Source organism: Rattus norvegicus, chromosome 8, assembly GCF_021556685.1.
Source record: "Rattus norvegicus strain SHRSP/BbbUtx chromosome 8, alternate assembly SHRSP_T2T, whole genome shotgun sequence".
Classification (NCBI taxonomy): domain Eukaryota; kingdom Metazoa; phylum Chordata; class Mammalia; order Rodentia; family Muridae; genus Rattus; species Rattus norvegicus.
The window spans coordinates 21,821,105-21,893,193 of record NC_141541.1 but is presented as its reverse complement, the minus strand read 5'-3'; the positions used below and the strand labels follow the sequence as shown (position 1 = coordinate 21,893,193).

The 72,089-nt window shown below is 37.0% G+C and overlaps 1 protein-coding gene, 1 non-coding gene and 1 pseudogene across 5 annotated transcripts; 2 read left to right on the top strand and 1 right to left on the bottom strand.

The window, feature by feature from the left end:
- The first annotated feature begins 25,479 nt into the window (after nt 1-25,479).
- Nucleotides 25,480-61,937, top strand: LOC102555809 (rho GTPase-activating protein 20-like). Of its 3 annotated transcripts, XM_087564006.1 has the most exons (11): nt 25,480-25,537; nt 30,608-30,785; nt 33,213-33,362; nt 36,615-36,656; nt 37,217-37,298; nt 45,800-45,877; nt 47,443-47,506; nt 57,330-57,512; nt 60,209-60,371; nt 61,334-61,443; nt 61,827-61,937. In XM_087564006.1, the coding sequence occupies exons 2-9, from the start codon at nt 30,652-30,654 to the stop codon at nt 60,352-60,354; spliced, it is 879 nt and encodes a 292-aa protein (XP_087420132.1). In that variant the 5' UTR covers nt 25,480-25,537; nt 30,608-30,651; the 3' UTR covers nt 60,355-60,371; nt 61,334-61,443; nt 61,827-61,937. The 3 variants fall into 3 exon arrangements, with proteins under 3 accessions (XP_087420132.1, XP_087420134.1, XP_087420133.1); XM_087564008.1 differs by lacking the exon at nt 25,480-25,537 and having other exon boundaries at nt 30,614-30,785; nt 45,452-45,877; nt 61,827-61,921; XM_087564007.1 differs by lacking the exons at nt 25,480-25,537; nt 30,608-30,785; nt 33,213-33,362 and adding an exon at nt 35,305-35,487.
- Nucleotides 33,259-35,269, bottom strand: LOC120094085 (N-alpha-acetyltransferase 11-like; annotated as a pseudogene). The gene is made up of 2 exons (XR_015627072.1): nt 34,608-35,269; nt 33,259-33,382 (listed from the first exon to the last, which is right to left on the bottom strand). The product of XR_015627072.1 is annotated as an N-alpha-acetyltransferase 11-like (transcript).
- On the top strand, nt 35,411-35,546 carry LOC120094465 (small nucleolar RNA SNORA2/SNORA34 family). The gene has a single exon (XR_015628305.1). It is a non-coding gene; the product is annotated as a small nucleolar RNA SNORA2/SNORA34 family (small nucleolar RNA).
- Nucleotides 61,938-72,089: the final 10,152 nt, after the last annotated feature.

Here is a 72,089-nt window from a genome sequence, read left to right as displayed (position 1 = left end):
ATAAGCCATTGGTGTTTTGTTCAGGAACTTTTCTCCTGTGCGCATGTGTTCAGGATTCTTCCCCACTTTTTTATCTATTAGTTTGAGCGTATCTGGTTTGATGTGGAGGTCCTTGATCGACTGGGACTTAATCTTTGTACAGGGTGATAAGCATGGATCTATATGCATTCTTCTACATGCTGACCTCCAGTTGAACCAGTACCATTTGCTGAAAATGTTATCTTTTTTCCATTGGATGGTTTTGACTCCTTTGTCAAAAATCAAGTGCCCATAGGTGTGTGGGTTAATTTCTGGGTCTTCAGTTCTATTCCACTGGTCTATCTGTCTGTCTCTGTACCAATACCATGCAGTTTTTAATCACTATTTTTCTGCAATACTGCTTGAGTTCTGGGATAGTGATTACCTGGAAGTCCTTTTATTGTTGAGGATAGTTTTAGCTATTCTGGGTTTTTTGTTATTCCAGATGAATTTGCAAATTGATCTGTCTAACTCTCAGAAAAACTGGATTGGAATTTTGATGGGGATTGCATTATATCTGTAGATTGCTTTTGGTAAAATGACCATTTTTGCTATATTAATCCTGCAAATCCTTGAGCACGGGAGACCTTTCCATCTTCTGAGATCTTAAATTTCTCTCTTCAGAGGCATGAAATTCTTATCATACAGATCTTTCACTTGCTTGGTTAAAGTCACACCGAGGTATATTATATTATTTGGCACTATTATGAAGTGTGTCTTTTCCCTAATTTTTTTTCTCGGCTTGTTTCTCTTTTGTGTAGAGGAAGGCTACTGATTTATTTGAGTTAATTTTATACCCAGCCATTTTGCTGAAGGTGATTATCAGCTTTAGTAGTTCTCTGGTGGAATTTTTGGGATCCCTTAAATATACTATCATATCATCTGCAAATAGTGATATTTGGACTTCTTCTTTTTCATTCTGTATCCCTTTGATCTCCTTTTGTTGTCTCATTGCTCTGCCTAGAAGTTAAAGAAATATATTGAATAAGTAGGGAGAGAGTGGGCAGCCTTGTCTAGTCCCTGATTTTAGTGGGATTGCTTCAAGTTTCTCTCCATTTAGTTTAATATTGGCTACTAGTTTGCTATATATAGCTTTTACTATGTTTAGGTATGGGTCTTGAATTCCTATTCTTTCCAGGACTTTTATCATGATGGGGTGTTGAATTCTGTCAAATGATTTCTCATCATCTAATGGAATGATTACGTGGTTTTTATCTTTCAGTTTGTTTATATACTGGATTACATTGAAGGTTTTCTGTATATTAAACCATCCCTGCATGCCTGGGATGAAGCCTCCTTGACCATGATGAATGATTGTTTTGATGTGCTCTTGGCTTTGGTTTGCAAGAATTTTATTGAGAATTTTTGTGTAGATATTCATAAGGGAAATTAGTCTGAAGTTCTCTTTCTTTGTTGGGTCTTTCTGTGGTTTAGGTAGAAGAGTAATTGTGGCTTCATAGAAGGAATTCGGTAATGCTCCATCTGTTTCAATGTTGTGGAATAGTTTGGATAGTATTGGTATGAGGTCTTCTATGAAGGTCTGATAGAATTCTGCACTAAACCTGTCTGGACCTGGGCTCTTTTTGGTTGGGAGACCTTTAATGACTGCACTTATTTCGTTAAGAGTAATGGCATTGTTTAAATGGTTTATCTGTTCATGATTTAACTTTGGTACCTGGTGTCTGTCTAGGAAATTGTCCATTTCCTGCAGATTTTCAAGTTTTGTTGAACATAGGTTTTTGTAGTAGGATCTGATGATTTTTTGAATTTCCTCTGAATCTGTAGTTATGTCTCCCTTTTCATTTCTGAATTTGTTAATTTGGACACATTCTCTGTGTCTTCTCTTTAGTCTGGCTAAGGGTTTATCTATCTTGTTGGTTTTCTCAAAGAACCAACTTTTGGTTCTGTTGATTTTTTTATAGTCCTTTTTGTTTCTACTTGGTTGTTTTCAGCTCTGATATTGATTATTTCCTGCCTTCTACTCCTCCTGGGTGAATTTGCTTCTCTTTGTTCTAGAGCTTTTAGGTGTGCTGTCAAGCTGCTGATATATGCTTTCTCCTATTTCTTTCTGCAGGCACTCAGAGCTATGAGATTTCCTCTTAGCACAGCTTTCATTGTGTCCCATAAATTTGGGAATGTTGTGCCTTCATTTTCATTACATTCTAAGAAGTCTTTAATTTCTTTCTTTATTGTTCCTTGACCAGGTTATTATTGAGTAGAGCTTTGTTCAACTTCCATGTATATGTGGGTGTTCTTCTCTTATTGTTGTTGAAGACCAACTTTAGCCCGTCCTGGTCTGATAGGACGCATGGGATTATTTCTATCTTTCTGTTTCTGTTGAGGCCTGTTTTATGACCAATTATATGGTCAGTTTTGGAGAAAGTACTGTGAGGTGGTGAGAAGAAGTTATATCCTTTTGTTTTAGGATAGAATGTTCTATAAGTATCTGTTAAGTCCATTTGGTTCATGACTTCTCTTAGTCTGTCTATGTCTTTGTTTAATTTCTTTTTTCATGATTTGTCCATCCATGAGAGTGGTGTGTTTAAATCTACTATTATTGTGTGAAGTGCAATGTGTGCTTTGAGCTTTAGTAAGGCTTCTTTTATGTATGTAGGTGCCCTTTTATCTGGAGCATAGATATTTAGGACTGAGAGTTCATCTTGGTGGATTTTTCCTTTGATGAATATTAAGTATCCTTATCTTTTTTGATGACTTTTGGTGGAAATAGATTTTATTCTATAGTAGAATGGCTAGTCCAGCTTGTTTCTTCAGACCATTTGCTTGGAACGTTCTTTTCCAGCCTTTCCCTCTGAGGTAGTGTCTGTCTTTTTCTCTGAGATGTGTTTCCTGTAGGCAGCAGAATGCAGGGTCCTCATTACGTATCCAGTTTGTTAATTTATGCCTTTTTATTGGGGAGTTGAGGCCATTGATGTTGACAGATATTAAGGAATAGTGATTGCTGTTTCCTGTTATATTAGTATTTGGTTGTGAGATTATGTTTGTGTGCTTTTCTTCTCTTTGTTTTGTTGCAAGATGATTAGTTTCTTACTTTTTCTAGGGTGTAGCTTGCCTCTTTGTGTTGGGCTTTACCATTTATGATACTTTGTAGGGCTGGATTTATAGAAAGATATTGTGTTGTTGTGGATTGTCCTGAAATTATTTGTATTTTGATGCTATTTCCACTGCCGCAAGGACAGCTGCTCAGTCACATACCTAGAACTCAGGTGACTTCACCAGAAGCACCTCCCCTTTGAATTTGTAAAGTACAGGTGAGGGTCAGGTACAGGATAGAAGGAGGCCTATCATTGGAGGAGAACGAACGATGGGCGGGAGAGAAGTTTGAAGGAAGAGGAGGAGACTAGAGCAGAGAGGGAGAGGAGAGGGTGAGAAGCCATGGCAGGTGATGTTTAGATTCTGCTCTGTGTATTTACGGGTTATTATCAATGTTCCTAAGGGATGGATGGTACTGGGCATTGTACGCTTGAGTGGGCAATTATATCTTACCAATTGGGTCAAAAATTATTGGGTTGTGTGTTCTTTTATGTGACAGTTTGAGTGTAGGAAAGTGTGCATCAGCAGCAGACAATGGACCTCTGCAGACTTGGGATGTGATTCCACCAAGATATCTAGCAGACATCTTGGGACACTATGGTGCCAGAGCTAGTGGGGTAAAAGACAACTTTACTTTTTTATTTTTATATTTTTACAACATTGTGTAAATTTGGTTTTGCCATGGAATATCTTGGTTTCTCCATCTATGTTAATTGAGAATTTTACAGGGTACAGTAACCTTGGATGCCATTTGTGTTCTCTTAGGGTCTGTATTACATCTGTCCAAGATCTTCTGGCTTTCATAGTCTCTGGTGAGATGTCTGGTGTGATTCTGATAGGTCTGCCTTTATATGTTACTTGACTTTTTTCCCTTACTGCTTTTAATGTTCTGTCTTTGTTTTGTGCATTTGGTGTTTTGACTATTATGTGACAGGAGGACTTTCTTTTCTGGTCCAATCTATTTGGAGTTCTGTAGGCTTCTTGTATGTTTATGGGCATCTCTTTCTTTAGGTTAGGGAAGTTTTCTTCTATAATTTTGTTGAAGATATTTACTGGTCCTTTGAGCTGGGAGTCTTCACTCTCTCCTATACATATTATTCTTAGCTTTGATCTTCTCATTGAATCCTGGATTTCCTGTATGTTTTGGACCAGTAGCTTTTTCCATTTTACATTATCTTTGAGAGTTGTGTCGATGATTTCTATGGAATCTTCTGCTCCTGAGATTCTTTCTTCTGTCTCTTGTATTCTGTTGGTGATGCTTGTATCTGCGGCTCCTTGTCTCTTCTTTTGGGTTTCTATATCCAGGGTTGTCTCTCTTTGTGCTTTCTTTATTGCTTCTATTTCCATATTTAATTCCTTCCCCTGTTTGATTGTGTGTTCCTGTAATTCTTTCAGGGATTTTTGTGATTCCTCTCTATAGGCTTCTACTTGTTTATTTATGTTTTCCTGTGTTTCTCTGAGGGAGTTCTTTATGTCTTTCTTGAAGTCCTCCATCATCATGATCAAATGTGATTTGAAATCATGTTCTTGCTTTTCTGGAGTGTTTGGATATTCAGTGTTTGCTTTGGTGGGAGAACTGGGCTCCGATGATGCCATGTAGTCTTGGTTTCTGTTGCTTGGGTTCCTGCACTTGCCTCTCAGTTGTCTCTAGTGTTACCTTGTACTGCTATTTCTGACAGTGTCTAGACCGTCCTATACGCCTGTATGTCAGGAGTGCTATAGACCTGTTTTCCTGTTTTCTTTCAGCCAGTTATGGGAACTGAGTGTTCTGCTTTCAGGCATGTAGTCTTTCCTGTCTACCGGTCTTCAGCTGTGGGCATTTGTCCTGAGTTCACCAGGCAGGTCACTTGGAGCAGAAAAGTTGGTCTTACCTCTGGTTCCAGGGCTGACTTTGCTCCTGGGGGGCTGCTTTTGAGCTCTCTGTGAGGGTGGCAACCGGAAGGGCCTGCCCTGTCTTTCTAGGTGCCTCAGTACACCGGAGTCCCAGATGTCCTTAGGTGTATTCCTCTGGAGTCAGAAATGTGGGCAGAGTGTAGTCTCTTCTGGCTTCCCAGGTGTGTTTGCCCCTTTGAAGGTTTAGCTCTCCTTCCCACTGGATTTGGGTGCAGGGAGCTGTTGACTGGGTCCCTTCAGATCTGGGCACTGTCTCATCATTCAGTATTTTTTAAACTGAATTTATTAATATTAATGTTATATTACTAACAATACATTGATAATTAATTATTATTTTAAACTGAATGTATTATTATCATTGTTATTATTAAACAACCATTTCAAAAAATTAAATTCTCAGAATTTGAGAGGAAGAGACAAAAGGACCAAGAGTTCAGGGTCATCTTTTTCTACAAATGAGCAGAATGAATCCTTAGACAGGCTGGAATATATAAGATCCTACAACATTTAAAATAAAAATGGAACAAAAGTAACAAAAAGATTATGAAAACAATTAAAGAATTATACAATAAATACTTTTTATAATGCTTTAATTTCATATATTTCTATTTTGTACTAAGTTAAATAGTAGTAATAATAATGATTAATAATAATAACAATAATAATGACAACAATATTTTGGGTCTTTGAATCGCTTATAGGGTAAATGTACTTTCTACCTAAACTGAAGAACTGAGTTTGACCTCATGAACTCATGCATTTGAAGGACAGAGTCAACTCCTGCAGTGTTCTCTGACCTCCAGACATTATGCCCACATACACAACCCCGAATACACACGCTCACACACTCACACACACAAACACACACACACACACACACATATGAAGTTAAAAGAAGCTTGGTGATAAGAGTACACTTGTAGAAAAGACTAGAACTCATCTCCTACCTCATAACTAACTGTAACTCCAGTTCATGGGTCTAACTCCCAACTCCCTCTGGACTCTGCAGACACACCCACACACACACAGAGAGAGAGAGGAGGGAGGGAGAGAGAGAGAGAGAGAGAGAGAGAGAGAGAGAGAGAGAAATGGGGACCGACACAGAGACAGAGACAGAGAGATATTTTTAAAAGCTTCAAAAATAAATACATTTTATAATGATATTTCTTCAAATATTTATTTTAAAAAATGAGGATTGGCATAGTGAATGACTATCCCTTCATGTCATCTAATATACTTTTGCATGAAAGTCAATATTCCAAAATGCTTTAACATATTTTAGTGAAGGAATTTCAAAATTAACAAAATTTAATTGAAAACAAAATAAATGCTATCCTATGTTCAAAGAAAACACCTTTTTTTAAATACTTACTGCATGTTGAAAAATTCAAAGGATTATTCTCAGGCTTTAACACATGATATCCAAATCTCCTGTCACTGAGTTGCTCCCACCTAATCAAACTGTAATGCATAAAATAAAAATAAAATCCCAAAGTGAAATATCAAGAAACATTTTGGATTCATCTAAAAATGAAAATGATACTACAAATCATTTAATTGAATTGAAAATATTACAAAATAGTAATTGAGAGAAAAAGACATGACTGCACTTCAATTTCACTTCAAAGCTGCTGAGACCCTTAAGACAGTTCATCATGTTGTGGTGACCTCAAACCATTGGTTGCTACTTTATAACTGTAATTTTGCTACTATTATGAATTAAAATGTAAATATCTACGTTTTCTGATGACCTTGGATGACCCCTCTAAAAAGGTCTTTAAATGCCAAAATGCCAAATGCCATTGAGAATCATTGCTTTAAGCACTTAAATTTCAGACATAATAAAAGATAAAAAGTATTCCTCAAACTATACCAATACAGTACCTTGCCATTGGCAAGTTGCTTGCGTTCCCACCAGGATTAGTTGATACATTCCAATATCTGAAGACATAATCTTTTTTGGATGCAAGATATACAGAAATCAAGCTGGAGCTGAATTAGAAATTTTCTTTCTGCCATTTTTCACAGCTCCAGGCAACTCTATGCAGGCATCAATTCTTAGCCAACTTTGAACTCCAACCATTCAAGCAAAATATGTCCAGGGGGCAAATAGTGCCACAACTTTATGTGAGCAACCAACAACTCTTTAACTGTTATTGGGGCTTGCTTGACAAGAAAGAACACATGCCTATCCTAAAAATATAGAAACCCATGGCCAAGGAGATCTAAGATGGTAGTGAGGAATTGACAACTGCTGCTTATCTAAACTGCCATTGTATCAAAATACCTTCTAAACAACTATGCTTTTAACCTAGACAGAGGCTTACAACATTAATCATAGAAGACAGTCTTTGCAGTATAAGGAGTGGAATTTGGAGATTCATCCCTATACAGATACTGAGAATAATTGAATGTTGAAGCTGTGTTAAACCAGACTTTTGATCATACACTTAAAGCTCAAAGTTCATCTCTAAGAAGTAGAAAGAAGAAAAGAGTTGAAGAAAGGTTGCAAAACATCATAATTTAAGCATAAGAGGACCACAACCATCATGGATTTACTAGTATTGGTCCTGTACAAGGCTGTCCCAAAGAGTAGTCAGCTAGAGAAAAAGAGAAGTACATGGAGTTCTACAACTATTTACAAAACTATTGGCAAGTAACAGATCCCAGAAGAGAAAGAGACTTTGAAATCAGTTATGTTGCCACTGTTGAACTCAGTAGGCTCTGTGAATAGTTCCAAACAATGGTCATATACATGGGTTGAACTCAGTGGGACAGAATATGAAATGAAAAGTTAATAGTTGTAGGGCCAAAAGGGGTGGCATTTATATACAAGAGAAAAATCAAAGTGTGTTTTCACAGTAATAGTGAGTTATAACATGTATGAAGTTGTCAAAAATGCATTATCTTAATAAAAAAACAAGAAAAAAGTAGTATGATGAGGAAGAAAGAAATATATATATATATATATATATATATATATATATATATATATATATATGTTTACTTATCCACACAAGTTGGAAAGACTTCTGGGAATCTTCTAGTCAGAAGGAATGACAAAATTTGAGGAAGGAATACACCAGATACATAAAGTTGATTGTTAAACACACATAGAAATTTGATCAATATACTTACATATACATATACATATACACTCATGAATATATACATATATTCATGAGCGTATACATATATATGTAATCATCTGTAACTGCCATTTTAACCTGAAATTACATTTAATGATTGCATGATTACTAGAGTAAAATTGAAGTAATTGGATTTTAGACTCACATTTTAGCTTTTATCATTAAAGGGAAAAATGCATTGATTAAAAATAACATATGTTTACAGAGGCAAAAACATGAGAAACAAGTTCAAGAGCAAATACAAGACCATATCTGTATTCACCAGATCTACCACTAAGAATTTAAAGAGCTCAACCAGATTAAAAATTATTTATTAATATGGAATTAAATATTTGATTAATTAATGGTAAAGATTATACAGTCATATGAAGGTACACCATTCAGACTATGCTCATTATATGAATCAATATCTGGAGACTACTTTGTCATAAACCTTCCAATTCATTTTTAATTGTATAAATATTGTACAAATACTGCTAAAAGGGACATACATATGTGAAATATTATTAGTCTACCTGGTCGAACCAGGAGGAATTTTTACTCATGTATTTTTAAACATTATATTTTAGATTGGGTGACTAAAATTAGTTTTGGTGTATTAAAATTTTTAATAATCCCTAATTACTATTAGTAAATAGCATATGAAAGAAGTATTTACACAGCAAAGACTCATTAAATAAGCCTTCATTATTTTGAACTCATGAGAGTAGAAATAAAACAGTACTTGGGATATTAAAGCAACTGGAGGGATATACCACTCTCAAATTAAACATTACAACATAAATAGCAACAGAAGTTTGGGAGGATATATAATTAAAAATATTTGACTGTAAATGTAGATTGCAAAGAGGAAATTTTTAACAATACTCCAAGGGAGAACATCTGAAAAAATATAGAGAGGGACCTATTAAAGTATCCCACCTTTCCCAGCAGTATGGTAGAATGTAGTTACCTCAGCAAGTTAGATCACTATATATCACACCCTTAGTATTGTTAGCTATTTTCTTATTCCAATAAAGGTTTATTGTAGTTGTGTGTATGTAAATATCTTACATACAAATGTACATTTTAATGAGATATACTGAATATAATCTGGTGACATTCGATCTATGTACTGCCTCTCACCTCATTTAAGATGTTCATTTGCTTAAGTAATGCCTAGATAGTCAGAAGACTCCATTAAAATGCCAAAAGGGCCATAACAAGTGTTGGAAAAAGTTCTAGTCATTAATTTTCTCAAAGTTCCAAACTTGTGGCACCCTTATCACAGAGGAATTTTCTTATAAAGTGTCCAGACAAGCAAAAGGAAGTAAATGTGCAATTATAGGGGCAGAAGACTAAATAGACAAAGACCCAAAATCAATGAGGTAGAGCAAGGAAAATCATATACATGTGATAAATATAGGGAGTTAAATGAGTACAAATGTTTATTGTTTATAAATAAAAAAAGGATGATAGTCATGTGATTTGTTTTACATGGAAATAAAACCCTAATGGCATAAGTCTTTAATAATATAATTATAATGCCTCAAATACTTAAAAGAAAACCTTTGAAGGGATCTGCTTCAGACCCTGGCTTATGATTTCCTTAATATAAGTATCAGATAAAGAAAGGGCAAGAAATGAAAATAATTTTAATAAAAATTGTTAAAATTAACAATAAAATTATGTTATAGAAAAGAGAAATGAACATTGCGTCTGGATCTAATATATATCAGTGATTAAAATATATGAAATACATATTAAAAACAATGTTGTTTGTACACTTATAGAAAATGATGGAATACATAAAAACATGCATTCATTCAGAAAAGTACAATACTCTTTGTATCCCTTCCACCCAGGCATTCTGATTGGCCTGATTTCTGTTGATTTTTCCATCATCAGTTACTAAATGCTTAAAATATTACCACATAGGCAGGCATTCTATAGAATAGAAATATTATATGGCCAGCAAACAAGACAATATAAGCAATCAGAAAAAAACTTCAGACTTAATAAAGCCATTCACAACCAAATGAATTGGAATCACACTAATTAGAAAGCACTAAACAGAAAAGAGAACACTCCAGTAAATGAGACCTTTCTAAATTATTTTTGTAGTTCAGATTCACAAACACTGGGAAAACAGTTAAAAACTTGAAACTTTTCAATAGATTTTACAATCCATTATTATGTTCAGAAGTATAAACAAGATAATATCTCCTTGTGTAAGGAAGAATACAGTGTTCTCTTTCTAAATGTTTTATGATTTCACAGGACCTGGATGACTTTGTTCTTTGAATTATCTATTAAACTCTAGTGATCCTTTTAAATATAATGTAAGAAGTCTGCTTATATAAAAATTATTATTAGAAAAATTGCTGAAAGATGTAGCCTAGACTAAGAAAGATAAATATGGCTCGTATCCACTTATATAAAGATATTTAAAAATAATAAAGAATAAAGAAATGATAAGTAAGCTACTACCTGAAGAAACAGAGAAGTTAGGTGTAGAGAAAACCACTGTCAGGACACATAGATCTCTCTAGGAGAAAGACATAGGATACCTTTTTATGGAATAGGGACACAATAAATTAGATGTTAAAAGGAGGTAGTTGTGTTAAGAAATGTGGGGCAAGGGGCTGGGGATTTAGCTCAGTGGTAGAGCGCTTGCCTAGCAAGCACAAGGCCCTGGGTTCGGTCCCCAGCTCCGAAAAAAAAAAAAAAAAAAAAGAAAAAAGACAAAAAAAAAAAAAGAAAGAAATGTGGGGCAAGATAGAAGTAAGGGCCATTTGATTTGTAGTATGACAACCCAGTACAGTAGAAACTTCATAAAATATATAAAAAATGACCCTAATGATCTTGTATAGTCACAGTGCAGTGATTAATTAAGCTCTCAGAGAACCTTCCTCATGTACCAAACAGGAACAAATACAGAGGCCCATTGGTACATATTATACACACACACACACCCGGGGGGGGGGGGAGACAGAGACACAGAGACACAGAGAGACAGAGAGAGAAACAGAGAGAGAGACAGAGACAGAGAAAGAGGAGAGAGAGAGAGAGAGAGAGAGAGAGAGAGGGATCCTCTATGCTGTATGTCCTTGGAACAGTTCTCAATGTAATGCCTTCATTAAACCCTTCCCCTCAGAGCTCAGAAAACAGAAGAGGAAGCAGAGAGAATGTAAGATCCAGAAGGGATGTAGGGTACCAGGAGAACACAAGTACCTTAAATCAGTGCTTCTCAACCCGTGGATCAGAACTCTTTTTGCAAACCTCTATCTGTATAACAGTAGCAAAACTGCACTTAAGAAGAACAGATGGAAGTAATTTTGTGGTTGGAGGAGGGGGTCACCATATGATGATGAACTCTGTTAAAGACACAGCATTAGGAAGGTTGAAAATCACTGCAAAGTAATGGATCAAAGTTCATATAAACTCATTGTGATGGAAGCAGCATTCAAAAGATGTGCACAGATCTGGATCATGTCTGATGTGTATTCTATGCAAATCCAGAGTATGTGAACGAATGGGTCTCTGGTTCTTGTGGCCTTTTTTGAGAACTTTTCCTTCTGTTGGTTTGCCTTGCCCAACTTCTATGTGATGGTTTTTGTTTTATTCTACTATTTTTTTGTCACTGTTGTTTTATTATCCATTAGAAACCTATTCTTTTCTAATAAAGATAGAAAAGGTGTGGATCTCGATGGGAGGGAAGGTGTGGTAGAATTGAGTAGAAACTGTATTTGGCAAACCATATATATATATATATATATATATATATATATATATATATATATATATATATATATATATTAAGAAACGAATCTATTTTCAATAAGAGTGAGAAAAAAAATGACATTACTGGATTCTTCTCTATGGTTTGCACAGTGTGGTTTCTTATCCAACTCCAAATCATCCACCACAGGGGTGTTACAACTTTCAGTGGATTAGAGCCTCCCACACCAGCCATTTTTAATAAAATATTTTACATGCTCATTAGATGGAGACATTTTCTTAGTTAAGGTTCTCTCTTCTAAGATGACCCTTGCTTTTGCAAAATTAAAAAAAAATCAAAACAGCACAAGAACTCAGGCACAGAAAAGTTAAATCATCCAAATCTACAGTTTCAAAGGTGTTCCAACACAAGTGAACTAATACCTCTATTGTAGTGTTGGTCAACTTCTCGTCTCTCAACCTGAGAATCACACATACTCTATTAGACTCTGAACTAGAGCATGCATTATGTAACCCATTCTCTGATCCCTTCTACTTGGAATATGCAGTGGGGTCTCAGAGGGGGTGACATGAGGTTCTCAGCTGGTTATTATGTGATAGTTATTTAAAATAGCATCATTTCTTTGTTGGACATAACCAACACAAGGTTTAGGAAGTGCTTGATTTCTCAGTTATATGACATCTATTAAAAATATGTGTAATCAACTACCAGAATCTAGCATATTCCCTTGCAGTTTAATGTGTTGTTACTTCCATTCAGTTATATTTCTCAGGAAAAAAAACTATTTCTAGATATTAGCTGAGACTTGTTGAATTATAGCTAATAATGTATAAATTGATTTGGAAACTAAGAACCAGAGATTTAAAATAATCATTCTAATTCTAACCATTGCTTCGTTATGCCATAAAAACACTGTTTATAACAGTATACTATTTTTTATTTTTGTTTTTTTAAAACTTACTTGTTTTAATCTAAATGCAGTTTTGTTATTTATATATCATTGTAACCAACAAAATATCTTTCCCCTTGATTTGGCTACTATTATAAATGGTAGCTGACTGTATTTCCTTTCTTCATATTAACTATAAAATGTAAATTTATTTTTATGGAATAATACAGTATTTTAACAAACTAAACCTACTTAGTGCAGAATATGACCCCAGGTAGCTTTTCACAGAAGTAATGTACCAAATAGCAGAGCTGAGCGTGATGTAGTTTACTCAGAGAGACCCCATTTAAGCACAGATCAGAGGCACAATTCAGACTTCACAGCATGTTATAAATTTTTTGCAACTCAACTGTGAGACTGTGAGGATAAAAAACAATTATTTTGTTATTGTTACTGGCGTTGAAGGAAAATGCAGTCAACAGTAAAATGCAAGGATGTTAAAAGATACAAAAGATTACAGTATTATGTACATTGGTATCACTCTCATGTAGTTTAATTTTGTACATGCCATATATAAATATATGGCTAGTGCTTCCATACTGATTTAGTTAAGAAATGCCTGCATTAAAAATGATCTGAAAATGTCTGCATTAAAAAATTACCTGAAAATAAAGCTAAATGGAACCAATATAAATTTTTGAAATATTTCAATAGACCATACTTAGTTACTTCAATTAATTAAGTAATTAAGTGCATTAATTGATTAATTCAGTTCATTGATCCAAATTTCCAAAAGTTATATTATGTACAAAAACCAAGTCTTATGATAGTTTTTTGAAATATCTTAAAATCAGTATAAACATTTTAAGTATTTTATACAGGATTTTATTATAAATTTTGTCTTTCATAAAAGTTCTAGGAATGCAAGTCATGAAGTTGTCCTTTTTTTAATGTTTTTATGTCTTCTTGTCTTTAGACTTTGTCACTGAGTCCTATTACTGATAATTTTCTTTCACTTAACCTTTAAAGACTATTAATTGTTTAAAGACTTTTAATTGTTCACACAGGTTTATTTTCCTTTTCGCACTTTCCTTATAGACAGAAAAAAGGAGTGTATGATAAACACTGAAAGCAGGGGAAACAGTGTATAACTATTCTTCCCTTCCTGGCTATATAACAAAAATATCTTCCAATTTAGAATTTGAAATGTTGGTTTTATTCTTATATAAAAGGACCACAAGGGCAAATATTCTGTAATACAATGTTACAGAGTCAAGGGAATATACATTGACCCATTACATTGCTATGTATTAGTTGAGCCAATTAAGAATTGCAGCTAATAATGAATATCCTAGTAAGAGCACCAGTGGAAGGGGAAGCCCTGGGTCCTGCTAAGACCGAACCCCCAGTGAACTAGATTGTTGGGGGGAGGGCGACAAGGGGGGGAGGATGGGGAGGGGAACACCCATAAAGAAGGGGAGGGGGGAGGGGGATGTTTGCCCAGAAACTGGGAAAGGGAATAACACTTGAAATTTATATAAGAAATACTCAAGTTAATAAAAAAAAAGTAAAAAATTAAAAAAAAATAACACAAAAAAAGAATTGCAGCTAATATAGAATTTAAGAGAGTTGAAAATATTTATGCAGAATATCAGAAAACAAATACACAATAGATGTCAGGATAATATGACCATGGAATCAAATTGAACAGCTAAAAGTTAAAAGAAAAATCAACATTAGTTCTTTCCATGACCCCCCAGAAGAAGTCATAATAGCAATATGAAGCTATATTTATTGCACTTACCATTGCTGTGATACAATACTCAACTGAAGCTTCTTAAAAAGAAGGTTTTTATTTTGGCTCGAATGTTGAGGATGAATACACATCATAGTAGTGGGAAAGTGTGGTGGTGAGAATGACAGTCATGTTCAGGTACCACAGGAGACAGAGAATAAGATGTAGGCTTTCTCTATTTAACTTGTTATTCTGTCTAGGCCCTAGTCTATGGAATGTTAACTCATTCATACATGGTCTAAATATCCTAAGTTAAATCAATCTGTCAACTCAACACACTCTCAGACACACCCAGAATTTTATCTATGTGCTATGGGGTTTTAATTCAGCTGTAATAATAAAGGTGAATAATAATTTACTAAAACAACAAACTATTCCATCAGAAATTAATCTGAAATTAACCATATAAATTCTCATATTACTTCGTGTATCCAGCACATAGGAATTATTTTCTATAAGTTATCAATTATTAAAATTGTAAAATCTAATTGTTTGATGAAAACCAGGAATTTTTGATGGACCAAGAACCAAATAAAAGATGTTCTTGACCATTTTTCATAAATATAATAGGTCAAATATATTTCATTATTTTAACAGCAAGCAGTTTAAGTGGAATATTTAACTTGATATGCTTTTAAAAGTAGCTTTCAGATACATTTCCACTAAAAAATTTCATAGACAGTAATATTTAACTATCTCAAAATGTTCTGAATTGGTTCTGAATGGAAAATTATACAGATTTAAGGTTTAAAAATATAAAATGTAAAGAGTAAGTTTCAAAATTCACAGACTCAGGGCTAGACACTGTGAAAAACAAGCCCAGACAAGTCCAGGCATGACAGGGCCCACCCTGCCGCTAAGACTAATAGACCATAAAGATAAAGAAAAAGAATACAGGAATCAGCCCAAGCTATCAGTACTGACTCATAAACCATCTGGCAGGAGGGCATCTCCCCCAGCTTACTCAGAGTCACACTTTAACCAGATGTGCTCCAGACCCTGATAAGCCCCTGACTTCTAGCCCGTACTCTTCTGCTGTGTTGTAATCTCCCTGCTATGTTTAAATGAGCCAATCACTTATAGCCGTGCCAACTCTCCCCATCCCCCTGTTCTTCACCCTATAAAAACCCCTTGCTTCTAAAAGTCCAGGTCGACACCTCTGTCTCCTGCGTGGGATACATGTCGGCCTGGAGATCTCCGTAATAAGTTTCCGTAATAAACCTCGCCTTTTCTTATTACATCCAAAATGGTGTCTCTGTGTCTGGGGTCCGCGATTTCCCAAGACTTGAGTAAGGGTCTCTCTGCATGGGATCTTTCAGTTCATTCTAAGAAATGTGTTTAACCCATTTGAGTGTAATGGAGAATAATGATTTGGAGCAGACTTTGGATAGAAACCAATGACTATACTGGTAAAATTCAGTAACGTGAAGAATGTGTATTATACTCCCAAGGCAGGGCACAAAATGAATAATAATTCCTCCACCTTACTGCACAAAGACAAGGTTCTTTTGTTTTAGTTCAGAATTTGTCTAGATTAGATTCTTCAAAAAAAAACCAAACAAACAAACAAAAAAAAAAAAAACATAGTACAACATGTCCCCTAGGTTATTTCATCATCAGCATTAAACCCACTATATCCACGATACTAGATTTATCAATACAAATTGGTGTCATCTGACACTTTTACCTACTTCTGAAGGTGTTGTAAGACCAACCTTCCTGGGGAGATGCAACACACATCATGTCTACTCACCTTAGAGCGCCAACAGCAAACTAAAGTATGGATGCCACCAATGTTCCCCTTGGTGAAATAACAGGGATTTTTATTTGGGGAAGGTTACTTGCAGAAATATGGATGAGGGGTTTCTTACAGGAGCAGAAATGATTCAAAGAAGGGTTACCAAAACCAACCTTAGCACAGATGACAACTCCCAAAAGCTGGGAATCTGAAAGACACAGAACAGCCTGCAGGCTGCTCAAAGGCTTGGAGTGTCCTCTCAGATGCTTCAGTTGGTTTAAAAACCTCTTCCAGATAGCAGGGATGGGTTTTATTCATTCAGGAAGCTGGTTAGCTCTCATATTCTACTTTGCACCTTGGTTTGTCTGAGTCTTTTTCTTTTTCTTTTTCTTTTCCTTTTTTTTTTTTGCAACTGTTTGTTTGTTTGTAAAAGTATTTTCAACTTTTGTTGTTTACTCTAGCAGGGAAAGGCCAAGAGGGTCTGTGGTATTCAGAGATGTCCTGAGGCTATTTTGAGTTGTTTACCTTCCTGCTTAAGGAGCTTTCCTACAGGATAGCATGCTTCAATCTCAGAAGAAAGGGTTACAAAACAGACCAACTGTTCTGGTCTAAAAATATTTATGTTTGTATCTAAAAATCAGAAATGTTGAGCTTCATTGTGTTTTTTTTTGTATCTACAAGTATTTAAAAAGTAGGGAAACACCAATATAGAAGGGGAGGGGGAGAGGTTAGGGGGATGTTGGCCTGGAAAGGGAATAACAATCGAAATGTAAATAAGAAATACTCAAGTTAATAAATATAAAAAAAGTAAGTATATGTGCAGAAATTTATCCTTATGTCACTAATAAAATAAAAATATTTTTGGGTAAAATGTCACCAGTATACTGACTTTGATTCTGCAAAGGGTTTGTACAAAGTAGTGATGGATTAAATCTTGAAAAAAAATAAGATAAGTTTGTAGTCTTATTCTGTCTTATCTTCCCTCCCCCATACTTATACCTACTACTTCTTTTCCTTTCAGAAAGAGATAAGGCCACCCAAGGATATCAACCAAACAAAGCATAGTAAGTTATAATATGAATAAGAGAAACCACTCATATGAGGGTTGGATGAGGCAACCTAGTAAAAAAAGAAAGGTCCCAAGAGCAGTCAGAATAGTCAGCAACACTTCCACTGCCACTCTTAATAGTCCCACAGAAACAACAAACTAACAACCACAACGTATTTGCAGAAGACCTAGCACAGATCCATGCAGGCTTGATGATTGCTGTTTTAGTCTCTGTGAGCCCCTGTGAGCTCTATGTAGTTGATTCTGTGGGTATGTTCTCCTGGCAAACTCAATCCCTCTGTCTTTTACATTTCTTCCTCCACTTCTGCGCGTTTCCTCTATCTCCAAGGAGTAGGACCCAATGGAGACCTTTAATGTGTTCATTCTGCTCTCCTAATGTTTGGCTATGGGTCTCTGTATATGCTCTCATAGGATGGTGGCCATAGACTATAGCATCTCTAATGGTAATTAAGTGAAGCACTGATCTAAGGACAAGACAAAGTATCATTAGAATTATTTTGTTCCTATCCTAGGTCTCTGGCCTATCCATCCTCTGGTTCCTGGTCTTCTAAGAAGTGTTTGGGATGGGCTCCATTTTGACTTGGGATTCAAGTTAGCCCAGTCACTGGTTGGGCATTTGCACAATATCTGCACTTCCATTGCTCCCTGACATGTAGCAGGCATGATATGAAGGTCAAATGTTTTATGTCTGGGTTGGTGACCCAGTTCCATAACTGAGAGTTGCTTGATTAGAGAAGATGGCCGGTTCAGGCTCTATATCCTCCATACTAGACATTCTTGCTAAGATCAGACTTTTAGAATCCTGGGAGTTTCTGCTGTACTAGGTTTCCACATTAGCTCCCAAATGCCCTCTAATTCCAGTTATTTTTCCCATACTTTATTCTGCCACCAACACTCCCAGTCTAATTTCTGAAGCCATTCCTACTGGACCCCAGTCCGTCCTCAAAATTTATTCTATTTTCCATTCCTGGATATATCTATGCATCCCCATAAGAGTCCCCCTGTTACTTAGCCTTTGTGGGTCTGTAGATTTTATCATGATTATTTCTTAATGATAAGTAAGTACATACCATGTTTGTCTTCCTTAGTCTGAGTTGCCACACTAAGGATGGTTTTTTTCTAGTTCCATCCATTTGCTTTCAAATTTTATGGTGTAATTTTTAACAGCTGAGTAATTCTCCATTGTGTAAATGGACCATATTTACTTTATTCTTTCCTCAGTTGAAAGACAACCAGATTGTTTCCAGTTAATGGCTATTATGAATAAAGTCACTATGAATATAGTTGGATAAATGTCTTGTGGTAAGATGCAGTATCCTTTGAGTAGAGGTTCAAGAGTGGAAGGGATATATTTTTAAATGTTTGTTAAGCTGGTTATTCATAATGGAGAATCGATCCAGAATCTTCCACAATATAAGTCATTTCCCTAGTGCAATTGGATCTGAGAACATATGACTTATATATAGGTATTCTTTATTTGGTTTTCTTTTTTGGTGATAGGTTTATTACATGAAGAAAGACACAGATTGAGAGAATTTTTTAAATGTTCATGACCTATTGGATCACTTTACACTGAAATACTATCATCAGTTCCACTTTCTGTTGCCAGTTTAGTAACAAGTAATTGTATGGGAGACTTCCTTCCCTGTTTTGGATCAGGTTATATTTTCATAATATAACAATTATTTAAAGTAATACATGAGTAGAAATGAATTTTTCTCTCTACAGTAAAGTAGCCATTGACATGAACCAAAGAGTAAAAAGCATTGATGTAATGTCAAAGGAAACGAATTTCAAACGCTATGAGTTAAAAATAAGAGACAAAGAAAGAATTAAAAGTTGCTAAGGAAAAGACCATATAACATATAAAGGCAGACTTACAAATGATTTCTCAACAGAGACTCTGAAAGCTAGAAGGGCCTAGACAGACATATTGCAAGCTCTAAAAACCACAGATGCTAATCTAGACTACTATGCCATGCAAAACGCTAAATTACCACAGATGGAACAAACAAGATATACAAGACAAATCCCAAATAAAAAGTATCTATCCACAAACCCAGTCCTGCAGAAAATACTAGAAGGAAAACTCCACATTAAAGAGCATAAATACATACATATATACCTTCCATACCTGCAAAAACAAGGGAAGCACATACACAAAAAGCACACAAATCTGCGTGTGCTCACACACACACACACACACACACACACACACACACACACACACACACCAATACCACCGACATCAAATTAGCAAGAATTAAGAATCACTGGTCATTAATATCTCTGAACATTAATGGATTCGAATTCCCAGTAAAAAGACATAGACTAAAAGGATGGATGTGAAAACAGGATCCATTAATTCTGCTGCATACATAAAAATCACACCTCAGAAATAAAGTTAGTCATTACCTCAGAATAAAGGGCGGGAAAAAGACTTCTAAGCTAATGGACCCAAAAAGTAAATTACAGTAGCCATTCTAATATCTAATAAAATAGAGCTTTAACTAAAATTAATCAAAAGAGACAAGAAAAGATATTTCATAGTCATCAAAGGAAAAATCTATCAATCATAATTCTGAACATCTATGCCCCAAACACAAGAGCAGCCACATTTGTCAAAGAAACATTAGTAAAGCTTAAGTTGCACATCAAGCCCCACACATCAATAGTGGGAGACTTCAACACCTCACCTTTGGTTGCAGATCTTTATTTACTCCCTTGAATAAACATTCAAGCATCCCTATGCCCCTCCCAATAGCCAACCAGAATCCCACTCCCACCCAGTTCTCTCCCACCGTCTGCCTTCCCCTTCCATTCCATTCCCCCTTCCAAGTCAGGCTCAAGCATCCTTGCTTGTGCCTTCCTTCCTATCCAGCACTTTGGGTCTGTGGAGTGTAGCATGGGTATCCTTTATTTTACAGCTAATACCCACTTGCTAGTGATATATGTCCTTTTGGGACTGGGTTACCACACTGAGGATGATATTCTCAAAATCCATCCATAGAATTATCCTATCGTTAAGTAAAAGTGCTAACATATGGTTCAACTGGAGGGCAACATGTAGAAGAATGCAGATCGATCCATGCTTATCACCCTGTACAAAGCTTAAGTCCAAGTGGATCAAGGACCTCCACATCAAACCAGACACACTCAAACTAATAGAAGAAAAACTAGGGAAGCATCTGGAACACATGGGCACTGGAAAAAATTTCCTGAACAAAACACCAATGCCTTATGCTCTAAGATCAAGAATCAACAAATGGGATCTCATAAAACTGCAAAGCTTCTGTAAGGCAAAGGACACTGTGGTTAGGACAAAACGGCAACCAACAGATTGGGAAAAGATCTTTACCAATCCTACAACAGATAGAGGCCTTATATCCAAAATATACAAAGAACTCAAGAAGTTAGACCGCAGGGAAACAAATAACCCTATTAAAAAATGGGGTTCAGAGCTAAACAAAGAATTCACAGCTGAGGAATGCCGAATGGCAGAGAAACACCTAAAGAAATGTTCAACATCTTTAGTCATAAGGGAAATGCAAATCAAAACAACCCTGAGATTTCACCTCACACCAGTGCGATTGGCTAAGATCAAAAACTCAGGTGACAGCAGATGCTGGAGAGGATGTGGAGAAAGAGGAACACTCCTCCATTGTTGGTGGGATTGCAGACTGGTAAAACCATTCTGGAAATCAGTCTGGAGGTTCCTCAGAAAATTGGACATTGAACTGCCTGAGGATCCAGCTATACCTCTCTTGGGCATATACCCACAAGATGCCTCAACATATAAAAGAGACACGTGCTCCACTATGTTCATCGCAGCCTTATTTATAATAGCCAGAAAATGGAAAGAACCCAGATGCCCTTCAACAGAGGAATGGATACAGAAAATGTGGTACATCTACACAATGGAATATTACTCAGCTATCAAAAACAACGAGTTTATGAAATTCGTAGGCAAATGGTTGGAACTGGAAAATATCATCCTGAGTGAGCTAACCCAATCACAGAAAGACATACATGGTATGCACTCATTGATAAGTGGCTATTAGCCCAAATGCTTGAATTACCCTAGATCCCTAGAACAAACGAAACTCAAGACGGATGATCAAAATGTGAATGCTTCACTCCTTCTTTAAATGAGGAAAAAGAATACCCTTGGCAGGGAAGGGAGAGGCAAAGATTAAAACAGAGACTGAAGGAACACCCATTCGGAGCCTGCCCCACATGTGGCCCATACATATACAGCCACCCAATTAGACAAGATGGATGAAGCAAAGAAGTGCAGACCGACAGGAGCCGGATGTAGATCGCTCCTGAGAGACACAGCCAGAATACAGCAAATACAGAGGCGAATGCCAGCAGCAAACCACTGAACTGAGAATAGGTCCCCTATTGAAGGAATCAGAGAAAGAACTGGAAGAGCTTGAAGGGGCTCGAGACCCCAAAAGTACAACAATGCCAAGCAACCAGAGCTTCCAGGGACTAAGCCACTACCTAAATACTATACATGGATTGACCCTGGACTCTGTCCCCATAGGTAGCAATGAATATCCTAGTAAGAGCACCAGTGGAAGGGGAAGCCCTGGGTCCTGCTAAGACTGAACCCCCAGTGAACTAGACTATGGGGGGAGGGCGGCAATGGGGGGGAGGGTTGGGAGGGGAACACCCATAAGGAAGGGGAGGGGGGAGGGGGATGTTTGCCCGGAAACCGGGAAAGGGAATAACACTCGAAATGTATATAAGAAATACTCAAGTTAATAAAAAAAAAAAAAAAAGTAAAAGTGCTAACATAATGAAATACTAAGAGATGTTGCTTACCTAGATAGATGTTCAATATTGCTGATTTTTCATAAACAATTATTTCTTAAATACTATATGAAAATAAGTGATAACAAAACTTATAAAATCAGACATCATCAAAATTAATTGCTGCCCTCCCCCCATAGTCTAGTTCACTGGGGGTTCAGTCTTAGCAGGACTCAGGGCTTCCCCTTCCACTGGTGCTCTTACTAGGATATTCATTGCTACCTATGAGGTCAGAGTCCAGGGTCAGTCCATGTATAGTCTTTAGGTAGTGGCTTAGTCCCTGGAAGCTCTGGTTGCTTGACATTGTTGTACTTTTGGGGTCTCGAGCCCCTTCAAGCTCTTCCAGTTCTTTCTCTGATTCCTTCAACGGGGGACCTATTCTCAGTTCAGTGGTTTGCTGCTGGCATTCGCCTCTGTATTTGCTGTATTCTGGCTGTGTCTCTCAGGAGCGATCTACATCCGGCTCCTGTCGGTCTGCACTTCTTTGCTTCATCCATCTTGTCTAATTGGATGACTGTATATGTATGGGCCACATGTGGGGCAGGCTCTGAATGGGTGTTCCTTCAGTCAAAATCTTATTTTTCAAAAGACAATACTCAGAAAATAAAAAATTGTTTAGAATAAAGCACTTTAAATAATTTATCCAAAGAAAAATGTATACCTGAAAATAAAACAAAATGTTATGGCTCAAAATAACAAATTGTCAAGTTAAAAACTGGCAATTTTGAGTAATTGTCTTGCTAAACGTAAAACATGAATGGCCAAAAATAACATGCAAATATTCACAAAACAATATTTTTCAATAAATATAATTGTTTATTATACTTTGTTATTCTTAGACCTCATCATAAGATGTTAATTTGACATTAACCTTTGAAAATAAGGATGAAAAAGAATGGAAAATACAAAGACAACTTTAAATATTCATAATTTTTGATAAGGTCAAAAATGTTAGAACACACTGTTACATAAACAGATTTCCTTACAAATTGAAAGCCCCAAATCACAGTTATTAGCTTATACATTTTTCTCTAGGCATTGAATTTTCTACCATTAATACTGTTTTCTATACTGATGAACTAAGCTGTTTACTTTGCTTAGCACTTTGAATTTATGATTTATGATAAAGGTATTTATCCCCTCCATCTCTTCTCCTTTTCCTCTGCCTTCCTGTGTGTCAATTTTTGCATTGTGTTATATTTTTGTAGCAAATTATTTAATTTCAAATTTTGAAGTAATTTGAGAAGATGAAATATGAGAACTACATTTTATTTCTATTTATTTATTTGGAACGTGACCATGTGCCCATGCTTGTGCCTCACAGTACATGTGGAGGTCACAGGACAACTCATGGGAATCAGTTCCTTTCTTCATATAGTTGCTGGGAATTAAACTCAGTACAATAGACCTGTACTCAGTGAGTCAATCTGAAATTACTCCTAAATTAAACTTGAAAGAAATTTTATTACAAATCCCATAATCTCAGACTTTGTAGAGTCACATTGAGTTGTAAGCTGGATTTTCCTAATTCACATTTAGTACACTTGAAAACTAAATCACTTGTCCTGATACACAGTAATCTGATAAGTATATGGCTTTTTACATACCTTGATTTTATCCATTTCAACACTTGAAATCCAGTAGGGCCATTTTTATCTTTTTTTTCACATATATATTTTATATTTACATTTCCAATGTTATCCCCTTTCCCCAACCAACCACCTAGCCCTTCCATCTCTCTGCCTTCACATTCCTCTACACTAAGGGTCTAGCCTTGGCAGGACCAAGGGCTTCTCCTCTCTGTGGAGCCCAACAAGGCCATCTTTTTATACATATGCAGCTGGAGCCATGGGTCTGCCCATGGGTATTCTTAGGGTAGTGGTTTAGTCCCTGGGAGCTGTGGTTGGTTGGTACTCTTATTCTTATGGACTTGCAGACCCCTTCAGCTCCTTCAATCGTTTCTAAAACTCCTCCAACTCGGACCCCTTTCTCGGTTCACTGGTTGGCTGCTAGCATCCTCCCCTATATTTGTCAGGCTATGGCAAAGCCTCACAGGAGACAGCTATATCAGGTTCCCGTCAGCATGCACTTCTTGGCATAAGCAATATTGTCTGGATTTGGAGGCTATATTATATATATATATATATATATATATATATATATATATATATATATATATGCATATGGGATGGACCCCCAGGTGGGGCAGGCTTTGAATTGCTATTTCTTCAGTCTCTGCTTCAAATGTTGTCTCCATATCTCCTCTTATGAATACTAATTGTTTTCTTCAAATCTATTCATGTAAGTTTATAAATTGTTATTTGTGGCATTTGAATACCTAAATACCGTTATTATTTTCTCTTATTTACTGCATTTCAATGTATCAGTCATTTGAAATCAGAATTAAGAGGAGCAAATCTTTAGAAAAAACTTCAATTTGATAGAATTTTACTCTTAATAAGTACTGAATTATTACATATATCAGTGAAACTATGTAGTTGCAGAATGAATAATTTATTACTCTCATCAAAATTCCATCTTTTTAAATATACAGACATTCGAATCTTACATGATTTTCTAGGATCATTACATTTCCCTGGTATACTATATATCTCCCAGGTTGTTTCAATCACAATTCTTTGTCTGTAGGCTTTACTCTATAAAATTTACTATATATTGATAGCTGTGTGTCCTCCTCTATATTCTTCAAAGTGGTCTGGCTTCACAGAAGTGTGTGAAGGTTTCTGATTCTATGTCAGTAAAGCACATTACAATTCAAAGTTCCTTTTGATTTTGTGTCTATTCAGCTCTAAGGTTCTCAGTGTTAAAGAAGTCTCCATGCTACCTTTTTCATAAAAATCCTTATATTGAACAAAACAAGAATTGACAATATTTGAAGATTGACATGCATTTCATAATATTTTACACCAATATCCTCTTATACACATCTATATCTATCCATCTGCCTGTCCATCTGTCTATCTATCTATCTATCTATCTATCTATCTATCTATCTCTCTCTCTCTCTATCTATCTATCTATCTATCTATCTATGTCTATCTGTCTATCCATCTATCTATATTGCTATCTATCCATCCATCCATGTATCTGTCTTCTATCTCACCTATATCATATAGGTATATGTACATCTATATTTACATTTATAGTTGTGAAAATGTTATTCATTACAAACACATGTGGTTCCACCTGTGTACAAAAATTATGTTTCAAAGCCACAGGCAGAGAAAATGAAATGCACATGTCACTTTGCCAGATGGCATGTGCCTTAGAATATTGACATCACAATGGTTCTTCAGCCTGACAACTACAGAATCCTCAGACTTCAGTAATTTTCTAGCCACTACAGTCACCAGTTTGGTTTCCAGAGGCAGGAAGGTAAGCGAAAATTTCATGTTGTTAGAAAAGTTCTTCATTTCAGGCTCTAACAAAAAGGTATATATTTATGTAATTTGATTCTCATGATAGATTTATGATATCACGAAGTGTTCTATCTTGATTATTCAAGATCATATGAAATAACTCTCAACTCAGCAGTGGCTTCTTGAAAAGGTAATCATTGTAGCAATATTCAGTACCAAACTTCTACAGAAACAAGGTTATCACATGGAGAGGGGTACATTTTGAGCTGCACAGGAGAATAATTTCTGTAAAGTTTTAAAAACTGTACAAGTTAGAAGTGAGGATTATTTTATGCTCAATACAATTATTTTACCCCCCCCCCATGACTGCAGATAATTTTTTTAAGAAACGGGCAAATCTAACCCACAATCTAAGAATTCTCTGGTTTTCAAGAAATTATTATTGTTTTCAACACACGTTGTGCGCTTTGGAATCTAATGCTCAGAATTTAACATTGACACAGATTAGACATGCACAACTTTCCTGACATGGGCATTTACTTAAAATTTTGTTCATGAAGCTGAGGTAGTAGTACTATTTTTTAAACACATCTTTACAATATTGCTTGATGTGGGTGATGACAACTATTGGCTGTTCTCTCTTGATTCATGTGAGTCTTAAGATCTTTCTAAGTGAAAGTTATGACATTTCTGTCCATATTCTTTGAAAGATGTAAAATATTGTGGGATGAATTATAGTCACTTGAGTAACTATATATTTTATATATCCAAGCAGGATGAGCAGGGCATAGTAAAGAAAAAAAAAAAAAAAATATATATATATATATATATATATATATATATATATATATATGCAGTTCCCAAGTGTAGAACAAGGAAGGTTTGAAAAGGGACAGATATCTAGATGGGAGATAGTCTGGCATCTGGATCTCTAAATATACATGTATATCTGTATATGCTTTAAAACCAAAGGGTAGGAGGAAAAACACATGTGTCACAATCTCACAAAGTACATGAGAACTCTGCTATTGTATCATATTCTGTCAGCCTGACTGCTACGGAGTCCTCAGACTTCAGTAGTTGGTCTACTAACTGCTGTACATAGTTTGGTATTCAGTGCCAGAAGAAAATTTCACACAAACTGAGAGTTCTCCATTCTATATCTTCTCACCATAAAGGTAATTTTAATAACAAATTTGATACTCATGATTGACTGATAGTATTAGGACGTGGTCTGTCTTGATTTGTTCAGATCATGTGAAGTAACTCTATTCACTAGTGTCTTGAGAAGCTATTTATGTTAGGAATATTCCCTACCAATTCCTTACAGAAAGACAGTTATGTGAGGAGTAGAATGCATTGACATAAACAGGTGAAAGGTTTCTGTAAACCTTCAAAAAATATCTGTCCAAGTTATGAGTGAGAATTATTTTATGCTCAATCCAGTTATTTACACACCATGATTACAAAGTTATTTTCTGTAACATCTCAGACTACAACCCAAAGTATAAGAACTCTCTGTTTTTCTGCAAATTGTTTTCAACAAAATTTAACATTATTTTGAAAGACAGGAATGACGCTGAAAGCATGCTCATTGGCTTTCAATTTTGTTTAACATGGAACTGACTTGTTCCTATTTCTTTTACCTTATCTTTATGTTATTGTTGGATGCATATAAGGACTCTGATTCTCAGTGATCTTAAGGGCTTTCTAAGTAAAAATGATGCTGTCTCTAGATATTTCTTGAAAGAGGGAACATATGATTTAATCAAAATTGTATTCACTTAAGTAAAGATATATTTTAAATATTCAAATTATGTGTGCAGGACATAGTTGCGAAACCACCGAATGAGTAGTGACTATATTAGTAGAGGGAAGGCTTTTATTATAGATGAGAGTGTGCAAATATACAGAACTCAGGGCAGAGAGAAAAACAATTTTATGTGACCAAGTCTATCTGCTAAAGAAGGGAGAAAATCATGAGATAAATTGAAAGTCATTGGGTGAGAATAAAATTTGCCTTCATAAAGAAAATATTCTAGAACATTTGAGTTTCCCAACTGTAGAACAAGACAGGAAGTTTTGAAAAGGGATGGATATCTAGATGGGAGACTGAGTCTGGCGTCTGGATATTTAAAATTTTTGAGACCTAACTAGTTAAATAATTAATTAAAAACTAAATAATTTCTTCACATCTATTCATGTAAGCTTACAAATTGATATTTGCGGCATTTGAATACCTAAATTTCTTCATGATTTTCTATTATTTACTGCACTTCAATATATCAGTCATTTGAAATCAGATTTAAGCAGCAGCAAATCTTTACAAAAAGCTTCAATTTGATAGAATTTTACTCTTAATAAGTATGGAATTATTACATATACCAGTGAAACTATGAAGTTGCAGAATGAATAATTTACTACTCTCATCAAAATTCCATCTTTTTAAAGATAGACATTCAAATCTTACATGATATTCTAGAATCATTACATTTCTCTGGTATACTACATAATTAATTCTGAGATTTACAGAGTATCTCCCATATTGTTTCAATCACAATTCTTTGTCTCTAGGCTTTACTCAATAAAATTTACTATATATTGATAGCTGTGTGTCCTCCTCTGTATCCTTCAAAGTAATCTGGCTTCACCGAAGTGTGTGAAGGTTTCTGATTCTATGACAGTAAAGCACATTACAATTCAAAGTTCCTTGTGATTTTGTGTCTATTCAGCTCTAAGGTTCTCAGTGTTAAAGAAGTCTCCATGCTACCTTTTTCATAAGGAACCTTATGTTGAACAAAACAAGAATTGACAATATTTGAAGATTCATATACATTTCACAATATTTTATACCAATATGCTCTTATACACTTTTATCTGTCTATCTTTCCATCTATCTATCTATCTATCTATCTATCTATCTATCTATCCATGTATCTGTCTTCTATATATCATATAGGTATAGCTACAACTATATGTATATTTATAGTTGTGAAACTGTTATTCATTACAAACACTTGTGGCTCTACCTGTGTACAAAAGATATGTTTTAAAGCCACAGGCAGAGAAAATGAAATGCACATGCCACTTTGTCTGATGACATGTGCCTTAGAATATTGACATCACAATGGTTCTTCAGCCTGACAACTACAGAATCCTCAGACTTCAGTAGTTTTCTAGCCACTACAGTCACCAGTTTGGTGTCTAGAGGTAGGAAGGCAAACAGAAATTTCACATTGTTTGATAAGTTCTTCATTCCAGGCTCTACTAAAAAGGTATACATTTATATAATTTGAGTCTCATGATAGAATTATGGTATTACAATGTGTTCTGTCTTGATTATTCAAGATCATATGAAATAACTCTCAACTCAGCAGTGGCTTCTTGAAAAGGTAATCATTGTAGAAATATTCAGTACATATCTTCTACAGAACCAAAGTTATCACATGGAGAGGGGTATATTTTGAGCTGCACAGGAGAATAATTTCTGTAAAGTTTTACAAAGTGTACAAGTTAGAAGTAAGGATTATTTTATGCTCAGTACAATTACTTTTCCCCCTATGACTGAACATAATTTTTTTAAGAAACTGGTAAATCTAACCCACAATTTAAGAATTCTCTGTTTTTCAAGATATTGTTATCATTTCCAACACACGTTGTGCCCTTTGGAATCTAATGCTCAGAATTTAACATTGACTCAGATTAGACATGCACAGCTTTAATGACATGGTCGTTTCCTTAAATTTTTTTTCATGAAGCTGAGGTAGTACTATTTTTAAACACATCTTTATAATAATACTTGATGTGGGTGATGGCAGATACTGGCTATTCTCTCTTTGATGCATGTGAGTCTTAAGTCCTTTCTAAGTGAAAGCTATGACATTTCTGTACATATTCTTTGAAAGATGTAACATTGTGGGATGAATTATAGTCACTTGAGTAACTATATATTTTAAATATTCAAACTGAACGAACAGGGCACCATATAGAAACCACCAAATAGAAGCCATTCCCTTATTACAGGGAACAATTTCATTATGGATAAGAAAGAAAAAATGTTCAGAGGTATATAGGAAATTTCAAAATATAGAGAAAAGAAACTGCCTTGATATGACCAAGTCTGGGAAAAGACACTGAAGACTATCATAAGAGAAAAAAATGTGAATAGCTTGGTCACAAAAAAAGGACTCACAAAAAGGGAGGATGTTCTAACACATGTTAGGAGTTAGTATAATGAAGAAGGGGATGGGGATGTTGGAAAATGTCTATAACCTAGATGGGGGATTTTAAATTTATAACAAATATGATTACCCCCCTTCAGGATTAAAGAAATTCGAAATGAGAATTGATATCCTAATATGATCAAGTAATGGAGAGCCATATGTCCCTTTTGCCACAGTGAAGGGAAATGTCTACCTTTGCTAGACAAGAACAATTTCACAAATTTTTGATGAATGCTTGTTTTTTTTCATTTTTATTATTACTGGTGTTTGTTTGTAACTATCAGCAATCTTTTTTTACTATATCTTGAGGTGGACCAAGCCTGGCATTTCTGGGACTCTCCCAGAGACCTAACTGGTTTAAATCAAGATTACCTGATTATTTTCAGCACCTCTACAATGTTAGCTTACAAATGTTAATTACAGCATTTTCTCAGAGTAGCATATCTGACATCTTACATAATATATATCTACATTAGGATTTATAAACGTTTCAAAATATCAGTTATAAAATAGCAATGGAATAATTTTATTGGAGATTATCACCACAACATTAGGAACTGCATTAAAGTGTTGTAGCATTTACAGTTTGAGAACCATTGCTCTATATCCTACCAACTACACTTCTTTGAACTAGTCCTATGACACTTCTGAAAAGGGTCCCACTTCTGAAAAGATCCTACTTCTTCAATACGTTCCCAATAGTTCCCTTCATACATGACATATTTTCTGTTACATTTTAAAGCTGTCTATAGCTCAACAGAATTGTGCTTGGAAAACTGAGTCTGCATTTTAACACCGTTCACCCTTTGGAATATCGTATGAACATCGGTTTTATAACTTACCACTGAATACTTGTTCTTTAGGTGGAGCTCTGTATCAGGAGAACTCTCTCTTTTTCAACATAGACATGACTGAGGAGGATGTAGGAGAAGAAGGTCGAACAGTGGTTTGCCAAGGCGCTGCGGTTATCCGAAAAGGCTGGAAAAGAAAGAAACGATATCTGACCCTGTTCAACGATGTATTTGTTGTATCCAGTAAACTGTAAGTATATGCATCATGCCTTCCTTACTCTAAGAGGCTACACATTGGAAAGGCCTTAAGGTACAAAACTATTTATAATTTCCTTTATTTTTGATATTATAATTACTTCACTATTCTCCTTCTTTTTCCTCTTCCATGTTCTTCCATATACCCCTCCTTGTTCTTTTTTAAAATCATGACTTTGTATTTTTTATTACTTATTCTTACACATTATTTTATATGTAAGCTACCATAAGTTACACAAACATAATAGATAGTACTTAAATATAACCTGCTCAGGCAGTATAATATTGCTTGTATTTGTGTTTTCAGGAGTGTGTATTTGGTATTAAATAAGCAATCCAATTGACAATCCTAGGGGAGATTTCTCTTACTCTCAAGTATCCTTAGTGGCATATACTTCTTTGAGTAGAGTTGATGCTTACTGGACTACCCCTATATATTTCTCAATTTGTTTTGACACATTCTTTGCTCACATTTAAAAAATTAATTAAGGTACTACTCTGCTGTTAGAATCTGGTGAAAGATTAGCGACAAGCTACCAAAGAGACCGTTATGCTAGCATGTGCCCACATTTCTAGCATGTTTTAAAACTAACTTAGGAGCATTACAACTCATAATGAGAGCCCTGTGAACTATACAGTGACACATTTCTCTAAATAAAATATTAAACTCATGATAAGTAGGAGCCTTCTTGCTTGGTGTTTACAGATAGATTGCAGAAGCAAGATAGATGGTCATAAGGGGTACACATGTAAGCCTCCTGACCTCATAGCTTCCACATTAGCATGAAGAGATAGGAAGCAGCTCCTATCCCTCCACTAACCAGGGAAACTGCTAGCACTGAGTCTTGCTTGGTGATTCTGTAGACACTAGAGTAAACTGATGTGATTGAATGAAATTGTGTACTTGGTTATATTAGAATTTATGACCATAGCGATGTTTTCTGGGACCCATCATAAATAATATCCACTAGTCATGATCATAGCCTTCATATTATCAAGTAAATATCTTAAGTGGTGTTCTCATAAGTACATGAATTTATCAGACAGACATCTTTCTTGTTTTTTTCTACTCAGCTCCCTTTCTTTCCACAGGAAATCTTCACATTTTATTTTAAAAGATAGTAATCAACTCATCTGAAATGTAAAAAGAAACAAACTGATCATTTGCCATATAAGTGTAGTTGATGTAAGGAAGTGAACTTAACTTTGTATTGAGAATAAAGGAAACAAATGTTTGGTTTCTTAAAGGCAGTATATATGGTCCCTTCTGTTGTGTTGCAATAGTAATTAAAACTATTTTGAAATTCTCATTCACATTATGGAAAGAAGGTTATCAAGCTTATAAGAAGCGATTACCATTATTTCCATTTTCAAGGAAGTTTATCTTATCAGACATTGGAATTAGAGGTTTCAGGTTCAAGCATTTTTTGAGAATTTTGGTTTTTATATATGCATATATGTACATTTAGATGTTTAAATGGTAAATATAAAATGTAAATATAAATGTCTCATTGTGTATATGTATATCTTGAAGTAAATGTTACATGATGGCTTGTATTTGGACTATAGCATGTTACATCTTTCTCTGTAGTGCAATTAGTCTTCCCATGTTTTGAATATTAAAGGTTTATATACAGGATTTACGAACCATGATTTATTCTTGTGATATTCTGTCCCCTGAATTTGAGAAGGGAGTCATTATCTTCAGTTATGTAGACACATATTAGCTCACGAGTATTCGAAAGAAAGTTCAATACCTAAGCTTATACAGCAAATGCACCAGATAATATTAGGTCCATCATTAAGAAAGCACACACACAAAAAAAAATCATGAGTGTGGGGAGGAGATCTGTCAGGAGATAGAATGGAAAGGAGAAAGTGACCAAAAAAATCATCAAATGCATTGTATTTTAATGTAGAATTCTTAGAGAGCAAATTACTCATAAAAAGAATGACAAAAGAAGAAAATTTATGCTTCAAAGATTATTGTTTCTTAAAAACACCTCTAATAATATCAGAATGCTTGATAGGAAGACATTATTCTTATTATTTAGCTAAATTAATGGGAAAAAGGATCGCCTTTGTGGTTACTTGTGTGATATGTACGTTGTGGGTTTTGTAAAGGAGCTATTTTTGTTTTGTTTTGTTTTTTCTGGAAAGATTTTTACATGTAATTAATTAAAATAAAAAATCTTGAAATAATTTCCTTTGTGTATTTTGGGGAAAAAACAAAGCAAAATAGTTACTCCTTAACTAAATCAAGGTAAGACATATTGAAATAGGTGGCTTTCTGTAAATGCCGCTGTGCTTAGATTTAGCAATGGATGTGTCCTTTTTTGCCCTGGGGCAGGAAGAACTGGGTTTTACCACAATTCCAACTACAATGCAAATGAAACTAACAGATATTTGATTCTCTTTACAGGAATAAGAAGAAATTTAAGATAAAACATGTCATTCCATTGGCTTACCTGTGGATTGGTGATGAAGTGGACGCATTCAGGTCAGACAACACTGCTGCTTCCAAGTCCATTTACCTATACTGGCCGATGGGACATGTTGTTGCCACCTTTCGGTAAGAACTAGAGTTCGGACCTGTGATCACAAGAGGATAACTTCAGAAATTGTGGGTCAAACTAATGGTGTGTAATTCACTTCCCAGTGAATGAGTATACTCATTCTAATATTCTCCAATTAGAAAACAATAATCAGGCTATGGCTATTGGTGACCATTGAAGAGTGTGTATCTATCTAGTAACTCCTTTCACCAAATGCTTTCATCATCCCAAAATGTTTGCAAAAATAGAGTCAATTTTAGTCTGATTGTATACAGGATGCCAACTCAACTTTCCCCCTTCTATGATGATACTAGATTTTCTATACTTTTCATTATATCCATTTCCACATGTAGGTAGGTGTTTTATGGTTTTTTGTTTCGTTTCTGTTTTTGGGTTTTTTGTTGGGTTTGTTTTTTTTTTGGGGGGGGGGATTTTTGTTCTCCTTATATTTTTATTTGTTCAGGTTAGAGATAGCAATTTCTGCTTCTCCTTTCCTTAAGATCTACAAATTCTGCTCTCATATTAGTCCAGAACCTATCACCGTCTCCTACTGGTAAAGGGAACATTCTTCTTCAAAAGGAAGGAGAACAAGGCCAGGCAGTTCCCACAGAAAGCAAGAGTGGGTAACTCCCCACAAGGGAGAGGGCATGAGGACTAGCTTGACGGTTCTTCTCCAAGGAAAACCCAGATAAACAATGGCAAAGGCAGAACGCTGTTGTATTCTCAAGTAGTGCCCACTTCCTGATTAGCATCCCAGTCTTTGGAAACCTGCAAGATATACAGAACCAGTACAGCACTGAACAGAATCTGATGGCAGCATGAAGAAGTCAAGAAAGGCAATGCACGACAGTCCTCAGGCTTCCTTGACTCCCACACAACAGGTTCTGTGTCCAGGCGTGCCCCCATGATCACACAGGTTATGCAGAAGGTTGCTAAGCATTGAGAGGAGAGCCATTTGGGTCACAGGACTGCAGAACAAGGTTCCCAAGAACAATATGACTAAAATACAAGGATGTGTAGTGCTCAGGCAGGCTCTAAGAGGCACACCCCAAGGTTTGCAAGCTGTCTTGGACATCAGTGCTATCTTTGCCATCACTGCCACTGTCACCGCAAGCCAGGTTCTCCTGCTGACAGGCCTCTGGGAACCAGGAAGTGTGATACCCTGATTCTCCCTGGAACCCAAAGCCACACGTCTGCCTTTCTTCAGCACCAGCTGCCTTCTCAGCTCATCTGCCATAGTACTTGGGCTCCACCTCACTAACCTGGAAGTTCAGGGTGTTGGAATAGAGGTGCAAAGCTGCTCGGTTGCTGCTCCTGGCATGCGCTGAAGTTCTCCATCACGGCCTGGGAGGCCTGGTTCAATAGCTTCTTGGCCAGGCCAAAGCGCCAGTGGGAGCGCTTCACAGTCAGTGAGGTGATGTGTCCATGAGTGACATTATTAGGATCCTCTTCCATTTTGGCAGAACAGAACCCACGATCTTCCCAACCTCATCCTCAGCAATGTAGGGAGCTGGGGCCACGTGAGGCCATGATAGTAGTACTTCATCCGGTAGTTCTCGGGCAGGCAGAGCAGGTTGCAGTGTTGTATGTTCATCAGGTCATCTGTCCAAGTGGATGTTCATATTGGAGGCAGAAAAGCCTATCAGACTCCGGAGAATCAGAGAGGATGCCACAGGGCACAAGCGACACCAGCACCGTTTGCTTTCAGACAGCTGGGTTATCCAGACAGAACTCATACAAGATGAGGAAGATCTCTCACTATCTTCCATGTTGTTTCGGTGATGCTGTACAGAACTCCGTCCATCTTCATGCAAGAGGGGCCTCCGACGCCTCCAAAGCAAATGACGACCACGCAGTCCTCCTCCGAAAGGATGGTCTGGTCTACCTGCCAGCCATTGTGTAGATGCGGAAGCATGTAGGACATCTTAAACGCGCTTGCGCAGCAGGACGCCACGAGCTACCTCTGACCTCCTGTGAGCCCACAGAACCGGACAAACGGGTCCTCCACCCAGCACCAGCGCCCTTTATGTTTTGATCTGCGATGTTCATTAAGAGTTCACAAGACATGGCTCTCACTGAAGACCAGCAGTCGTACTGTAGCTGTTGGTTTCAAGCAGACGCCTAGAGAACTGTCTTCCTGTGGTTTGTTGGCTCTTCTGGACTTCAATAGAGAGTGACTTTTCCATCTGGAAGAAACAACCCCTTGTTGTGTCTGGTTTGACAGCTTCAGTTATGACGGATTCTTAGGAACAGCAGAGTACTGGGGAAAGTACTGGGAATAAACTAATAACTTTAAAAAAAAAAAGTCCACAAGATCCATGGGGCAGAACAGAGGTGCACAGGACAAGATCTTTCTTATCCTAGACACTATTCTCCCCAAAATGATCTGATTTTATCTGTGTTTTAAAAGTACACAGATTTATCTCTTTCCAATAATATTGTGTAGTATAATTAAATTTGACAAATACTTTCTACACTCCCACATTTTCTTAAAAATTAGTATTAAATTGAATGATGAAAAGTTACTCATGCAATACTCAATTATTTGAATGTCTGTGTAGCAGAATATCACTTGTTTATAGTCAATTAAAAAGGACTAGTGTCATTAGACCATCAGACTCAGGTTTAATTTTCAGAATTCAGGAAAATTTCAAATTTGCATTCTAATCTTTCATGAGAAGATGTGCTCATGCCTATTGATATTATATTGAGTGTAGTTGATGAAATCACAGGGATTGTGTAGCATATAACTTCTGCTCTAATCAAACATACACCAAAATTCAAATTTTCTTTCCACATGAAAAGTTCATGCATACCCCAAATTTGAGCTCTTTTCATTCTTCTATCCAAACACTTAGTGTCATCACACAGTTGACTCAAATAACACAAACACAAGTTTTGTGAGCATTCTAGGCTCTGTGACTTTGCTCTTTAAATTGAAAAGCATTTGTCATAGACCCTGACAAAAGATAAAATCACCTTTTGTTATCTGAATATTTTCTACTCCTCTAGTTAAATCTCTATAGATTGTTATTTAATGCTTAGTGTTTCTCTCTTATTGAATATGAGAAGTATTAAATTTAAGGATGGTAAAGTGTCACATGACAGCATGACAGTACAAAAAATTAGCTCATTAAGAAGTGGAGTCATGTGGAGACTACCAAATACACTTATACCATAAGTTATGGCCACAGACGTAAGATATTTTTATGCATAATAACCTTAATAATTTTACCATTTATCATGACTCTAATTTTTTCAATTTACAGTTCCATGGAACAGACCATTTGGTGGTACTTCTTTCTACAAAGGTATTTTACTTGTGTTAATATTTTAATTCCTTGGTGATATTGGAATGGCAGTATGTGCTTCATTTTAGTTATATATATATATATATATATATATATATATATATATATATACACACACACACACATGTTTTGTATTCTCCTGTCCATTCCTTATTTTATTTAATTTTGTGGAAGATTTGCATTTATTATTTCCTCTTTGTATTAGAGTAAACAGTACTCTCAAGTCTTATTTTAAATTCCACTAAGTAGATGTCACTCTAGCATGCACATTCAAACCATCTGCTGCTTCCTCCTTTGAGGTCAAGCAGATTTCTACCTTCCGTTTGTTTCAAGCACATCATTTTGAGGACTGGCTATACTTCTTAGGTCAATGTGTCACTACCTGACTATATCTGTTTCTGAAACATTTTGGAGTATTCGCCAGTTGAATAATGAATATTGCTGAACTTATTTTCTTATATTGAAAGTTAAGATGATTCTGAAAAAATATTAACAGGGATTAGCTTGAAATAAGCTACTAATTAATTTTGCTGTATTGTATGTTTTGTTGCATTTGGCAGATCCATTCGTGAAGCCAAGAAGCACTACACAATGGAACTTCCCATGCGGATATTCACTGAGGACATTGCAGGCTGTGACACTGTATGTGAATGCAAAACCAAAACTAATATTCCATGTTCATGACTAGGAGAGAGACAGTCTGTAAAGTAATGGAAGATGGAGACATAAGAAGAGCATGGATGGGGAGAGAGGGACAGTGGGACAGAGGGACAGGATTTAGACAGTATTATGTGGAAATTATATCTGTATTCAGTGCAGACCTAGGACTCTCATATGTGATATGTAGAAAGCAACATGAAACAAGACAGATTCATGTACTAGAGATCCAAAAGGAGGAAATACTTTTTGTAATATCACTGAAATTTGAACCAAATAGTTCCAATAGCATATATTTTCAACGAAGTATTATTACTACAGTTAAACTGCCACCTCCTGAGGCCTTATTGCTTATATATAGACCTGTGTGTTGTTTCCACCATTCCTTATTCATTTTAAAATATTTATGTCTAGTAAACAATTCTTCTTATATAATATTATCATAAAGCATTACAATTTCTCTCCATACCTAAGTGTTCAGTGATATATTAGCTTCTTATCTCCATCCTGTGCTCTTTCTCTAAGTCTCTTACTGTGCATCCTCATACCTGCCTTTGAATACCAGATACAAAGTCATGGCTTTTTATCCTCATGTTCATTTGAATAATCTAGTAATGATGGTATCTTTGCATGTAACTTCTGTTCAGAAATGACCCTTATAAATTTAAAAGTGGTGTGAGTGTGTGTGTGTGTGTGTGTGTGTGTGTGTGTGTGTGTGTGTGTGCGCACGTTCATCTTTGTGTATAGTGTTTAGGATAAAACTCACAACCACACATTACTATATAGTAGTTCTGTCATTGAGTTAAACATAAATATCTATTGAATAATTATCTATTTTTCTAATGCTTATATTACTGTCCACTTTCCAGTATTGGGTTTAGTGCAGATCAGAAATTTAACTACTATGTAGCATGTAGAGCATTGAAGACATTTCCTACTGTAAGCAGAATAAAATGTGGCTTAGAGGAACACCATCTCTCTCTTTCATAAATGTTAATGGATATAAAATGGACCTAGAGTCAGTGTTCTAACACGTCACTGTGGACACTGCACTAGACTTGCACAGGTGAATATAATGAAGATATTTTAGATCACCAAGCAATTTCTTATTCATACCAGCTCTACGTTATATAAAACAGTAATTAAATATAGTATAAAATAGATTTTGAGAAAGGGACATAAATCAGGGAACACTCATTAGCTTGGCTGAACCATATGTGTCCTCAGGACAGAGAAGTGCAGAAGAGCAGAACGTCCCATAGGGAAATGTTCTCTTGCCTCTGCTGTTTGACTTCAGCTGTTGCATATGCTCAGCATTGTATACTTTTATGAATTGGATCCATTTCCTTTAACATGAACATTTTTACTAATTCTCTTCCATGACTCTAGTGCTTTTAATATTTTATCCTACCATAATTATTAAAAACATTCCATGTAGTTCAGAAGATTGGTAATAGATAATTTTTAACTTTTATTCATGTTACATATTTTTTTCTTTTTGTCTTTGAAGAGATATTATCAGATCATCAAAACATTCTTCTACCTTTCTTAAATATCCTCCCTTATTTTCTTTCTCCATATTCTCTAGTGAGTATTCAGAAATAATCCTTCATATATATTATATATGTATATATCAATTTCTTATTAGTTTTCTTTGGTTATTTTTGTTTATACTTTAGCCTTTTCTTCTTATACTTCGAAAATTCTTTAAATCATCTATGTATTTCGTTACACTTAAGATAAACCTGTGAAGTATTTCTATGGATAAATTAGGAAAATGTTTTAACTATTTTGATATTAGGATTTTTCTGCCTAATTTTTCTTTTTTCTTTACTCTTAAGATTGAATGTAGATCTCCCAGACTCTGCTTATATTTTAAAATAGATTGATGCAGATGATTTTAGAATTATCTTTTTCGATAATTTCATATAAGTATAGAAATGCCAAATCACCTGCACAGTCGCAGAGATATCTCCAAACCTTTCCCTATATTCATGTTCTTTCCTTCTCTTGACTTCAACAATTATCAATGTATAAAAAATTGACTTTTGGTCTTAGCATTGTATAGAAAACAACTGCACTGTCCTCCTCAGTCAATGCTTATGCCATGGATTGGCGACAGCATTTTACTACATGCCTACATGATTTTAGTAATCTGTTTTAAAATTCATACCTTATTAGTGATAGTATCACCTCATGTTGCACATTGAGTCTATTAATATGTAATTTCAATATTTAAAGTTATTTCTGTCTGAAAATATAGTTAAATATATTTACATTAAATATTTTTATTTATCTTTGAACAATCAAAAAATTTTATTCCTCATAGAAGGAACATGCGAGCTATTGTAAGGTTGATCTTCTCTCTTAAGAATTGCTTGCATTTCTGTAGTTTATCATGAGTCAAGAAATATTTTAACATATATAATAAAACTACCAGTTCTATTTTAATTTTCATGCTTTAAAAACATTATTTGCAGAAATATTTTATTTAAAATGTCTCTGTCTAGAAATTTGTTTTTTTTTTTTTACTTTTTTTTATTAACTTGAGTATTTCTTATATACATTTTGAGTGTTATTCCCTTTCCCGGTTTCCGGGCAAACATCCCCCTCCCCCCCTCCCCTTTCTTATGGGTGTTCCCTTCCCCATCTTCCCCCCATTGCCGCCCTGCCCCCAATAGTCTAGTTCACTGGGGGTTCAGTCTTAGCAGGACCCAGGGCTTCCCCTTCCACTGGTGCTCTTACTAGGATATTCATTGCTACCTATGAGTTCAGAGTCGAGGGTCAGTCCATGTATAGTCTTTAGGAAGTGGCTTAGTCCCTGGAAGCTCTGGTTGCTTGGCATTGTTGTACATATGCGGTCTCCAGCCCCTTCAAGATCTTCCAGTTCTTTCTCTGATTCCTTCGACGGGGGGTCCTATTCTCAGTAAAGTGGTTTGCTACTGGCATTCGACTCTGTGTTTGCTGTATTCTGGCTGTGTCTCTCAGGAGCGATCTACATCTGGCTCCTGTCGTCCTGCACTTCTTTGCTTCATCCATCTTGTCTAATTGGGTGGCTGTATATGTATGGGCCACATGTAGGGCAGGCTCTGAATGGGTGTTCCTTCAGTCTCTGCTTTAATCTTTGCCTCTCTATTCCCTGCCAAGGGTATTCTTGTTCCCCTTTTAAAGAAGGAGGGAAGCATTCACATTTTGATCATCCGTCTTGAGTTTCATTTGTTCTAGGCATCGAGGGTAATTCAAGCATTTGGGCTAATAGCCACTTATCAATGAGTGCATACCATGTGTGTTTTTCTGTGATTCGGTTACCTCACTCAGGATGATATTTTCTAGTTCCAACCATTTGCCTACGAATTTCATAAAGTCATTGTTTTTGATAGCTGAGTAATATTCCATTGTGTAGATGTACCACATTTTCTGTATCCATTCCTCTGTTGAAGGGCATCTGGGTTCTTTCCAGCTTATAGCTATTATAAATAAGGCTGCTATGAACATAGTGGAGCACGTGTCTTTTTTATATGTTGGGGCATCTTTTGGGTATATGCCCAAGAGAGGTATAGTTGGATCCTCAGGCAGTTCAATGTCCAATTTTCTGAGGAACCTTCAGACTGATTTCCAGAATGGTTGTAACAGTCTGCAATCCCACCAACAATGGAGGATTGTTCCTCTTTCTCCACATCCTCTCCAGCATCTGCTGTCACCTGAGTTTTTGATCTTAGCCAATCGCACTGGTGTGAGGTGAAATCTCAGGGTTGTTTTGATTTGCATTTCCCTTATGACTAAAGATGTTGAACATTTCTTTAGGTGTTTCTCAGCCATTCGGCATTCCTCAGCTGTGAATTCTTTGTTTAGTTCTGAACCCCAATTTTAATAGGGTTATTTGTCTCCCTGCGGTCTAACTTCTTGAGTTCTTTGTATATTTTGGATATAAGGCCTCTATCTGTTGTAGGATTGGCAAAGATCTTTTCCCAATCTGTTGGGTGCCGTTTTGTACTAAACCACAGTGTCCTTTTCCTTACAGAAGCTTTGCAGTTTTATGAGATCCCATTTGTCGATTCTTGATCTTAGAGCATAAGCCATTGGTGTTTTGTTCAGGAGATTTTTTCCAGTGCCCATGTGTTCCAGATACATCCCTAGTTTGAGTTCAGGGATAGTGATTCCCCCTGAAGTCCTTTTATTGTTGAGGATAGTTTTAACTATCCTCGGTTTTTTGTTATTCCAGATGAATTTGTGAATTGTTCTGTCTAACTCTTTGAAGAATTGGATTGATATTTTGATGGGGATAGCATTGAATCTGTAGATCGCTTTTGGTAAAATGGCCATTTTTACTATATTAATCCTGCCAATCCATGAGCATGGAAGATCTTTCCATCTTCTGAGGTCTTCTTCAATTTCTTTCTTCAGAGTCTTGAAGTTCTTATTGTACAAATCTTTTACTTGCTTGGTTAAAGTCACACCGAGGTACTTTATATTATTTGGGTCTATTATGAAGGGTGTCATTTCCCTAATTTCTTTCTCGGCTTGTTTCTCTTTTGTGTAGAGAAAGGCTACTGATTTATTTGAGTTAATTTTATACCCAGGCACTTTGCTGAAGTTGTTTATCAGCTTTAGTAGTTCTCTGGTGGAACTTTTGGGATCACTTAAATATACTATCATATCATCTGCAAATAGTGATATTTTGACTTCTTTTCCGATCTGAATCCCCTTGACCTCCTTTTGTTGTCTGATTGCTCTGGCTAGAACTTCAAGAACTATATTGAATAAGTAGGGAGAGAGTTGGCAGCCTTGTCTAGTCCCTGATTTTAGTGGGATTGCTTCAAGTTTCTCTCCATTTAGTTTAATGGTAGCAACTGGTTTGCTGTATATGGCTTTTACTATGTTTAGGTATGGGCCTTGAATTCCTATTCTTTCCAGGACTTTTATCATGAAGAGGTGTTGAATTTTGTCAAATGCTTTCTCAGCATCTAATGAAATGATCATGTGGTTTTGTTATTTCAGTTTGTTTATATAATGGATCACGTTGATGGTTTTCCGTATATTAAACCATCCCTGCATGCCTGGGATGAAGCCTACTTCATCATGGTGGATGTTTGGTTTGATGTGCTCTTGGATTCGGTTTGCCAGAATTTTATTGAGTATTTTTGCGTCGATATTCATAAGGGAAATTGGTCTGAAGTTCTCTTTCTTTGTTGGGTCTTTGTGTGGTTTAGGTATAAGAGTAATTGTGGCTTCATAGAAGGAATTCGGTAGTGCTCCATCTGTTTCAATTTTGTTGAATAATTTGGATAATATTTGTATGAGGTCTTCTATGAAGGTCTGATAGAATTCTGCACTAAACCCGACTGGACCTGGGCTCTTTTTGGTTGGGAGACCTGTAATAATTGCTTCTATTTCCTTAGGAGTTATGGGGTTGTTTAACTGGTTTATCTGTTCCTGATTTAACTTCGGTACCTGGTATCTGTCTAGGAAATTGTCCATTTCCTGCAGATTTTCAAGTTTTGTTGAATATAGGCTTTTATAGTAAGATCTGATGATTTTTTGAATTTCCTCTGAATCTGTAGTTATGTCTCCCTTTTCATTTCTGATTTTGTTAATTTGGACACACTCTCTGTGTCCTCTCATTAGACTGGCTAAGGGTTTATCTATCTTGTTGATTTTCTCAAAGAACCAACTTTTGGTTCTGTTGATTCTTTCTATGGTCCTTTTTGTTTCTACTTGGTTGATTTCCGCTCTGAGTTTGATTCCTCTCTGTAGGCTTTTACTTGTTTATTAATGTTTTCCTGTGTTTCTCTAAGGGAGTTCTTCACATCTTTCTTGAAGTCCTCCAGCATCATGATCAAATATGATTTTGAAACTAGATCTTGCTTTCCTGGTGTGTTTGGATATTCCGTGTTTGTTTTGGTGGGAGAATTGGGCTCTGATGATGCCATGTAGTCTTGGTTTCTGTTGCTTGGGTTCCTGCCCTTGCCTCTCGCCATCAGGTTATCTCTAGTGTTACTTTGTTCTGCTATTTCTGACAGTGACTAGACTGTCCTATAAGCCTGTGTGTCAGGAGTGCTGTATTCCTGTTTTCCTGTTTCCTTTCAGCCAGTTATGGGGACAGAGTGTTCTGCTTTCGGGCGTGTAGTTTTTCCTCTCTACAGGTCTTCAGCTGTTACTGTGGGCCTGTGTCTTGAGTTCACCATGCAGGTCACTTGCAGCAGAAAAGTTGGTCTTACCTGTGGTCCCAAGGCTCAAGTTTGCTCGTGGGGTGATGCTTATGTGCTCTCCGCGGCGGTAGCAACCAGGAAGATCTGCGCCGCCCTTTCCGGGAGCTTCTGTGCACCAGGGTTCCAGATGGCGTTTGGTGTTTTCCTCTGGCGTCAGAGATGTGTGCAGAGTGCAGTCTCTTCTGGTTTCCCAGGCATATCTGCCTCTCTAAAGGTTTAGCTCTCACTCCCATGGGATTTGGGTGCAGAGAACTGTTTATCCGGTAGATCTCTCCAGGTTCTGGCGGTGTCTCAGACGCAGCGGTCCTGCTGCTCTTGGGCCCTCCTCTACGGGAACCCAGAGGCCTTATAGAAATTTGTTTTTATCAACAAAATCACCATCAGGAAGAGATGTACACATCTTTGCAATCATTAATTAGACATTAATATGTTTCTAATGCTCTGAAAACAAAATATTTTACAATAATGTGAATTAAAGTCCTATGTGAATTATTACTCTATCTCATGTGTGGAATTCTTTAAAATAAAAATTTGCTGTCTTAAAATTATACAAATGTTTTCAGATATTCATCACAATATCAGAAGCTTTACTTTTCTTTAATGTTCTATGCTCACATTTTATGTGTGTCTGTCTCTGTGTCTATTTGTGTGTGTGTATGTGTGTGTGTGTTTGTGTGTGTGTCTGTGTATGTGTGTATGTATGTGTGTCTGTGTTCCTGGGAGTATGCGGTTTATGAATATATGTATATATTTCAATGTGCCATAAGAAGGAAACTTACAGGTGTTTATTTCCTTCTGGAATATATGATTTCTGAGCCCTGATCTATATTTTCACCCATAGATGATTAATTTTACATTCTGAACAAAGCTTTACATTGGTTCCTTTCTTGTTACATTCCAACTACAAGATAAGAGCTGTTTTTTTTCATATTCTAAGATGCTTTTGCATAATTGTTAGCCTCTGCATACCAAGATACAAAGTCAATTAGTGTAAGTTGTCTTTGTTCATAGAATTCTACTAAGCTGACATATAGCACTGGGGTCTGGGATGAATCAACAGAACCACTCAAACACACACACACACACGCATGCACGCACACACACACACACACACGCACACGCACACACACGCACACATGCACACACAGACACAGACGCACTCACTCATATAATTTTCAAAGTAATAGGTTATACATAGCAGTTGATTAATAAAAAGTAAAAATTAAAAAATAATGAATGAAACCTCTGTGAAAGAGATACTTGTGAAGTGGTTTTCTTCGGTTTGGGTTCAAGGTTGTTATGGATAGGGAGAGAGCACATGTGCTGTGTTTCTTTCTTTCTTTTTTTCTTTCTTTTTTTTCTATTTTTTTCTTTCTTTTTTTTTTTTTTTTTTTTTTTTTGGAGCTGGGGATCGAACCCAGGGCCTTGCACTTGCTAGGCAAGCGCTCTACCTCTGAGCTAAATCCCCAACCTGTGTTTCTTATTTAAGGGACTGTTTCTTAGATATTTACAATCCTCATCAAAGATATCTAATAATATAAGAACTCTGTTCATAAAAATATACTTATCTACTCACTGGTTAATTATTAGATTTCCAGTATATCAGTGGTTTCTTGCCCAATTACTATGCTTTGATTTCATGCTATATTCTTGCTGCTATTTTCCTAGGTCTCTGGAGCAGATTCTAAATGTGAGAGGCAGTAGAGAGCTAATAGTACAAGTACCTTGTTTTTTCCTGGGGGTGTTAAGAAATGGGGTCTTGTTTCTAAAATATACATTTTGGATTCCTAGATCTATCACCATAATAGATTTCAACACATTATATCTGTATGCCATCTAATTATTTACAAACCCTGATATGATAAGAGTGCCCACTAATTTTAATTTTTATAGAAATAATCATGCTGCTTCTCAACCTCATTTTCCTAGAACTGTGCATATGAAGCTCATGGAAGTAAGGCTCTAATGATGGAAGTCCAGTTGGAGAGGAAGCAAACGTCTCTGCTCTCTTTTTAAGTGCCTTCCCTGACTACGTTCTGCCATAATGAAAGCACCCATGGCTTCTCAGTCACTCTTTATCATACACAAACTGTTACAGTTATGTTTGATTTTTCAGTACCCAAGAACTAAATTCTAAGAAAAATATGTTAGACTGAGTGTCTTCCAGACTTATCCTATGGGAAGAAAATTGTAAATAATGATTAGATCATAGTAATTTTGTATTCATAAGCTTTCAGGTTATTTTATAGCATTTTTTTCTCTCTGTACATTCTATAGCCTCTATATTTAACAGCAACAAACTACAATACAGTGAATGACATAATCAGCAAGTTTCTATCAATGATAAGAAAACAAGTAAGTTACTTTCAATCTACTTTGAGTTAAAATTGAATTTTGCTTTTGAGATCCACATATGTGGAAATGTGTAAATACAGATGAAATTTGATCATGATACATTTACAAATCATATTTTACAAATGCCTCCTTTTTAATCTGAAGTATTGAAGACATAATAATAGTCCTTTCAGTGACATTTTTTCTTGAATTCGTGTCTAGTTTTATGTGAAATGAAACTCATACCCCAATGGTTTGAGCTGTATGTTGAGTTTCAATTGATAATATCCAGTGTAATAAATTGTGATTAATTTTTCATATGTTCACACCTAATTTAAAGGATGCCAATGTTAGAGGGAATGTTTTTCTTTCTTCTGTTTTTTGAAATTTAGACTATATTCCTTATTTGGTATGTAATTCTGTCGTCTTTCCCATTTCTTCTTGTTTTTATTTCTCTGTGTGGATGTGTAAGTATACATGTTCTAGTGTGTTTATTTTTAACTTTTAATAAATCTTTAATAAATGAGTCTACATTTCTATGTCTTTTGTGCATACATATCTGTGTATATATGTCTTTCTATTTTTAAATGGGGATGTGTATCTCTATAAGTGTGTGTGCGTGTGTGTGTGTGTGTGTGTGTGTGTGTGTTTCTCTGTGTTTATGCATCCCTATCGCTTTCTGTGAGTTTGTACAATGAGAATCCACATGTCAGTCTGCCTCTCTGTTTTTATGCCCCTCTACCTCTGCCTCCCTCTCTGTCTCACTCTCTTTCTCTTTCTGTTTCATTATCACCTCTCCTTGTATGTTGAGGTGTAGAAGGGTATTTGTTGGTGTGTCTGCTTGAGTGTTTTCTGTCTGCTAGTTTAATACTTAAAAACTCTATGAGACAAAATAATAATAAGTCCAGTTAGAGTCACTCCTGGATTGTGCTGAATATTTCAACAGAATGTTCTACTTAGATGATTGTTTCAACTGGATACATAACACTGTGTGCAGTAATTATGTTCTAGAACTTCTTTTCAGCATCAGGCCTATTTTCCAGGACACATGTCCTTTATCTCCACAGACTGGACATCTCTCAATTAAAGTCAAAGGCTGTTTTCACTTCTAGGCACAGTCAAAAACTGTTTTTGACTATTTTGTTCACTGTTGTCAAAGTTATCATATCTTTTGAATGTTAACTTTGCTAAACTCATCATAGTCACTGTGAGTATATGTCTCTGTGGGCACTAGGTTGTGTGCTCATGTTAAGTCGAAGTTCAATATACCACACACAATCGGCACAGCCATAAGAAATTTCATAATACTATTTCTCTTGGTTATTGGTAATGGCTGAATGCACCTTCTTATTCTATTGTGGATCAGTAGATCAAGACTCCCTCCAAGAGGAAAGGAAAGTACCCAAAGGTTTTCTCCTGAAATCAGTCCTATTTACTCAAACCTGTGGTCAGAAGAAATATCATTAATACTGGTCTAAATAATTTCCCTGCTAGAGAGTTAGAAATGGTAATTAAAGGAAATTGCTAGACTCTTCAAGACTCTGATATCAGTTTATTTGTGATGGTTGGTACTTTTTGCCTTCCAGAACACTGAAGATTACCAACTGTGGTTCTGTCCTGGCCCTGGGGAAGCTCCAAGAGCACTCCAAGGTAATAACAGGGAAATCTAAGGAGGGAATAGCTGAGTTTGGTGAATTTTCAATATTTTCATTATTTAGTCTTAAACTTAAACACTAAAGCAAAATGTCTTAAATATAATTTCATTCATTTAAATCATAATTAATAACTAATATAACCTTCAGACACAATTTAATATCCCATAAGCAACAGCCTGAGAATGACAGGAATTTTTCTATGCTTTTTATTTGAGAAACAGAATTTTCCTGATAAGAAAAACAAAACAAAACTCGACATATTGTTTCTAGAGAAAACAATTTTAAAAAATCATTTGGTGATCATTACAGAAAATCAACCTCACTAGATATCTCAAGGATTTCTGTCACTCACATGGCAGCTCACAACCATCTATAACTCCAGTTTCAGGGGATCTAATTCCCACATCTGACCTGCACAAACACCAAGTCTAACATGGTAAACAGGTATATATGTGAGCAAAAAACTTACACACAGAAACAAGTTTAAATCTAAAATGTAAAATCTTCAATTTTTTATTTATTCCAAATTATGTAGATTGTTTTGCAATGAATATTAGAAATGTAGCCATTTCTCCGAATCCATGTAAAATATTCAGTTCACATCTCCTATGACCAGTAATTCTGCAACTGAATGTGAGATCGTATTCAGAAATTTGGAGACAACCTGACTTAATTACAGCTATTCTGTTTGTTGCCTTCTTTTACTTCTCAATAGATTATTGCCAAATAAATAATAGTAATAAAATTATCATGAAAGTTTGAATAAGAATTAAAAATTTGAGATCACCAAGTGTGCTTGCAAAGCTAATCTTTTAAAAGGTACTGAAAATTTGAAGCTCAAACACATAAAGTTGACCTTCATACAAGTGACATAAGTCAGATTTAAGAGCATGCTTTCCCACTAATGCCAGATAAAATCTCTTGTACATAGGTGCCTGTGGCCTCTGCACAGCCAATGTATGCCCTTTAGTTGGTGGCTCAGTCTCTGATAGATCCCAGAGGTCCAGGTTGATATTGTTGGTCTTTCTATGATGTTTCCAATCCTTTCAGTTCTTTCAATTCTCCCAACTTTTCCATAGAGGTTGTCGCTTTAGTCCAATGGTAGATGTAATATCTACATCTGTTTTAGTCAGCTGCTTGCAGGGCCTCTCAGAGGACAGCCATGCTAGGCTACTGGCTGCAAGCACAACATTGCATCAGTAATGTTTGGGATTGGTGCCTCATCATGGGACGGATCCCAAGTTGAGCCTGTCACTGACTGGTCACTGCTTCAGACTCTATTCCATTTTTATCCTGTGTTTCTTTTAGATAGGAGCAATTTGAGGTTGAAAGTTTTGTAGATGTGTTAGTATCCCTATCCATCCACAAGTGTCCTGTCTGATTAAAAAAGGTGGTCTCTTCAAATTTTACATCTGCATGATTTGGCATTTTTGGCAAAATTTCCTACCTTGACTCTTGGGAGCACCCCTATCCCATGTCTCTGTGATATTCTAGAAGTTCCCACCAACCCTGAAAGCTATATATTTCCATTCATTCTCCTGGGTCCCTTGGCCTCTCTCATGTCTCCCCCATACCTCATCCTGACCTGTTCTCCCCTGATTCCATTGTCACACTTATCTCTCCCTCCCTCTGCCTCCCATGGTTATTTATTTCCCTCTGCTAAGTGGGATCGAAGCATCCTTACTTGGGCTTTCCTTATGGTTTAATTTTAAGTGTCATGGATATTCTGAACATTTTGGATAGTATGACTTATTAAGGAGCATACACTATTCATGTCCTTTGGAGTCTGGGTTAGCTCACTCAGGATATTTTCTAGGTCCATCCATGTCCTTTGTTTTTAGTAGCTGAATAGTATTCCATTGTGTAATAAACCATATTTTCTGTATCCATTCTTTTGTTGAAGGACATCAGGGTTGCTTCTTTTTTTTTTTTTTATTAGCTTGAGTATTTCTTATATACATTTCGAGTGTTATTCCCTTTCCCGGTATCCGGGCAAACATCCCCCTCCCCCCTGCCCTTCCTTATGGGTGTTCCCCTCCCGACCCTCCCTGCATTGCCGCCCTCCCCCCACCAGTCTAGTTCACTGGGGGTTCAGTCTTAGCAGGACCCAGGGCTTCTCCTTCCACTGGTGCTCTTACTAGGATATTCATTGCTAACTATGAGGTCAGAGTCAAGGGTCAGTCCATGTATAGTCTTTAGGTAGTGGCTTAGTCCCTGGAAGCTCTGGTTGCTTAGCATTGTTGTACATATGGGGTCTCGAGCCCCTTCAAGATCTTCCAGTTCTTTCTCTGATTCCTTCAACGGGGGTCCTATTCTCAGTTCAGTGGTTTGCTGTTGGCATTCGCCTCTGTATTTGCTGTATTCTGACTGTGTCTCTCAGGAGCGATCTACATCTGGCTCCTGTCTGTCTGCACTTCTTTGCTTCATCCATCTTGTCTAATTGGGTTGCTGTATATGTATGGGCCACATGTGGGGCAGGCTCTGAATGGGTGTTCCTTCAGTCTCTGCTTTAATATTTGCCTCTCTATTCCCTGCCAAGGGTATTCTTGTTCCCCTTTTAAAGAAGGAGGGAAGCATTCACATTTTGATCATCCGTCTTGAGTTTCATTTGTTCTAGGCATCTAGGGTAATTCAAGCATTTGGGCTAATAGCCACTTATCAAAGAGTGCATACCATGTATGTCTTTCTGTGATTGGGTTAGCTCACTCAGGATGATGTTTTCCAGTTCCAACCATTTGCCAACGAATTTCATGAAGTCGTTGTTTTTGATAGCTGACTAATATTCCATTGTGTAGATGTACCACATTTTCTGTATCCATTCCTCTGTTGAAGGGCATCTGGGTTCTTTCCAGCTTCTGGCTATTACAAATAAGGCTGCAATGAACATAGTGGAGCACGTGTCTTTTTTATATGTTGGGGCATCTTTTGGGTATATGCCCAAGAGAGGTATAGCTGGATCCTCAGGCAGTTCAATGTCCAATTTTCTGAGGATCCTCCAGACTGATTTCCAGAATGGTTGTACCAGTTTGCAATCCCACCAACAATGGAGGAGTGTTCCTCTTTCTCCACATCCTCGCCAGCATCTGTTGTCCCCTGAGTTTTTGATCATAGCCATTCTCACTGGTATGAGGTGAAATCTCAGGGTTGTTTTGATTTGCATTTCCCTTATGACTAAAGATGTTGAACATTTCTTTAGGTGTTTCTCAGCCATTTGGCATTCCCCACCTGTGAATTCTTTGTTTAGCTCTGAAACCCAATTTTAATAGGGTTATTTGTTTCCCTGCGGTCTAACTTCTTGAGTTCTTTGTATATTTTGGATACAAGGCCTCTATCTGTTGTAGGATTGGTAAAGATCTTTTCCCAATCTGTTGGTTGCCGTTTTGTCCTAACCACAGTGTCCTTTGCCTTACAGAAGCTTTGCAGTTTTATGAGATCCCATTTGTCGATTCTTGATCTTAGAGCATAAGCCATTGGTGTTTTGTTCAGGAAATTTTTTCCCGTGCCCATGTGTTCCAGATGCTTCCCTAATTTTTCTTCTATTAGTTTGAGTGTATCTGGTTTGATGTGGAGGTCCTTGATCCACTTTGACTTAAGCTTTGTACAGGGTGGTAAGCATGGATCAATCTGCATTCTTCTACATGTTGACCTCCAGTTGAACCAGCACCATTTGCTGAAAATGCTATCTTTTTTCCATTTGATGGTTTTGGCTCCTTTGTCAAAAATCAAGTGACCATAGGTGTGTGGGTTCATTTCTGGGTCTTCAATTCTATTCCATTGGTCTATCTGTCTGTCTCTGTACCAATACCATGCAGATTTTATAACTATTGCTCTGTAATACTGCTTGAGTTCAGGGATAGTGATTCCCCCTGAAGTCCTTTTATTTATTTTATTTAGCTATCCTGGGTTTTTTGTTATTCCAGATGAATTTGCATATTCTGTCTAACTCTTTGAAGAATTGGATTGGTATTCTGATGGGGATTGCATTGAATCTGTAGATTGCTTTTGGTAAAATGGCCATTTTTACTATATTAATCCTGCCAATCCATGAGCATGGGAGATCTTTCCATCTTCTGAGGTCTTCTTCAATTTCCTTCTTCAGTGTCTTGAAATTCTTATTGTACAGATCTTTTACTTGCTTTGTTAAAGTCACACCGAGGTACTTTATATTATTTGGGTCTATTATGAAGGGTGTCGTTTCCCTAATTTCTTTCTCGGCTTGTTTCTCTTTTGTATAGAGGAAGGCAACTGATTTATTTGAGTTAATTTTATACCCAGCCACTTTGCTGAAGTTGTCTATCAGCTTTAGTAGTTCTCTGGTGGAACTTTTGGGATCACTTAAATATACTATCATATCATCTGCAAATAGTGATATTTTGACTTCTTCTTTTCCGATCTGTATCCCCTTGACCTCCTTTTGTTGTCTGATTGCTTTGGCTAGAACTTCAAGAACTATATTGAATAAGTAGGGAGAGAGTTGGCAGCCTTGTCTAGTCCCTGATTTTAGTGGGATTGCTTCAAGTTTCTCTCCATTTAGTTTAATGGTAGCAACTGGTTTGCTGTATATGGCTTTTACTATGTTCAGGTATGGGCCTTGAATTCCTATTCTTTCCAGGACTTTTATCATGAAGGGGTGTTGAATTTTGTCAAATGCTTTCTCAGCGTCTAATGAAATGATCATGTGGTTTTGTTCTTTCAGTTTTTTTATATAATGGATCACGTTGATGGTTTTCCGTATATTAAACCATCCCTGCATGCCTGGGATGAAGCCTACTTGGTCATGGTGGATGATTGTTTTGATGTGCTCTTGGATTCGGTTTGCCAGAATTTTGTTGAGTATTTTTGTGTCGATATTCATAAGGGAAATTGGTCTGAAGTTCTCTTTCTTTGTTGTGTCTTTGTGTGGTTTAGGTATAAGAGTCATTGTGGCTTTGTAGAAGGTATTCGGTAGTGATCCATCTGTTTCAATTTTGTGGAATAGTTTGGATAATATTGGTATGAGGTCTTCTATGAAGGTTTGATAGAATTCTGCACTAAACCCGTCTGGACCTGGGCTCTTTTTGGTTGGGAGACCTTTAATGACTGCTTCTATTTCCTTAGGAGTTATGGGGTTGTTTAACTGGTTTATCTGTTCCTGATTTAACTTCGGTACCTGGTATCGGTCTAGGAAATTGTCCATTTCCTGAAGATTTTCAAGTTTTGTTGAATATAGGTTTTTATAGTAAGATCTGATGATTTTTTGAATTTCCTCTGAATCTGTTGTTATGTCTCCCTTTTCATTTCTGATTTTGTTAATGTGGACGCACTCTCTGTGTCCTCTCGTTAGTCTGGCTAAGGGTTTATCTATCTTGTTGATTTTCTCAAAGAACCAACTTTTGGTTCTGTTGATTCTTTCTATGGTCCTTTTTGTTTCTACTTGGTTGATTTCCGCTCTGAGTTTGATTATTTCCTGCCTGCTACTCCTCCTGGGTGTATTTGCTTCTTTTTGTTCTAGAGCTTTTAGGTGTGCTGTCAAGCTGCTGACATATGCTCTTTCCTGTTTATTTCTGCAGGCACTCAGCGCTATGAGTTTTCCTCTTAGCACAGCTTTCATTGTGTCCCATAAGTTTGGGTATGTTGTACCTTTATTTTCATTAAATTCTAAAAAGTTTTTAATTTCTTTATTTCTTCCTTGACCAGGTTATCATTGAGTAGAGCATTGTTCAATTTCCAAGTATATGTGGGCATTCTTCCTTGATTGTTATTGAAGACCAGTTTTAGGCCGTGGTGGTCCGATAGCACGCATGGGATTATTTCTATCTTTCTGTACCTGTTGAGGCCCGTTTTTTGACCAATTATATCGTCAATTTTGGAGAAAGTACCATGAGGAGCTGAGAAGAAGGTATATCCTTTTGCTTTAGGATAGAATGTTCTATAAATATCCGTTAAGTCCATTTGGCTCATGACTTCTCTTAGTCTGTCTACATCTCTGTTTAATTTCTGTTTCCATGATCTGTCCAATGATGAGAGTGGGGTGTTGAAATCTCCCACTATCATTGTGTGAGGTGCAATGTGTGTTTTGAGCTTTAGTAAGGTTTCTTTTACATATGTAGGTGCCCTTGTATTTGGGGCATAGATATTTAGGATTGAGAGTTCATCTTGGTTGATTTTTCCTTTGATGAATATGAAGTGTCCTTCCTTATCTTTTTTGATGACTTTTAGTTGAAAATTGATTTTATTTGATATTAGAATGGCTACTCCAGCTTGCTTCTTCTGACCATGTGCTTGGAAAATTGTTTTCCAGCCTTTCACTCTGAGGTAATTTCTGCCTTTGTCTCTGAGGTGTGTTTCCTGTAGGCGGCAGAATGCAGGGTCCTCGTTGCGTATCCAGTTTGTTAATCTATGTCTTTTTATTGGGGAGTTGAGGCCATTGATGTTGAGAGATATTAAGGAATAGTGATTATTGCTTCCCGTTATATTCATATTTGGATGTGAGGTTATGTTTGTGTGCTTTCATTCTCTTTGTTTTGTTGCCAAGATGATTAATTTCTTGCTTCTTCTAGGGTATAGCTTGCCTCCTTATGTTGGGCTTTACCATTTATTATCCTTTGTAGTGCTGGATTTGTAGAAAGATATTATGTAAATTTGGTTTTGTCATGGAATATCTTTGTTTCTCCATCTATGTTAATTGAGAGTTTTGCAGGATACAGTAACCTGGGCTGGCATTTGTGTTCTCTTAGTGTCTGTATGACATCAGTCCAGGATCTTCTGGCCTTCATAGTTTCTGGCGAGAAGTCTGGTGTGATTCTGATAGGTCTGCCTTTATATGTTACTTGACCATTTTCCCTTACTGCTTTTAATATTCTTTCTTTATTTTGTGCGTTTGGTGTTTTGACTTTTATGTGACGGGATGTGTTTCTTTTCTGGTCCAATCTATTTGGAGTTCTGTAGGCTTCTTGTATGCCTATGAGTATCTCTTTTTTTAGGTTAGGGAAGTTTTCTTCTATGATTTTGTTGAAGATATTTACTGGTCCTTTGAGCTGGGAGTCTTCACTCTCTTCTATACCTATTATCCTTAGGTTTGATCTTCTCATTGAGTCCTGGATTTCCTGTATGTTTTGGACCAGTAGCTTTTTCCGCTTTACATTATCTTTGACAGTTGAGTCAATGATTTCTATGGAATCTTCTGCTCCTGAGATTCTCTCTTCCATCTCTTGTATTCTGTTGGTGAAGCTTGTATCTACAGCTCCTTGTCTCTTCTTTTGGTTTTCTATATCCAGGGTTGTTTCCATGTGTTCTTCCTTGATTGCTTCTATTTCCATTTTTAATTCCTTCAACTGTTTGATTGTGTTTTCCTGGAATTCTTTCACGGATTTTTGCGATTCCTCTCTGTAGGCTTCTACTTGTTCTCTAAGGGAGTTCTTCACGTCTTTCTTGAAGTCCTCCAGCATCATGATCAAATATGATTTTGAAACTAGATCTTGCTTTTCTGGTGTGTTTGGATATTCCATGTTTGTTTTGGTGGGAGAATTGGGCTCCGATGATGCCATGTAGTCTTGGTTTCTGTTGCTTGGGTTCCTGCGCTTGCCTCTCGCCATCAGCTTATCTCTAGTGTTACTTTGTTCTGCTATTTCTGACAGTGGCTAGACTGTCCTATAAGCCTGTGTGTCAGGAGTGCTGTAGACCTGTTTTCCTCTCTTTCAGTCAGTTATGGGGACAGAGTGTTCTGCTTTCGGGCGTGTGGCTTTTCCTCTCTACAGGTCTTCAGCTGTTCCTGTGGGCCTGTGTCTTGAGTTCACCAAGAGCTTTCTTGCAGCAGAAAAGTTGGTCTTACCTGTGGTCCCGAGGCTCAAGTTCGCTCATGGGGTGCTGCCCACGGGCTCTCTGCAGCGGCAGCAACCAGGAAGACCTGTGCCGCCCCTTCCGGGAGCTTCAGTGCACCAGGGTTCCAGATGGCCTTTGGTGTTTTCCTCTGGCGTCCGAGATGTGTGCACAGAGAGCAGTCTCTTCTGGTTTCCCAGGCTTGTCTGCCTCTCTGAAGGTTTAGCTCTCCCTCCCACGGGATTTGGGTGCAGAGAACTGTTTATCTGGTCTGTTTCCCTCAGGTTCCGGCGGTGTCTCAGGCAGGGGTCCTGCTGCTCCTGGGCCTTCCCCCACGGGAGCCCAAAGGCCTTATACAGTTTCCTCTTGGGCCAGGGATGTGGGCAGGGGTGGGCAGTGTTGGTGGTCTCTTCCGCTCTGCAGCCTCAGGAGTGCCCACCTGACCAGGCGGTGAGGCCTCTTTCCCAAGGGGTCTGGGAGCAGAGAGCTGCTGCGGCCCGGGATCCGCTGGCGTGGGACCTCCGGCAAACACAGGAAGTGCCCGGTCCTAGATGAACTCTGTCTCTGTGTGTCCTGATCTCACCAGGCAGCTCTCTTGCAGCAGACAAGTTGGTCTTACCTGTGGTCCCGAGGCTCAAGTTTGCTCGCGGGGTGCTGCCCACGGGCTCTCTGTGGCGGCAGCAACCAGGAAGGGGGGTTGCTTCTTATTACAAATAAGGCTGCTAATAACATAGCAGAGCTCGTGTCTTTGTGCTACTGTGTAGCATCTTTTGGGTATATGCACAGGAACAGTATTGTCAGGGTCTTCAGGTACAACTATTTCCTCTTTGCTGAGGAACAGCCAGATTGACTACCAAAGTGGCTGTAGAATTTGCCATCCCACCAGCAATGGAGGAGCATCCCCATTTCTCTACAATCTCACCAGCAAGTTCTGTAGTTCTACTTTCATTTTGAGAATAGTTTAAGGAGTTTTGGTTTTAGCTCTTATTTGAAAGTCTGGTAGAATTATGCACTAAAACCATCGTGCCCTGGGTTTTTTAATTACTGTTATTGTTATTGATTGTTTTTAATGAATTCTTCTATTTACTTAGGTGTTATGGGACTGATTAGTTTATCTGATCTTGATTTAACTTTGGTATATTGTAACTGTCTAGAAAATCATCCATTTCATATAGATTTTTCAACTTTTGTCAAGTATAGTCTTTTGTAGTAAAACCTGATGGTTTTTTTTAATTTCCTCAATTTCCATTATGTCTCCCTTTCCATTTCTGATTTTGTTAATTTGCATGCTATTTCTGAGAATTTTAGTTAGTTTAGGCTTATGTGTCTTGTTGATTTTTTTCAAAGAACAGGATCCTGGTTTTACACATTCTGTTTCTAATTGATTTCAGACCTAATATTATTTCCTGCCATTTGCTTCTTTTTGGTTTGTTTTCTTCTTTTTCATCTAGGTTTTTCATTGTGCTTTAAGTTGGTAGTATACGATATCACAATTATCTTTGTGAAGGCAATTAGTGCTCATATTTTATTTTATGTATGCAGTGTGAAATATTTAAGTTGCATGATATAAAGCTAGAGAAGTGAAGTAGGATTCTTACGATGTAAAAATATTATTGATATTAATAGTCGAACAAGCGTGTCTTAAAATGGTTAGAGAAGAATACAGCAAAAGTCCCTCCTACACAGGGCACTCTTAGGTCTTTATTCCCTAAACAAAGTGATACACTGAAAAGTTTCTCATTATTTTTAGAGTTATCAGCTCAATTTATTATAGTATCCCTGTAAGGGTTCTAGTGTTCTAGTGTGTACAGTCTACATTATCCTGAAGAAGGAGGAGGAGGAAGAGAAAAAAGAGACAGAGAAGGAGGAGGAGGAGAAGGAGGAGGAGGAGGAGGAGGAGGAGGAGGAGGAGGAGGAGGAGGAGGAGGAGGAGAAATACAGCAAAGCATTCTAAATGGTATCAGAAGGGTTTCCCATATTCAGTTACATTAGTTACAATTCATGTTTTTTTTTTCTCATAGGGCATGAGTATCCACATGACATTAGAATGATAAATATTCAAAAGAACTTCAGTTCACGGAACTTAAGAAATTTAACAGATTTCCCTTCCCTACCTGGGGTAATCATGAAATATCTAAATGCTGATAAACATGGAAAATTCATCTTAAAGCCCCGAAACTCAGCAAGAAGCCAGCAGCATAAAAGTGAGTCCATCATCTTCCTTCAGGTGGCTTTTCTTAGTTCCCATTTTAATTTGTCATAAAATATCACAGCATACTATCATTTTCTTGCTTAGGAAAGGGGCACTGTAAAAAAAATACAAAACACTAAAACAATATGTTTCAGGTCCATATTAAGAGAACTCTAAATTCTGATGTGAAGACTAGTCTGGGTTATAGGGAGAACATTTCATTTTTTTCCAGCCAGATATTCACCATAAACTGGTATGCCAAGACACTATGTACACACATTTTTGTCCAATTAGAATAGCAGCTCTAAGAAATTGATCCTGATATGTTGCCCATCAAAATTACTTATGAACTACATTTTGACAAACTATTGCAATGAAATCTACATAGAAAAACTATATGTGTGGGATTGAAGATAATCTGTTGCTGGCTTGAATAGAAATCACCTTAGGCTTGTAGCCCAGTCTCTAATCTCATTTCAAATCATATAAAAAATATCTTTTAGACCTATATCTAGATTCAAAATGGCCCTAACATTGATAGACTGGAATTTTTGAATTATTTTTTCAAGTGGTAGAATACTTTTATTATTTCTCCTTACTCTACTTTCTTGAAACCTCCCACTTATACCCTTGATTTCTTTTAAAATTTGCTTTTTTATTTTTTATTAATTATTATATTTACATTTGAAATGTTGTCCCCTTCCTGGTCTCCCCACCAAGAATACCCCACCTCATCCCTCTTCCACTTTGCCTCTAAGAGGGTGCTCCCCCACCAACCTACCTACTCCCACCTTACCCCTCTAGCATCCCCCTTCTTTGGGGCATCAAGCCTCCACAGGAAAAAGAACATCCCCTCCCACTGAGGCTAGACAAGACAGCTATCTGTTACATATGTAGCAGGGACTGCAGACTGGCAATGTATGCTCTTGGGTTGTTGGCTAAGACCTGGGGAGCTCTGAGGGGGTCAAGTTAATTAATACTATTATTCTTCCTATGGGGTTGCTATCCCTTTCTCCTCCTTCATTCTTTCCCCTAACTCATGGTCCCATGACTCAGTCACATGGTTGGTTGAGAGTATCTGCATCTGTCTCAGTCAGAAACTGGTATACCCTCTCAGAGGACAACCATGTCAGGTTCCTGTCTGAAAGCATATCAGTACATCATCAACACTGTCATGGTTTGGTGTCTATGCCTAGAATGGATCAGAAGTTGAGGCAATTTCTGAATGGCTTTCCTCCCGTCTCTGCTCCAGTTTTTGTCCATGCATTTAGACAGAAACAATTCTGAGTCAAAAATTTTGATATGTGTTTTGGTATGTGTTTTTGATATGTGATATATCAATACATATATATAAATAAACACTCACATACACACACACACAAACACTCACTCAGACATCTTTGTCAATCTATATAATATTACTTGTGATTTCAGTCCTCATAATTTTGAATTAGATAGCCAGGCAGACAATATGTTCTACAGTGAAGAAGACTATTTTATATTGTGTTATATGACTCATTTGTTTACTTTTAATTTATTTGCTTTAAGTAACATTTAAAATTGTATTATAGTCCAATATTCTAAAAGAAAACTCAGAAGGGAAAAAGAAACTTTAATTTCAGCTGTCAACTTACACTATAGTGTACAGTCATGTATATTTTCTCATGAGGGGGACATGCTGCTGCTGAAATAAACTTAACAATGGTTCTTCAAAATGCTGAACAAGAAAACTAAGGATGAGAAGAGCTTCACTATGACATTTGAAAAAAATAGAAAATTTTAAAATGAGAATAAAAGTGAGGGTGGCTATGAAAATGGATGTAACTCTTGAAGCAACAGCCTGTACAAAGTTCAGGGTGCTTGTTCATCCAATGTATCTAGTATTTCATGATACAGTATGGAGTTTGACAGCACCATCTTGTGAGAATTACCACTACAGAACACAGGACCATGTCTTAGAGACACCACTAATATTAATAACAGTGTAGGGAATATGGGAAGAAAGTTACATAAACACAACAGGATGATTAACCCATTATAATAAGGGACATTTTGCAATTGAAATTTGGTTTTGTAAAAGATCTTTATAACTTATACTATCTCATGTAATGATCTCAACTTCTCATATATGAAGAAAAAAAAACTTTAAAGAAACAAAGAACTTCTATAACATCTCGGTTGGACAGGAGCTCTGTGCCTGACCAGGACCAAGTATGCACCATCACACCAGTTAAAAAGGGAGGAAAACTGTTTGGAAGAGAACTCAGTTCCATTTGTCAGGATGGCGACCTGCCTTCAGCAATTCTGGTGTGTCTCACATTCTGGCTCTCCTAAGACAAAATCCTGCTTCTTAAATACCTGACCCCTTCACTTCTATCACTATGTGGAGTAAAAATTGTGTCTCAAATCATTGGCTTTCCAATAGGAAGATGAGAGAGGGCTATTCAGAAACCATCTATTGGAAAAGTTGGATTTAATCTCTTAACTATTTTGGAAAATCTGATATGAAGAAATGTTGCCTGACCTTTAAGGGTCAACATTAGGGTGGGACATGTACAACAAAAGATTGAGGCAAAAACCAGCTTGAGGTCCTCTGTGTCCATGCCAGCACTTTCACTACCTGTGCACACCATTGTTCCTGTTCTCGAGGAGCAAATAGTGCTCTGTGCTGTGTGAAGCCTAACAGGTATTTCTCTATCTTCTTCTCAGGACATGCTGTACATACTAAAAAAGAAAGGGCCCACAACCAAGAGTGTTTTTATAGAACCTCCGAGTATAATTTTGTTCCAAACAGTAAAGGACAAATTGGATTCAGAAGAAGAGGTGGATATAAACAAGCAAATCAATTTATGTAGTGACCTGGATCTTTAAGGTACAGAAAGTCCTTCCATCATCCACCTCAGGATTCCTCTGAGTCTATGGGAGTAGTTTACTTCATTTTGCATTTCCTTGAGTGACAGTAGATATGTATGAGAGAAATCTGATATGCTCAAAGTCTCCATTGTTAGTGTTAATAACATGGATGATGTTTTGTTCAGAAATTGTTTAAGCAATGTGATTGTTGAACTATCAAAAGTGAACCCTCCCCTCATTTCTAGGAGATCCAGTCTCACAGAAAATGTCCCTATCCTCTGGTGTACAATTCTTCTGAATGTCTCAACCTATGCTTGGAGCCCAAGGTTCAGGAGTTATAATGTATATGTGCAATCTGGGGCTGAGAGCAAACTGGGGCTTGGTACTTTAAACAGCTGTGGTTTTCAGTAATAGTCTCCATCCATTTCAAAGAGAACCTTATTTGATGGGTAAGGGCTGTATTATCTGTGAACATTAAGTTAAATATCTATAATTGAGTTAGGAGTCACACTTGTGTAGTCAAATAAGGGCAGGACATTCTCTAAGAACCATGACCACATGTGCCTCCATATTTCCAGTACCAGCCATGGTTTTCTGCTCCTAAGAAATCAGATAATAGCTTCCTATGGTTGTCTTTATTGTGGTTATCATAATTACATGTTTCTATCATTTAAAAATAGTATTCAAACTGAAGTATCGATCACTTATATGTGCTAGTTTGCTCAGCTGTCCACTAGAGGCATGCTGAGCTAAGGAAAGATTTTTCTATAGTCCAAGTAAATCTGAAAATTTACTCTTTAGTCTCTAGTTTGAATAGATGAAACTTACTGGGACCACATATCATGGAACATTCTAACTAGGGGAAATTTGGGGAACTGTGAAGAAAGTTGGAACTAAACTGAAATTTACAGGTGAATGTACTTTGAATAATTTCCATGTTTAACTTTTTTCCACAAAAAAATTTTTTCCTCTCTTTATAAGGACTTCCTCCAAGACATCAAGGGAAGTCTAATGACTTCAAAACTATATGATGAGTGGATTGCTGTAACCAAAAAAGTCAATGATGAAGATAAATTAGCCGCAGTGCAGAGGTAATTGTTGGCAAACTCTGAACAACATCAACAAAATAGAAGTAACATTTGCTTACACACATTAGAGATTATATATCACAGAAACATTTACTAAGAACACTGACAGACAGCAAAAGGTTTCAGTCATTGACCAACACAAAAGACACTTTCAAAAGAGTATGAGTTACAGTGTGAATTACAGTAGCCAAGGTTTATAGTCTTACTTTCATATTCCAATTATATTTGTCTTTTTTCTGAATTGGGTAAATATTTCAAGCAATAATTTGAGTACAAATTCTTTCATTTTATTTTCAAAGCACCCTGCATATATGATTACTCTGTTCCCTTCCTTCATATTTACAAATTGACTATACTTGTTTTAAAATAACTGTCTCTGTGTTCAGTCTTTTAGATAAAATGTCACCTGAAAATGCATCTCTTCTGAGGCAACTTTTTCGTATATTGTATGAAATTAAAAGTAATTCTCCTGTTAATGAAATGTCTTCTTACCACCTATCTGTTGGGTTAGCCCCATGTCTCTTATTCATGCCCAGCTCCTGCAATAATGGAGTGACAAATGATATTGGCAAAAAGGTAATTAGATAAGAACTTTATGCCTAGCGTGATAAGCCTTTACAATGAGATAGGAAAACAGGATTATCCCGAGAATCTGGATTATTTTATTATTGTTGTTGTTGACTGTTTTGGTTTTGGTTTTGTTTCATTTTGTATAGTAAACACAGCTTTGAAAGGTGTTCTTCTGGAGGGAAGGAATCATTGGTATGTTTTAAGTAAAATATAAATGGGTAATTGAGGTCAGTGACTCAGTATTTTGTCTTTGTCATTTAGAATATCCTTAGACTAACCCAGTGAGAACAAATGCTGTGTTCTCCCTGCCTCCCACAGAATTATTTGCAGGGAGCTGTTTTACTGGTTCAGTTCAGATCTGGGACAGATCTGGACGGAGGAGTTCCTCCTATATTCCTATTTCCAGAAGTACTATGCAGTTTCCTCTTGGGCCATGGATGTGGGCAAAGGTGGGCAGAAGTGGCAGTCTTTCCTGTCATGCAGTCTCAGGATTGCCTGCACTTCTGGGTGTTCAGCTCTCTCTCCCACAGGATTTTGGAGCAAGGAGATGTGGCCTGCAAGCTTATTTTATACCCTAGATAATTAATAGAAATACCCTCTTTGTATTTTTTCAGGGGCAATTTACAATCTCTAGCAAAGCAAGGTTTTTTGTTTAGTTTTGTTTTTTAACTTCATCAAGCATTCTTTCCAGGATATTTACATTTGTATCAGCCAATAGGATGTCATCCACATAGTGATATATAATGGATTATGGAAATTGTTTACAAATCATCTCTAATGGCTGTTGTACAAAATACTGAAACAGGTAGGGCTGTTAAATATTCTCTATGGAAGAACTTTCTAATGATATCTTTTTATTGGGAGACCTCTATTGAAGAGAGGTACTGAGAAAGCAAACCTTTCCTTATCGTGTTCATGTAGAGAAATCATTTTTTAAAAAAATCTTTTAGATCAATCACTATGATAGGCCATTTCTTAGGCCAGTGAAGGCAATGGGATTCCAGACTGCTAGCAACCCATTGGCTGAAAAATCTTATTAATCACTCTGAGATCTGTCAGCATCCTCAATTTGCCTTTTTTTTTATGACAAATACCGGAAAATTCCAAGGACTGATAGAGTCCTCTATATGCTGAGCCTCCAGCTGCTCTTGGACTAGCTCTTCTAATGCCTGTAGGTTTTAATTGGCATAGATCATTGATAAATCCAAATGGGTTGGTCAGTCAACCACCTTAGTGGTAAGGCTGATGGTATCTTAACCTCAGTGTCTTCTTTGGGTAGAACTAAATTGTCAGCCTCTGCTCTATCTAGTTTATGGACAACTTGGACACTCTGTAGCTGCCTTTGATAACATTCTCTAACTAACTTAGCAACCTAACTGGTTTCATGGCCAGACTGAAACTGAGGGGATATTATTTTGTGTTTTCTTTTGCTGCAATAGATCTCTTCCACAAAAGTTAATGGCTATACCATCCACATATGGCTCCAAGTTTTTTACCTGTCCTTCTGTTCTTATACCTTTAAGCCATCTGGTGCTTTTCTGTATTTGTAAAGTCCCAACTCTTGAAATTGGATGTCTACTTCTTGAAGATTGCAACTTGCAGGCCAAGGTTTTGAAAAGATAATGGTGACATCTGCCCCAGTGTCAACCACTCCTTCAATCTCAATATTGTTTACTAGTTTTGTTAGTTTTGGCCTTTGATCTTCTATAGAAGTTTGAAAAAAATTCATTTTTGACTCCCTTTTAGGTTTTTTGAATTGTCTATAGAACTTGCCTCAGTCTTGTCTGGTCTCACAACATCTGTTTTTGAAACAGTGACATTTAATTGTCCTGAGGAAGAGAACTGTCTCTGCCTGGCATTGGGGCATGTGAGAGGGCCCCTGGGAGATTTTTGGTAAGGCATTGCCCCATTTGTCTGTTGCTGTTCTACATTCCCTAATCAAATGTCTGCCTTTCCCACATCTTTGACAAATTCCAGAAGGCATAGGACCCTTTTTGGTATTACTTTGGTTTTTCATGCAGTTATGTCTGAGATGACCCTGCTCACTACAATTAAAATATTTAAAATCTTGGGTCATCTCTAGGTGTCTAGTGGCATCTTCTCCTATCACAGTCATATCAGTCTAACAAGACCCAACATCAGCTGTATATCTATTTCACTCATTTATTAATATTCACCTTGACTTCAGTGGTCTGATTACTTCCTTGCATTCAGTATTTGCATTTTCAAAGGTTAAAGACTTGATTATTGTCTTTCTTGCTGCTGAATCTGATACACTTCTTTCCAGAGTTGAGGATAGCCTTTGCAAAAGGTCAGGAAAGGTTTCTTTTGGACCTCACATGACTAAAGTAAATGATTCTTTTCCCTGATTCTGTGACTTTGTCCCAGGGTTTTAAGACTGGCAATCAACATAATGCCACAGATTCTTCATCATATACAGCCTCATTCATATACCTCAGCAGAGCAACCTTCACCAATTTCTTTACCCCTGGCTCTGTTTTGTCATGATATCTCCCCAACTTCATTTCTCCACCTGGAGAACACATGTAAATATGTAGCAGGTTCTAGTATTGCTCTTGCCGTATCTTTCCAGGCTTGGGAAGTTACTCCATTAGCTCAAGAGTCACGATGGGTTTTACGAATGACAAATGCATTCCAAAATTAGTGACACTTTCTTTAAATTTCCTCATTTCTAATAAATTCATGGGTTGCTATTCAAATTCCTGATAGCACTGTGGATGATTATCATCTGGAGGTCTTTGTTGTATATTAACCGGATAGACTAAAATTTGTTTTCTAATAACCTTAGGTTGGCTTCTCTAATCTCTTCTGTCTCTACCTGAGTATGTTCCTCAATTGAAATTTTAAATTCCTCCCTTAAGATATGTGTCCATGCTTCATATCTCTCTTTTTGACACTCCTCCTGTTCCTTGAATTCCTATATTCTCTGTTCTTCATTCTGCCTCCTCATTTTGATTTTTTCTTTATATTGCAATTCTGATAGTCTACTATTTTATTTTGATTGATTAATTTTAAAATGTTATTCTCCAACTCTTGCTTCCAATCCTCATTATTTTCTCTTTGTTGCTCAGTCTGATCAGTGAGCTCTTCTATTTTGTGTTCTAGCATCGTCTCCAGCTCTTGGCTCCCACCTTTATTTCCATCTTTCACACTGCTCTATAATTTCCTGTATCTTCTGTTCTAGGCCTCGCTTCTATAATCTTAGGTTCTCTTTATTTTGTAAATCTGATTTTGCAGCATCTGCCTGATTTTGAGTTGCTAGCTTAAGTAAATTAGCCTCTAGATTTAACTTATTTTGTACTATAAAATCCTGAACCTTTAGTTCTTGTGTTACCTATTATCTCTTTTCTAAGGCCCTGTCTTTTGAGAAGACATAGTAAATCCAGAAAATAAATACTGTAATACTGGTAAATGACAAGGCATCTATTTCCTTTATTTTTCCCTTTTTAAAAAAATTAATTGGATATATTCCTTTATATTTCAAAAGTTTCCTATCCATAAGCCCCCTATTTCCTACCCCTCCCCCATAAGGGTGTTCCCCCGTCAACCCCCCCCTTACCACCCACCAGACATTCCCCTGCACTGGGGGGTTCAACCTTGACAGGACCAAGGGCTTCCCTTTCCATTGGTGCCCCAATAAGGCTATTCTCTGCTACACTGGCATTTGGAGCCCTGAATCAGTCCATGTATAGTCTTTGGATAGTGGTTTAGTCCCTGGAAGCTCTGATTGGTTGGCATTGTTGTTCTTATGGGGTTGCAAGCCCCTTTAGCTCTTTCAATCCTTCCTCCAATTCCTGCAAAGGGGGTCCCATTCTCAGTTCTGTGGTTTGCTGCTAGCATTTACCTCTGTATTGACATGTTCTGGTTGTGTCTCTCAGGAGAGATTATAACTGGTCCCTTTCAGCATGCACTTCTTAGCCTCATAAATCCTATCTAGTTTTGGTGGCTGTATATATGGGCTGTATACCCATGTGTGGCAGGCTCTGAATGTCTGTTTCTTCAGTCTCTGCTCCAAACTTTGCCTCCATATCACCACCTATGAATATTTTTGTCTAATTGCTCTGCTTAGGATTTTGAGTACTATATTGAATAAGTAGGAATAGAGTGGGCAGCCCTGTCTAGTCCACGATTTTAGTGGGATTGTGTCAAGTTTCTCTTCATTTAGTTTTATGTTAGCTACTACTTTGCTGTATATTGCTTTTACTGTTTAGGTATGGGTCTTGAATTACTGATCTTTCCAGGACTTTTATTATGAAGAGGTATTGAATTTTGTCAAATGCTTTCTCAGCATCTAATGAAATGATCATGTGGCTTTTATCTTTGGGTTTGTTTATATAGTGGATTACATTGATGGTTTTCCATATATTGAACAATCCCTGCATCCCTGGGATGAAACCTACTTGATCATGATTGGTCATCATTTTGATGTGTTCTTGGATTCGGTTTGCAAGAATTTTATTGAGTATTTTTGTTTTGATATTCATAAGGGAAATTGGTCTGAAGTTTTCTGTCTTTGTTGGGTATTTGTGTGGTTTAGGTATAAGAGTAATTAAAGGTTCATAGAAGGAATATGGTAGCACTCAATCTATTTCTATTTTGTGGAGTAGTTTGGACAGTATTAATATGAGGTCTTCTATGAAGGTAGGACAGAATTGTGCACTAAACCCTTCTGGTCCTGGGCTCTTTTTGGTTGGGAAATTTTAATGACTGCTTCTATTTCGTTAGGAGTTATGGGGTTGTTTAGATGATTTATCTGTTCCTGATCTAACTTTATCTGGTATTTGTCTAGAAAATTGTCCATTTCCTCCAGATTTTCAAATTTTGTTGAATATAGGCTTTGGTAGTAGGATCTGATGATTTTTTTGAATTTCCTCAGATTCTGTTGTTATGTCTCCCTCTTTATTTCTGATTTTGTTAATTTTTATACACTCTCTGTTACCTCTGGTTAGTCTGGCTAAGGGTTTATCGATCTTGTTGAATTTCTCAAAGAACCAGCATTTGGTTCTGTTGATTCTTTGTATAGTCCTTTTTGTTTCTACTTGGTTGATTTCAGCCCTGAGTTTGATTATTTTCCGCCATCTACTCCTCCTCTGTGTATTTGATTTTTTTGTTCTGGAGCTTTTAGGTGTGCTGTCAAGCTGCTGATGTATGCTGTCTCCTGTTTCTTTCTGCAGGCACTCAGAACTCTGAGTTTTCCTCTTAGCACAGCTTTCATTGTGTCCTTTAAGTTTGTGTATGTTGTACCTTCATTTTCATTAAATTCTAAGAAGTCTTCAATTTCTTTCTTTATTTCTTCCTTGAACAAGTTATTATTGAGTATTGTTCAACTTTCATTTATATGTGGGCGTACTTTCCTTATTATTGTTATTGAAGACCAGCCTTAGTCTGTGGTGATCTGATGGGGTGCATGAGAATATTTCTCTCTTCCTGTGTCTGTTGAGACCTGATTTGTGACCGATTATATGATCAACTTTGGAGACGATACCATGAAGTGCTGAGAAGAAGGTGCTTTTGGATGGAATGTTCTACAAATATCCACTAAGTCCATTTGGTTCATAACTTCTGTTAGTTTCTCTATGTTTTTGTTTAATTTCTGTTTCCGTGATCTGTCAATTGATGAGAGTGGGATGTTGAAATCTCCTACTATTATTGTGTGAGGTGCAATGTGTGCTTTGAGGTTTAGTAAGGTTTCTTTTAAGAATGTACGTGCCCTTGTGTTTGGAGCACAGATATTTAGGATTGAGAGTTCGTCTTGGTGGATTTTTCCTTTGATGAATATGAAGGATCCTTCCTTATCTCTTTTGATGACTTTTGGTTGAAAGTTGATTTTATTTTATATTAGAATGGAAACTCCAGCTTGTTTCTTCAGACCATTTGCTTGGGAAGTTTTTTCCCAGTCTTTAATTCTAAGGTAGTGTCCGTCTTTGTCTCTGAGGTATGTTTCCTGTATGCAGCAAAATGCTGGGTCCTCTTTATTACCCAATCTCTTAGCCTATGTGTTTATATTGAGTAATTGAATCCTTTGATGTTGAGAGATATTAAGGAATAGTGATTGTTGTTTCCTGTTATTTTCATTGTTAGAGGTAGGATTATATTTGTGTGTCTCTCTTCTTTTGGTTTCATTGCAGGAAGACTACATTCTTGCTTTTTTGGATGGTGTAGTTTCTCTCCTGTGTTGGAGTTTTCCATCCATTATCCTTTGTCAGGCTGGATTTGTAGAAAGATATTGTGTAAATTTCGTTTTGTTATGGAATATCTTGGTTTCTCCATCTATGTTAAGTGAGAGTTTTGCTGGATATAGTAGCCTGGGCTGGCATTTATATTCTCTTAGAGTCTGTATGACATCTGTTCATGATCTTCTGGCCTTCAAAGACTCTGGCGAGATATCTGGTGTAATTCCGATATGTCTGCCTTTATATGTCACTTGACCTGTTTCCCTTACAGCTTCTAATATTCTCTCTATGTTTTGTGCACTTGGTGTTTTGACGATTATCTGAGAGGAGGAATTACTCTTCTGGTCCAATCTATTTGGAGTTCTGTAGGCTTCTTGTATATTTATGAGCAGCACTTTCTTTAGGTTAGGGAAGTTTTCTTCTATACTTTTGTGGAAGATATTTACTGGCCCTTTAAGTTGGGAGTCTTCACTCTCTTCTATGTCTTAGGCTAGGAACTTTTTGCATTTTACATTATCTTTGAAGGGTGTGTCAATGTTTTCTATGCTATCTTCTGCTCCTAAGATTCTCTTCTATATCTTATATTCTCTTGGTGATGCTAGCATCTATGATTCCTAATCTCTTCCTTATGTTTTCTATCTCTATGGTTATCTCCCTTTGTGCTTTCTTTATTGTCTCTATTTCCATTTTTAAATCCTGGATGGTTTCATTCAATCCTTCACCTGTTTGGTTGTGTTTTCCTATAGTTTTTTCAGAGATTTTTGTGTTTCCTCTTTGAGGGTTTCTACTTGTTTACCTGTGTTGTCCTGCATTTCTTTAAGAGAGCTATTTATGTCCTCCTTAAAGTCCTCCATCATCATGATAAAATGTGATTTTAAATCTACATCTTGCTTTTATGGTGTGTTTGGATATCCAGTATATTTTTTGGTGGGAGAAATGGACTCTGATGATACTATGTTGTCTTGGTTTCTGTTGTGTAGGTTCTGCATTTGCCTCTCACCATCAGATTGTCTCTAGTGTTAACTTGTCTTGCTGTTTCTGATGGTGTCTTGACGCACCTGTAGGCCTCTGTATCAGCACTCCTGTAGAACTGTTTTCCTGTTTTCTTTCAGCCCTTTCTGGGCACAGGTATTCTGCTCTTAGGTGTGTAGGCACTCCTGGTGACTGTCTTTCAGCTCTTGGCACAGGCAGGGATCGGAAGGGTCCTGCCACTGACTGTTCTTAGGTTCTTGCAGCCATCGGGCAAACCTGGCACTAGGTGATTCACTGTTGAGTTGGGAATGTGGGCAGAGGGTAGTTTCCTTTGATTTCTCAGGAATGTCTGCACTTCTGAAGGTCCAGCTCTCTCCTTCATGGAATTTGGGTACAGGGAGCTGTTTAACTTGTTCAGTTCAGTTTTGGGCACAGACCAGAACTGCGGGTATTGGCAGCTGACTTTTCCTACATTCCTGTGTCCAGAGGAACTATGAACTATGCATTTTCCTCTTCAACAAAGAATGTGGGCAAAGGTGGGAAGAAGTTGCAGTCTATCCTGCACTCTTAGGATGGTCAGCACTTCTGGGTGTTCAACTCCCTTCCCCATGGGATTTGGGTGCAGGGTGTCTATTTCCTTTAAACTGATCCCTGTCAAATCATTCAAAATACCATCCCATAAAACACAAAATGTATTTATTGTGTTTCTTATCTTTACATATTAAAAAACTTATATATCTCTTTTTATTATCAATGTATTACCTGATCCAGAGCCCTTTACACCTTTTTTTTTTTCCCTCTGCTCTTCAATTCATAACATTTCAGTCCTCTCTGATTCTCTTATTTACAGGCATGGCAGACTGTAGAAAGACTCCTGCTTCTGTACTTCAGCAGGGTTAGAGCTGGAAGCCTGTGCTTGTGTATTGATCTCAGGCAGCTGCACTGCAAACAAGCAGTCGGGAAATTCAATTTGGCTCTCTGTTTCCTGAGTACATGTGCAGGGTGGGAAGTAGGGTGGTGATGTTGGGGACAGGGAGAGTAGAATATGCTGAAATGAACATAGAAAGCCTCTCTCAGGCATGAATGTCTGACCAGCTCTCTGTATCTGCCGGAAAACTACCTTGTAGGCAGTTGTGCTCAAGGATCTCCTTTCCCTCCCTGTGATTCTTACATGGCACTGTCCAAGTCCACTTCCAGGCTGGGGTGCTGCCCCAGCCTTAGCTCTCTGCCTGGGGGTTGGGGAGGGAGCCTTTCTGCAGCTCTCTGTAGGCCCTTCAGACCCATTCAACTTTCAATATGCACACTGCTGCAGCCTAAGTTGATGCTTAAGCTTTTTATAGGGGTTGGTGGGAAGGGGGTTGGGGGTGTGAACTTTTATCTCGGGTTAGTTAGCTCTAATCAAAATGATGGGCCCCAATTTGTTGCAGTAAATATCTAATCCAAATAAGCCTGTGCAATGAAAACATGACTCAATTAATATGAATACAAGCTGTGCATCTAGATTGGACCGATCTACCACTATACTACTCCATTCCCCAGCTATGAGATTCCTTATAACTTGCAATTTCTCTTGGTCATGTGCTCCTGCTCCCTTTTCCTTCCACCTCCTCTTCATCAGTATTCCTCTTACTCTTTCCTCTCCTTTCTCTCCCTCCATCTGTTCCACCTTTCTCTTCCACTGCCCAGTCACTAGGTCTAGCTTTTATTTTACAAGTTAAAATGGAAAGGTTTACATGAAGTGACCTCAGTACTGGGGTCCAGGGCAGCCCTTTTTGGGGAAGCAGAATTAGCATCAAAATACAAACAGCACCATGGGCAATCCACAACACAACATGATTTGCTGTTTGTTTTTGAGTTGACACTCAGTTCCAGCAAAGTGCTATATCTAGCTGGTAAACCTATGTATCAAATGATATTCATAGTTCTTTGAGAATAATATATATTCTCTTGCATGTTTATATGGGGTATATGCACGTGAATGTAGTCTATTTTAATGGTATGAACAAACTAATTTCTCTTAAAGTGATTTGGTGGTAGAACCCTAGTAGTCATCTACTGTGGTTATGGATTAACAGTCTTCTGATTTCACCAATTTAAATTTTATTTTGTTGTTCTGTAACTAGTTGCATTCAATATTAGGTGTCATTTTTGTGTGTGTGAAGTATTTTTTATTTTACAGGAACCACATTTTTCATAATAAAGTTCTATAATGCATTGATAATAAATGGTCAAACACTATGTAGTGCTTCTCATAGATAAACTGGAGTGCCTTATGGGTTACTATTGAGTACTCTGGATAAGCATCCTTGTGTTCAGTTATTATTCCAAGATTCCCAATGAAGAAGTTCACATGGCACACATTTGTCACTTGTCTAAGTTCTCTGACTAATAATCCTGCTTTGCATACAAGGCAGTGTATTATCTTAATACCACTTCATCTATGGAGTATGTTTTGCAAACTATAGTGTAGGTATTTGCTGAATTAAAATATTCTACCCAATGGTAAACAAGAATTTCCTAAATGACACTGGGAGGGGAAGCTGAACAGGAAACTCAGCAAACTTTCAGGATTTGAAATTTTCAAAAGCCATCCCCCACATTATGATTGCTGCTAGAGAGGAAGATTGTATGTGGAGCTGCCAATAGATTGGTAAAGGAGCCCCAAGGATGCAGTTATTTTTGTCTCCCAAGCTGAGGTAGGGCATTTGGTGTGAGAGCTGCCTCTGAGTCATCTATACTTGTATAAGTGATCTTCAGTTATTCTTTAGTTTGCCGAGGCAGGCTTCATAAAATTGTTTCTTTGATCTAACTCTGGTGCCCTATCTGGGATATATACATTTGTTTGCATCTGCACTGAAAAATCACACACCACAAACAGGGCAACCATACAGGAACAGACACAACATTGCTACT

What these genes read in the sequence shown, in the direction of transcription:
- LOC102555809 (XM_087564006.1), top strand. Translation starts at nt 30,652, where the DNA reads ATGACTGAGGAGGATGTAGGAGAAGAAGGTCGAACAGTGGTTTGCCAA. An exon ending in TTTGTTGTATCCAGTAAACT is followed by an intron (nt 30,786 to 33,212) that starts GTAAGTATATGC and finishes TTCTCTTTACAG; the next exon opens with GAATAAGAAGAAATTTAAGA. An exon ending in TATCAATGATAAGAAAACAA is followed by an intron (nt 45,878 to 47,442) that starts GTAAGTTACTTT and finishes TTTGCCTTCCAG; the next exon opens with AACACTGAAGATTACCAACT.